Source organism: Pseudocercospora fijiensis (genome assembly GCF_000340215.1).
Source record: "Pseudocercospora fijiensis CIRAD86 unplaced genomic scaffold MYCFIscaffold_1, whole genome shotgun sequence".
In the NCBI taxonomy this organism is placed as follows: domain Eukaryota; kingdom Fungi; phylum Ascomycota; class Dothideomycetes; order Mycosphaerellales; family Mycosphaerellaceae; genus Pseudocercospora; species Pseudocercospora fijiensis.
In genome coordinates, this window is record NW_006921532.1 from 3,684,625 (window position 1) to 3,745,572 (window position 60,948).

General features: G+C 50.8%; 21 protein-coding genes across 21 annotated transcripts; 9 read left to right on the top strand and 12 right to left on the bottom strand.

Moving 5' to 3' along the window:
* Positions 1–7,644: 7,644 nt before the first annotated feature.
* Positions 7,645–8,385, bottom strand: MYCFIDRAFT_169692 (uncharacterized protein; the record flags this gene model as incomplete). Its single annotated transcript, XM_007923025.1, has 2 exons — positions 7,645–7,754; positions 7,782–8,385. The coding sequence occupies 2 exons, from the start codon at positions 8,383–8,385 to the stop codon at positions 7,645–7,647; spliced, it is 714 nt and encodes a 237-aa protein (XP_007921216.1).
* Positions 8,386–8,416: 31 nt separating this feature from the next.
* MYCFIDRAFT_209667 (uncharacterized protein) lies at positions 8,417–9,635 on the top strand. Its single transcript, XM_007923026.1, has one exon. It carries the CDS (start codon positions 8,427–8,429, stop codon positions 9,198–9,200), a length of 774 nt encoding a protein of 257 aa, XP_007921217.1. The 5' UTR covers positions 8,417–8,426; the 3' UTR covers positions 9,201–9,635.
* Positions 9,636–10,013: 378 nt separating this feature from the next.
* On the top strand, positions 10,014–11,085 carry MYCFIDRAFT_184808 (uncharacterized protein; the record flags this gene model as incomplete). Its single annotated transcript, XM_007923027.1, has 4 exons — positions 10,014–10,051; positions 10,252–10,726; positions 10,800–10,919; positions 11,032–11,085. The coding sequence occupies 4 exons, from the start codon at positions 10,014–10,016 to the stop codon at positions 11,083–11,085; spliced, it is 687 nt and encodes a 228-aa protein (XP_007921218.1).
* Positions 11,086–11,205: 120 nt separating this feature from the next.
* MYCFIDRAFT_184809 (uncharacterized protein) lies at positions 11,206–14,350 on the bottom strand (the record flags this gene model as incomplete). Its single annotated transcript, XM_007923028.1, has 6 exons — positions 11,206–12,769; positions 12,819–12,944; positions 12,999–13,147; positions 13,200–13,265; positions 13,317–13,389; positions 14,277–14,350. The coding sequence occupies 6 exons, from the start codon at positions 14,348–14,350 to the stop codon at positions 11,206–11,208; spliced, it is 2,052 nt and encodes a 683-aa protein (XP_007921219.1).
* A 138-nt stretch (positions 14,351–14,488) lies between these two features.
* MYCFIDRAFT_85908 (uncharacterized protein) lies at positions 14,489–16,695 on the bottom strand (the record flags this gene model as incomplete). The annotated part of the gene is made up of 3 exons (XM_007922440.1): positions 14,489–15,522; positions 15,575–16,532; positions 16,679–16,695. 3 exons carry the CDS (start codon positions 16,693–16,695, stop codon positions 14,986–14,988), a joined length of 1,512 nt encoding a protein of 503 aa, XP_007920631.1. The 3' UTR covers positions 14,489–14,985.
* Positions 16,696–18,769: 2,074 nt separating this feature from the next.
* On the top strand, positions 18,770–20,986 carry MYCFIDRAFT_169698 (uncharacterized protein; the record flags this gene model as incomplete). The annotated part of the gene is made up of 16 exons (XM_007923029.1): positions 18,770–18,806; positions 18,850–18,899; positions 18,939–18,978; positions 19,005–19,131; positions 19,158–19,189; positions 19,213–19,263; positions 19,287–19,462; positions 19,489–19,627; positions 19,654–19,795; positions 19,845–19,908; positions 19,932–20,029; positions 20,053–20,269; positions 20,306–20,733; positions 20,781–20,797; positions 20,839–20,883; positions 20,913–20,986. 16 exons carry the CDS (start codon positions 18,770–18,772, stop codon positions 20,984–20,986), a joined length of 1,737 nt encoding a protein of 578 aa, XP_007921220.1.
* Positions 20,987–22,719: 1,733 nt separating this feature from the next.
* MYCFIDRAFT_101065 (uncharacterized protein) lies at positions 22,720–23,139 on the bottom strand (the record flags this gene model as incomplete). Its single annotated transcript, XM_007923030.1, has 1 exon — positions 22,720–23,139. A coding segment is annotated over one exon (420 nt), but the record flags the coding sequence as incomplete, so codon positions are not given.
* Positions 23,140–28,051: 4,912 nt separating this feature from the next.
* MYCFIDRAFT_85909 (uncharacterized protein) lies at positions 28,052–29,324 on the bottom strand (the record flags this gene model as incomplete). Its single annotated transcript, XM_007922441.1, has 2 exons — positions 29,157–29,324; positions 28,052–29,047 (listed from the first exon to the last, which is right to left on the bottom strand). Exons 1-2 carry the CDS (start codon positions 29,262–29,264, stop codon positions 28,052–28,054), a joined length of 1,104 nt encoding a protein of 367 aa, XP_007920632.1. The 5' UTR covers positions 29,265–29,324.
* Positions 29,325–29,475: 151 nt separating this feature from the next.
* On the top strand, positions 29,476–31,153 carry MYCFIDRAFT_48216 (uncharacterized protein). The gene is made up of 4 exons (XM_007921828.1): positions 29,476–29,566; positions 29,617–29,637; positions 29,691–29,782; positions 29,835–31,153. Exons 1-4 carry the CDS (start codon positions 29,536–29,538, stop codon positions 31,053–31,055), a joined length of 1,365 nt encoding a protein of 454 aa, XP_007920019.1. The 5' UTR covers positions 29,476–29,535; the 3' UTR covers positions 31,056–31,153.
* Positions 31,154–31,536: 383 nt separating this feature from the next.
* On the bottom strand, positions 31,537–32,236 carry MYCFIDRAFT_26297 (uncharacterized protein; the record flags this gene model as incomplete). Its single annotated transcript, XM_007921555.1, has 3 exons — positions 31,537–31,694; positions 31,765–32,067; positions 32,143–32,236. 3 exons carry the CDS (start codon positions 32,234–32,236, stop codon positions 31,537–31,539), a joined length of 555 nt encoding a protein of 184 aa, XP_007919746.1.
* A 1,097-nt stretch (positions 32,237–33,333) lies between these two features.
* On the bottom strand, positions 33,334–34,347 carry MYCFIDRAFT_62622 (glycosyltransferase family 8 protein; the record flags this gene model as incomplete). Its single annotated transcript, XM_007922054.1, has 1 exon — positions 33,334–34,347. The coding sequence occupies one exon, from the start codon at positions 34,345–34,347 to the stop codon at positions 33,334–33,336; it is 1,014 nt and encodes a 337-aa protein (XP_007920245.1).
* Positions 34,348–34,653: 306 nt separating this feature from the next.
* Positions 34,654–35,778, top strand: MYCFIDRAFT_27257 (uncharacterized protein; the record flags this gene model as incomplete). The annotated part of the gene is made up of 3 exons (XM_007921614.1): positions 34,654–34,817; positions 34,869–34,986; positions 35,038–35,778. The coding sequence occupies 3 exons, from the start codon at positions 34,654–34,656 to the stop codon at positions 35,776–35,778; spliced, it is 1,023 nt and encodes a 340-aa protein (XP_007919805.1).
* A 269-nt stretch (positions 35,779–36,047) lies between these two features.
* Positions 36,048–37,284, bottom strand: MYCFIDRAFT_27664 (glycosyltransferase family 62 protein; the record flags this gene model as incomplete). Its single annotated transcript, XM_007921639.1, has 3 exons — positions 36,048–36,068; positions 36,121–36,314; positions 36,366–37,284. 3 exons carry the CDS (start codon positions 37,282–37,284, stop codon positions 36,048–36,050), a joined length of 1,134 nt encoding a protein of 377 aa, XP_007919830.1.
* Positions 37,285–37,308: 24 nt separating this feature from the next.
* On the top strand, positions 37,309–39,623 carry MYCFIDRAFT_75810 (uncharacterized protein; the record flags this gene model as incomplete). Its single annotated transcript, XM_007922218.1, has 2 exons — positions 37,309–37,481; positions 37,793–39,623. The coding sequence occupies 2 exons, from the start codon at positions 37,309–37,311 to the stop codon at positions 39,621–39,623; spliced, it is 2,004 nt and encodes a 667-aa protein (XP_007920409.1).
* Positions 39,624–40,290: 667 nt separating this feature from the next.
* On the bottom strand, positions 40,291–41,604 carry MYCFIDRAFT_169706 (uncharacterized protein; the record flags this gene model as incomplete). The annotated part of the gene is made up of 4 exons (XM_007923031.1): positions 40,291–40,819; positions 40,855–41,223; positions 41,249–41,554; positions 41,588–41,604. The coding sequence occupies 4 exons, from the start codon at positions 41,602–41,604 to the stop codon at positions 40,291–40,293; spliced, it is 1,221 nt and encodes a 406-aa protein (XP_007921222.1).
* A 21-nt stretch (positions 41,605–41,625) lies between these two features.
* MYCFIDRAFT_28436 (G-protein alpha subunit) lies at positions 41,626–42,954 on the top strand (the record flags this gene model as incomplete). Its single annotated transcript, XM_007921678.1, has 5 exons — positions 41,626–41,743; positions 41,830–42,014; positions 42,076–42,233; positions 42,289–42,547; positions 42,607–42,954. The coding sequence occupies 5 exons, from the start codon at positions 41,626–41,628 to the stop codon at positions 42,952–42,954; spliced, it is 1,068 nt and encodes a 355-aa protein (XP_007919869.1).
* An 844-nt stretch (positions 42,955–43,798) lies between these two features.
* MYCFIDRAFT_75812 (uncharacterized protein) lies at positions 43,799–45,823 on the top strand (the record flags this gene model as incomplete). The annotated part of the gene is made up of 3 exons (XM_007922219.1): positions 43,799–44,497; positions 44,852–45,338; positions 45,750–45,823. 3 exons carry the CDS (start codon positions 43,799–43,801, stop codon positions 45,821–45,823), a joined length of 1,260 nt encoding a protein of 419 aa, XP_007920410.1.
* Positions 45,816–46,491, bottom strand: MYCFIDRAFT_25378 (uncharacterized protein; the record flags this gene model as incomplete). The annotated part of the gene is made up of 2 exons (XM_007921503.1): positions 45,816–46,379; positions 46,432–46,491. 2 exons carry the CDS (start codon positions 46,489–46,491, stop codon positions 45,816–45,818), a joined length of 624 nt encoding a protein of 207 aa, XP_007919694.1.
* A 297-nt stretch (positions 46,492–46,788) lies between these two features.
* Positions 46,789–47,867, top strand: MYCFIDRAFT_75813 (uncharacterized protein; the record flags this gene model as incomplete). The annotated part of the gene is made up of 1 exon (XM_007922220.1): positions 46,789–47,867. A coding segment is annotated over one exon (1,079 nt), but the record flags the coding sequence as incomplete, so codon positions are not given.
* Positions 47,868–48,096: 229 nt separating this feature from the next.
* On the bottom strand, positions 48,097–49,724 carry MYCFIDRAFT_28292 (uncharacterized protein; the record flags this gene model as incomplete). Its single annotated transcript, XM_007921668.1, has 8 exons — positions 48,097–48,665; positions 48,716–48,728; positions 48,802–48,888; positions 48,942–48,985; positions 49,052–49,087; positions 49,159–49,267; positions 49,328–49,450; positions 49,503–49,724. The coding sequence occupies 8 exons, from the start codon at positions 49,722–49,724 to the stop codon at positions 48,097–48,099; spliced, it is 1,203 nt and encodes a 400-aa protein (XP_007919859.1).
* A 489-nt stretch (positions 49,725–50,213) lies between these two features.
* MYCFIDRAFT_62625 (uncharacterized protein) lies at positions 50,214–51,119 on the bottom strand (the record flags this gene model as incomplete). The annotated part of the gene is made up of 2 exons (XM_007922055.1): positions 50,214–51,005; positions 51,063–51,119. 2 exons carry the CDS (start codon positions 51,117–51,119, stop codon positions 50,214–50,216), a joined length of 849 nt encoding a protein of 282 aa, XP_007920246.1.
* Between the last annotated feature and the right edge of the window lie 9,829 nt (positions 51,120–60,948).

Genomic DNA, 60,948 nt, shown 5'->3' on the forward strand with positions numbered 1-60,948 from the left:
CGCCGGCCTAGCGCCCCCTAAAAGTCCTAGAGGGCTGCACTCGTTGCTTTAAGTATATAACGGCTAATAGTACGTTTTCTCGCTACTTGCTACGCGTATACGCTTCGCAACTAACTCGCTTTAGTAGACCTAACTAAGCTTTGCGTAGGCGGCAACATAGACCTAGCTACTAAGCGTAACTGTAATCGCTACCGTAGTAGCTATTACCCCTATACTCCTATTACGGTACGCTCCCTCGTCTCGCTGCTAGCCCGCATTCGCGCCGCGCGCTCTACGCGCGACTTGTATAACCTAGACGGCTACGACTCCGTCGAGGAGTCGGACGAGGCCTTAGAGGCACTCTAGGCCGAGTTAGACTCCGTCGTCGCACGTATGTTTCGTACGCGCTTCGCTTACGCTCCGCATACTAACCTCGATGTTAGTTATCCTATCTGCGCTTAACGTCTTTTATACTAATAAGAATAAGGTAACCCTAGGCGGCAAAGCCCTAGCCCGTAAGGGGGCCGCTAGCGGGTCCCTTACGGACGTTAACTTGCTTAGTACGCTCGAGCATATCGGTACTAACCTAGCTAGTTTAGTAGAGATCGGTCGTTAGGTATGGTTTTTTCCCGCAGCCTCGTTTTACTTACGCTTCGTATGCTAACCGTACTAGAACCTCGCTTAGCGCGTCGGCGCTAACGCTGTCGCTACTATCGATACCGCTATAGGCATCGAAGAGGAGGACGAAGAGGAGGATAACGATAAGTAGGGTAGGCGGCCCGCCGTCGCCGCGCCTACGCGGCGCTATCTATATATATATTAGGCCGATAGCCCTTTTTTTAGTAGCGAAACGAGTACGTGTCTACTATTTTTTCTTAAGTCTTATTTTCTTTTGTTTTAATTACTGCCTACGCTTGCGCTTCGCTTGAGCTTCGAACTCGTCTAACGCTATAGAATCTTTAATATAAACAGCTAGCTCCTAAGTGTTATATTCTTTAGGCTACCCTCGCTACTTGATAAGGTAGTACGCCTTCCGCTTCTTTATCTTCTTTGCTACGATTGTTTCTACCTGCTACTTATTACCTTTAGCGATAGGTATACTTATCTTATACTCCTCGCTATCGCGCCTATACTAAGGCTCGAGGAGGGAAATATAGAAAACATTATAGATCTTCGTGCTTAACGGTAGTGCTAGGCGGTACGCCTGCGCTCCGACTGCGTCGATAATGCGAAAAGGCCCTATATACTTCGGGCTAAGTTTCTTCTTTAGGATATCTAAGCTAATGTTCTTTATCGACAGCAAGACTAGGTTACCTATACTATATATCTTAGCAGTATAGTATGCATTGTATTGCTTAGCCTAGTATTCTACTGCTTTCTGCTAGCGTTCCGTAAGCGTTTTATACGCTTTCCGTAGGCGCTCCGCAGCGTCGATAGCTGCTAGTGCCCTTCCCTTAGTTAGCTCGTCCCGAGCTAGTAGCTTATTTGCGCTCGGTATCAAATTAGGGTTAAAGCCGTAGAGCATCTTAAAGGGGCTTATACGCAACGTAGGATAAACGCTATTATTGTAGGCAAACTCCGCCTAAGGCAACAATTTAGCCTAATTATCCTAGTTCTCGGAGCAATAATATCGTAGGTATTGCTCGAGGGTCTAGTTCGCGCGTTCGGTTTGCCTATTAGTCTAAGGATAGAAGGCTGTGCTAAGCCTACGCTTTATATACGCTTCGAAGCAGAAGTCGCTCTAAAACTAGCTAGTAAAAAGCGATCTACGATCGCTAACAATGCCCGACGGTACTCTAAAACGCCTAATTACCTCCCTTTAAAGGATATCCGCGAGTTCTACTGCTATACACTTCTTCGTCGTTAGGATAAAAAGGCTTATCTTCGTATAGCGGTCGACTATTACGAGGATCGCAGTATATACGCAGGTACCGAGCTTGCTCGGCGGGAGATCGGTAATAAAGTCTATCGTCAATTCTTGCTAAGGTCGGGTCGGTATAGGCAGAGTAGCGAGCTCTCTATAGGGGCGATAGCGCTTCGCCTTCGACCGTTAACAAATTCTATAGGTGCGGATATAGGCCGTAATATCCTCGGCTATCTTCGGCTAGAAGTACTTTCGGCGTATTAGGTCTGTAGTCTTAGCTACACTAAAGTGTTTAGCTAAAGGGTCGTCGTAGTGTATGCGTATTAGTTACGTACGCAATACGTAGTCCTTAGGGACATATAGCGTATCGCCGTAGTAAATGAGGTTACTACGACGAGAATAGCTAGGCGGGAGGTTAGAACTACTTAACGAGGCTAAGCTACCCGCCGGTAAGCTTGTCTCGTATAAGCCTCCTCCTCTCGCTTGCTCTAGCTATTACAAAGTGCGTACGAAACTAAGGATTATATTAGGTGTCTCGCAGTAGGGCCTATTATTCCTAACGATAGTAGCCGCTACTCTTGCGGGACTGCTAATAAAACCCTTGCGTTCCGCTAGCGCTACACTAGCGTCTCGCATCCCTATATATATAATAGAGATGCGTTTTACAATCGGCTCGATATCCTCGGGTAGATTTAACTATAGAGCTAGTTTCGACTGCAATGTAGGGAGAAGGTTATTTACCGCCTGCGACTCGCTCTCGTAGTCGCTACGTCGTAAAGGCGTATCGGCTAAGTTTCGCTTACTAGCCCGATGTTCAATAGTGAAGTCAAAAGGTATAAGGAAGGTTGCCTATCTTGCCTGCCTTCCGACGAGCTGCTTTATCTTTATAAAGCCCTTAAGATTAGCGTAGTCGACAACTACGCGGGTCGTATACTAGGCGCCGTCGAGGTACGGGCGCTAATGCTTAAAGGACTCGACAACCGCTAGGAGCTCCTAGTTATAGGTCTTATAATTGGTCTCGGCTAGGACCATTTTTCGTAACTAGAAGGCAATAGGATACCAATTCCTATCTTCGCTCTGTTATAATATAATTCCTGCTAAAGCGAACGTAGAGGTATCGGTTTCGATACGTAGGGGCTTCGCAGGATTATAGTGTCGCAACATCGAGGCCGAACTAAAGGCAGCCTTTAGCTAGTAGAACGCTTGCTCCTCGCTTTCGCCCTACGGGACCTGCCCTAGCTTTCGGCTATTTACGGCTCCTTTCGATAGGGCGGTTAGTAGTATAACGATCCGGGAGTAATTAGGGATAAACCTCCGATAGAAGTTGTAGAATCCGAGGAAGGATTGAACCTCCTTTAGCGTTAATAGGCGAGGCTACTCGTTGATAGCGTTTACCCTACGCTAATCTATCGACACGCCTTCGGTACTAACGATAAACCTAAGGAATTCGACTTCTTTCTTCTAGAAGGAATATTTCTTTCTGTTTGTATACAATGTAAACTTTCTAAGCCGCGTAAGGATAGCGCGTACGTCTCGTACGTAGTCCTCTCGCGTTTTGCTATAGACGAGAATATCGTTAAGGTAGACGATATAGCAAATATTAACTAGGCTAGCTAACGCCCTATTAATGTATCCTTGAAACGTAGTAGGAGCATTAGTAAGCCTAAAAGGCATTACCTTATACTCGAAGTGCCCGTACCGCGTACGGAACGTAGTCTTCTACTCGTCGCCTCGCTTAATACGGATACGGTAATATATATCCTAAAGGTCTAAGGACGTATACTATTCGGCGTCCTTGAGCCTATTAAGCGTTTCGCTAATAAGGGGCAGGGGGTAACGATTTTTAATAGTAATCTCGTTTAGCCCCCTATAATCGACGTAGAGTCTTAGACTGCTATCCTTCTTTAGTACGAACAGGATCGGCGTACCCGCCTCGCTTATACTAAGCTAGATCCAATCGTTGTCTAAGGCTAAGCTTAGGTAATTACGAAGGTCGCTAAGCTCTCTTCCTAAAGAATAGTAGAGAGGTTTGTATAGCGGCTTCGTTCCGGGGATTAGGTTAATCGTATACTCTATATCTTCGGGGAGCTTGCGTCTCGCTTCGGGCGTTATTGTAAAGACATCTTCGAAGTCTTTGAATTCTTCTAGCAAGGAGGAACCCTTAGCGATGTCGCGGAGCTAGCGAACGCTAATCGCGTACACGTATAGAGCGTTACGTATATCCTTCTAGAATTCCTATAGTTCCCGTACGCGTATCGAACGCGCTACGGCTTCGTTCCTATAGGTCTAGGCATCTGTCGAGCTATCGACGATTACCTTTTAATCGCGCCTCTAAGGCCTACTAAGAATAATATTAGGGAGGGGCATCTCGAAAGCGTAGAACACTCCGGTAGTAATGCGTTCTTAGCCTATAGAGTCGGCGATCCGCAAGCGTAGATAATGCGCTCCGTAGTAGTATCCTCGGTCGCCCTAGAAACTGTCGGCACTAGGTAGCACGGCGTTAACAATCCGCTAAGGCTAGTGTCGTAGAACGAATTCTTAAGATACCACATTGATGTTAGCAGTATTATCTAATAAGCATTCGACGGACACTTCCCCTTCTTACGTAACGATTGCTCCGCGTACGCGTCCCGTAGGTACTACTACTACTAAGCTACTTAGTTAAGATTCCGTACCTATCCCTAGCTCTTAGGAGGTGCCTTATCTTTTCCCTTAGCCTTCGAGTCGTTCTTCTTCTCTTTAGCGTTAGCGGCTACCTTGCGTACCGTAAGGTTGTCGTCTTTCTAGAGATAGCGGTTCGGGTACGCGTTCTTATAATAGCCTTTCTAGCGATAGCTATAATATTCGACCTTACTAATATCGTACCCGCCTTACGAGTTATCGTTCTTCGAATGCTTCCCGCCTGCGCCGCGGTCGCGATTTAACTGCTGCTTACGGGCCTAACTATTAGATCGACGCTTCTTGCCTTTACTGCCTCCGGTTTTATCGTAGTTACGATCCTTGCGTTTGCTAGACGGCTTATTAGGGGTCTCGATACGCGTCGTAAGCTCTACGAGTTCGTAACGCGTCGTTAGCACCGTATAGTATTTAATAATCGCGCTGCGAATCGCCGGCTAGAGTTTAACGAGGAGATAGCGGATCCTATACTCTTCGCTATAGTCGCTAAGTTAATCTTCGAGTACTACGAGCTTAAGGGTAAAGCTTTAGACTAACTGTCCCTTACGCTAACGGGCCGCCTTATACTCGAGGGTTACGTCTAGTATACGGTTTATAGGGTCCCCGACGCAGTCCCGATAGAAGGTTTTAAAGTCCTAGTAGGTGTAATTCTATAGGTCCTTAAGGCTATTTTCATTATGCTATCGCTCCTACGCATCGCCTGCGAGGTATATAATACTATAAAGCACCTTGCTTTCGTCCGTATAATAGGTAGCTCCGGATAGTACAAAGGTAATAGAAAGTTCTCTAAGGAATCGCCTCGACTCCTTAATCGTATCGCCTTTAAAGGGCTTAGGTTCCTTTAGGCGAGGCTTGATAGCCGTAAGACTAGCGACTACGTAGCTTATACTAGGCATAGTAGCTACGCTTAGCGCACTTCCGGAAAGAGGTAGTCGATACGAGACAGATTCAGCTCTCTAAGATTTAGGCCTCTAAATCGACTCGTTAGCTAATTCTTCCTCGTCCTCGTCCTCGTCGTCGCCTAGGGGTAGGGTCCTCGTAGGACCCTCGCTAGCGGTACCGCTGCTCGGAGCTAGCGCATCGCCTGCGTCCCTAAGGGTATAAAGACGCGTATTCTCTCGCTTAGCTTCTTAAGCCTAGACTTCTAGCCTAAGTACTTCTTGCTTAGCTAGAAATCGTTCGAGCTATAGGCGGGTCGCTTCTCGGCGCGCCTAATGTTCGGCTTCGTTTTATTGTGTCGCCGCGTCGTTTTCTAATGCTGTAGGCGCTCCTAATGCATTATTCTACGCGTTTCCCGCGCCCGGCGCGTTCGGATCGCTTACGTTTATCTTTCGGGGTTCTATAGGCCGCTACGAAGGGTAGACGGTTTAGAACTATAAGAAAATAGGTATATAGCAACGTATAGAACACCCTCTACTAATCGCCGTAGTAGAAAGTAGAACTAAACCGTGCCTTTCTCAGAATAGGGCAAAGCGACTACTATTAACTAGGCCTAGCACAGATAGCATATCTGCCGTACTAGCTACCGAGTATATCCGTACGAGTGATCGAGCATTACGCGTATACGCTAAGCAAGCTTATCGCTAGCGCGGCTGCATCGTACTATACGTAATAACATTATATAATTGTTACATAGGCTTGCTAAGGCAGGACAGGAGACTTCACTTGCTTAGGTTCTTATAGCGGGCTTAGCAGTAGGCCCTTTAGTAGGAGGTACTTTAGTAGGAGGCACTCTAGTAGGAGCCTTAGTAGGCACTTCGGTAGGCACTGTGCTACTAGCGTTGTTATTGCTAGCGCTGCTAGCGGTAGCACGGTTGTTGTTTCGTAATAAACTGGCTATTATAAGGGACGATACTAATAATGTATTATTAGCCCCTAAGATACGGATATAGCGGAATTAGTAGATATCGGCTTAGTATGCTTAACTTAGTATAATAGGCCGTATAGAAGGCCTTGCTTAATAATTAGTACGGTTGTTTCGATAGAATAGTACGTATAGGTCCCGTTCTTCAGGCGCAATATAGTTAAATCGATAGTTTTCGTAGCTATACCGCTAAAAGCTTAAAATAAGGACTATCTAGCTACTACCCTTAAAGGGTAGATCGAATACTATATAAGAAGGGTTATATTAGCAGGTAGATAGGGTATAGGTAAATTAGTATAGTATTCGATAGAGATCTAAAAGGAGAGGGAGGAAGGCAGGCAAGTTAGCCTAACGCTAAGCGCTAAGCCCTGCCTAAGGCACCGAGACCCCGGCTTTACTCGGCCTAACTACATACTAATTACGTATAGCCTCTTTAGCCCTAACAATAACGAGAAGCGCTCGGCATAGTATAGGTGCTTTACATCGCGCGCTAGTATACCTATTAGAGCCTATCTACGCCTTCGATAGGCTACTCGGTCGCTTATATAACTCTCGTCTATATAGATAAATATATCTATACTAAATCGCTATATTTAGGCCTCGAATATAGCTCTTACGACTAGATCTCGTTACTTAGTAGTACGCGCCTACAATTTGTAAGTAAACTACTCGCTTACTAATAACCGCTAGATAGTACTATAACTAATCTATTCTAAGTACTTATTTAGTAGGTAATACTATATTTCCTTATACTATAACGACGGCTGTTCTAGCATTATTACTATTACTAAATCGCGTATAGTTAGCGTAATTATACGTAGTCGACTACCCTTCTTTAGTATAATAGTATCTAACTTCTTCTATCTTTTTATTTATATATAAATCGCTATACGAGACCCTCGGCTATCTAATAGCAAGAGCTTAGATACCTCCTCGAAGGACTAGCTATCGTCGAGGCAGTATTAAATTAGGTTGTTATTGTATATAGTAAGGGTAGGTATAGCGTATTTAGTCGGTTAATAAGAGCGAGATAATAGACAATAACAATACCTTAGTTATAGCTATACTACTAAAATTTGGCTATTTTCGACGATATAGAGGTATGGTTTGGTTGAAGAAATACTATAGACAGCATTGTCTAGAATTGCTAACAATGGTGGTGTGGACCCCGACCCCCGGATCCCGACCCTTTTGCATGTCAGAATATAAACCTTCACTCTTATCTGCTAGGCCGATCGAGCATCAGTCTGCCATCAGACATTCAAGTTGGGGTATCGTACATCGTACCCAGCAGAATTTGCAATCCAAGGTTAAGAAGGCGAGGCTTGCCTTTCTCAATGCTCAGCTCATCACGAGCCTCTCCGTCTTGCTCTAGGATCGCACATTGACATCGCTCACTGCTGTCATCATCTCCATCCGACGAGCGAGCGTCGCCTGAGCTGATGGTCAGCACGTCCGAGTCATGTACACCGTCGCAAGCAAGTGTTGGCATATTCGGTAGCTTTCGTAGGAGATAGCTCCTGACACTATGCTCAAATACATCTTCCCAGACTGTACCTCTTGATAGAATGGGCAAGATGTGTCCAAATGGCGATTCATCCCATAGACACCCCAAATAGACATGCCGTAGCTGCAAAACTTTCAGAATCTCTTCGACGGCCTGGTGAATGCCATGGATGCGCATATCACGAAGCTCCAACTCCTTCAGAGCCAGTGAATAATTCTTCGAGAATTTGAGCAGCATCTTTCCAAAGCAACACGCTCCTGGTGTACCCGAATACGCCCATGTAGAAGTCCTCGAAGACGAGTGGAGTGCTTGCTGCCTCAAATCGGCTCTCGACCAGGGGCAGAGTCTTGGTGGATTCGTGGTCACATCTGTCGATATATACATAACAGTGAGGAGCTCTTCAGGCAGCCTGTTCATGCCAAGATAGTTATGATTGCGTTTTGCTCCAGCCCCGCCAACTTCCACATCACTTCCAAGCTTACTATGCCATGCCATTGATTATGCTTCTTGCATCTATCTTCGTTCACTTTTAGTCTATGTCTTCCCACTATCAGCATCAGAGTTTAGGTGGAAGCGCCTTCAACCACGGTCCTTCCAGCAATGCCGAACAGGAATACGATCGTCTACGCGACCTAGCGCGCAAAGAGCAAGCACAGCATCAGCATTATGCCGCCGAGGCCAGACAAGCGTACGAACGTGGAGACGGAGCTGGCGCGCACGAAGCCAGCCAAAAGAGCAAGCAGCATGCTGCCAAAGCCGACGAATACAACAAGCAGGCCTCGGAATTCATCTTTCGCGAGAATAATGCAGTAGGCAAGGTGGACGGCGACACTATTGACCTCCACGGTCAATTCGTAGAAGAGGCCGAAGAAATACTCGAGCAGAGAATCAGATATGCGCAACAGACGGGCCAGGCTCACTTGCACGTTATTGTCGGCAAGGGAAATCACAGTCCTGGTCACATCCAGAAGATCAAGCCGCGTGTTGAGCAGGTCTGTCGCGAGTTGAATCTAGAGTATCACACGGAGCCCAACGCTGGACGCATCTACATCGATCTCAAGGGCGGCCAGCAGAGGCCAGACTACGACTACGCGCATCAACCTCAACATCAAAACTATGGCCAACCACACTACGAGACTGCATACCCTATGGGTACCACTCCTCAGTATGGCTACCAGCAGCAAATGAATTACTCCAATGCTGTCCAAGGGGGATATCCAGGCGCTCCACAACAGCAGATGCACGTCCAGGAGTCGGAGCAAGCCAATGATATCAAGTGTTGCGGGATCAAGATATGCGTGGTCATGTAATGCAGTTGTCGCGATTGGTAGGACTGGTCAAATGTTTTGGAAAGAGAATTGGATCCTCCTCGTACGTCTTTTCCGCTCAGGCAACGATCGCCTTCGAGCGTAATTGTGCCTGCGTCAACCACCTGATTTGGCAGCTCACATAAATCTTGGACGACGCGGCGAGTCTCACATCTCAACAGAAAACACGCGAATTGGGAGAAGCTATCTAGCTGTTCTAGGATCACATTTGGATTGTCCATCTAGGATGAAAAGCCAGCGCGGAGGGTACGAAGCAAGGCACTAAACGCTGGCCAAACGATCAGGACCATAAATAATGGGCCTCAGAATGGAAAAAAATTTAAGCGGCCGAGCATCATAGCTAATCGAGGATCATGTATGCTCCGCATGAGCTGGCATCTTGTGGCCATCAATGTTCACGAGCCCCTTTTTTCAACCAGTGCGCCTTCTGACTTCTGCCAAGTGAGGCCTCAGCTACCCAAGTCAAGTGGACTGATGCAACACCTCATGACTAATCCGCATTCATAGGAGAAAGGCGCAGGACACTAAGCCTAGAGGCAGCTCCTCGGTCGCACCGCCACGTTTTACCGTGCGCGCCGACCATACGTTGGAGGCCCTACGCCGAAAGAGGCAATAAGCTTCCATTCGGAGATGTGTTCACACCAGTGACACCACGGAGGAAGGCATCGGCCACGCGTCTTAACTACCTTACTACTTAATGCTCCTCGGAGTTCTGCTCTTTACTCACGTCGATTTCCGCAGCATTTCTTAGGCCCGTAACTTTGAGATCAGAAAAAAGCACATTTTTTCGCAACCATGTCTTACCAGCAGGGCTACGATCAAAATTACCAGCAGCAGCAGCAGCAGTATCAACAACCTCAGTACGGTCAACCTCGTATGCAGCATTGGTATTTCCTCCCGGCCGAGCGAACACGTTTAATTGACACATGATAGCTCCAGCACCTCAATATGGCCAGCAACCATATCCTCCTCCACCACCTTTCCCAAATGGAGCTCCACCAGCACAGCAATACCCTCCACCACCACCAAATAGTGCTCCATCAGGACAATCCGACCACGGCTCATTCAACGGAGGCAACTACTCGATCCAGCACCGCGACACAAACGCAGTACTCAACATCGAGCTGCAACAAGGCGGAAGCGTACGCTCCCGAACCGGCGCCATGATCCACATGGCCTCAACGGTGCAACTGTCCGGAAAAACAAAATTCAGCATGAAAAAACTCTTCACGGGCGGAGAGATGAGCGAATCGACGTACGTCGGCCACGGTCGCGTCGCTCTGGCCCCGATGTTGTTTGGTGATATCATCACCGTGCACGTCGACTCCAGCAAGAACTGGACGATTGGGAAGGATGTATTCCTGGCGTGCACGCCGGACGTGACGAAAGAGTCGAAATCGCAGGGGATTGGGAAAGCGATGTTTTCTGGGGAGGATTTGTTCGTGTATCGCATTGGAGGGCAGGGATTGCTGTGGTTGACGAGTTTTGGGGCTGTGGATCGTCTTGATGTGAGAGATTTACCTTGAGTCTTGTTCCGTTCCTTTCTTTTCTGCTGATCCTGCTGACGAATGCAATGCGTAGCTACAATCTGGTGAACAGCATATTGTCGATAACGGGCATTTGGTCGCGTGGAGCTGTGACTATAAGATTGAGAAGGCTGGTGGAGGAGCCATGTCGTCGATGAAGACTGGAGAAGGCTTAGTCTGCCGATTTACAGGTCCAGGAGTAATCTACATCCAGGTAAGAGACCTAGTAGTCGTGTTGACAACCTCCATCTCCGAGGATTGGTGCTGACCGTCTTTCCTCGCTCCAGACCAGAAACATGGACGAGTTCGAAGAGTACATTCAAAGCTTCTCGCAGGCCTAGTTCGACCATCATTTCTTGAGTCCTTGAACTCGTTGTCAGATATTGAACATCGATTTGAGTATCCACAATCACTCCATTGAAGGCTTGGGCACGTGTCTAGAAACTAGACAAGAGAATGTCTCACCGTTCACGACACTGCCCAAGCATTTCCAGCGCAAAGCCGTCCCTTCCTTCGTGTACCGTAACTCGCTCCGCAGCCTTGACCAGGTCGTAAACCACACTCTCTGGCACAGCACTGTCTTTCTTGTATTCTGGATGCTCCCTTACGAAATGCCGTATCCATTTAGCGGCAGTCCACAATTTGCCACTTGCCCTTCCGCGAATCAGCGCCAGATATTTGGCAAGCTCGCACCTCGTTTCAACATCGACATTGATGCTATCGAGGTACGATTCCACCAGAGGGATCAGACCAGGGAACCCGCCATCCCGTTGTCCATTGATGATCTCGTCTACTGTCATGAGTTCATATTCGTCCTCAACGGGTCCAGGGCTTTGCGGCCGGCTTGGCTGCGGTGTATTTGGCTCCGATGGAGTGGTGACATTTGTTCTAGAATGCCGTCGAGGAAGAGGATCTTTCCGGAAATAAAATTTTTCGTTGAGTACTGCGTCCCGGTTGTGGGCGGTCTCCATATTCTGAGTTGTTCGCGGTATCGGCAAGTAGAAGTTCAGATCGAAACTCAGCATGGCTCGCGTGATCAGAACGACAAAGACCGAAAAGGCTGCGTTCTCAAAATCGGTGATTTGTATCTCCATCGGCCGCACCTCAACTCGCCAGCCAATGTCACTTCCCGGTGGTGGTGGTTTGAATCGCATATGCTGCCAATTCGTGCTTTGGAGGTTCTCAAAGTGATCAGCTTTGTCAAGATCCAACTCCTTGAGGTCCTCGGAGAAAACGACGATCGGGTCGCGAATGAACAGATGCGCAAAATGAGTTGCGAGCAGATCGTCCATACCACCCTCAGTCAGACGCGCTTTGAGCTGCTCATCAACGACAAGGTCCGGGTCTAGGTACTCTGGCCGGAGACGAGGATCCTGTGCAATGTATGTGCTGTTACTGGCATAGCGTGATTTTGGTATCCGCCAACGATCGTTCTTCAGCGGTTTCTCGCCCAATTCTTCCGGAGTACGATCGTCGACGGCACGACTGATTTGATTCCATCTCACATCGCTATCAACCAAGAAACCTTTGTATAGCGGCGTTGCAGCAGTGAGTGCCAGCAAGATCGGCCCAAGCGGTGATAATTGGTCGTACATTGTCCGTCCTTCAGAAATGCTTTTTGCCTGGAAAGTAATTTGCAGGCAGCAAGAGCCCATACCAAATGCCATCGCATCCATGTAGACACAATCAGTCTTGGCGGCTCCATTTCGAACGTCGTCATCCTCTGGCCAATTATGTAGGTCATAGTCCACTGTCGGATCTTTGAAAGGCCGTGGTGTGTTCTCATCGACAAAGACCGGCACATTCAACTCCACCTTCCTGCCGCGCCTCCATCGGATGTTGGCAGCCAAAGTAGGGAATCGTATGTGAGGATTTGCGATCTCGTCTGGCACAAATTGTGATCGAAGCTTTGGCCCAGACGGTGGATAGTATGGCGTTATTGATTTTCTGTCGCCAAGGAGTGGGAAAGTTGTTAGGGTGATTGGATACTCGTGGCTGTAGATGTGGTCTTTCGCAATCTTTCGTCTTGAAATGCGTCAGTGAAATGTTTCACCATATCGCAGACCACACTTACCTCCACTTCATGTCTGTCTCGACATCTAGTAGGTCTTTGAAATTAATGCTCCAGGGTTTCCCGGGCGTTGCCTCGAGCATGAATCGTCCGAACTCAGGATGAAATGTCGGTGCTGGCCATGCGGTCCTGACCCGGGTCAGAAAAGTCCAGGCATTCATTGCAAGACAATGTCCAACTTACTTCACCTCGCGCTTGGCCAGGTCGGGCACACCGCCACCTTGTCTGAGCAACTCTTCATCATTTGCGAGGGCCTCGAGGATATCGGCCTGGCGCAAGGAAAGCTTGACCTTCCTCTGCTCGTCGTCGAAGGAGACGACGAGATACTCGATCTGGCGGAACTCAGCGAGGTCAACGTCAGCAGTCTGAAAGTGCTTACCATACCTCGTCTCCCCACAGCAATGCATCTCGCTCCTTGCCTTTGGCTCGGTTCCAGATTGCCAGTAGTTGCTGTTGGACGTTTAGAATACCTGCCAGGACCAGAAAGAACGTGAGCCTCACCTCGATGCCCCACTGGCGTACATGACCTGCGACCTTCTTGGCCTCAGGCCAATCGAGTGGTGTACCTACTGCACTGTAAACCGATCAGCAGTTGAGTCTGCCGAGTCGCGGAAGCACGATTGCCTACAGGAGACCCATCCCGCACAGGCTTTGCAACAGCCGCTCTGGGATAGCGCTTCAAGTTGTGCTACTGCAGGAGCAATCGCATGTATGCAGACTTTAAGCTGCAGATGTCGTAAAGCTGGGCGCCTGCTCTTCCCTGCCAGCCGTGCTTATAGTCTCGCGCGGCCTTCCGTGCGTATGCCACTGCCTATCACGACATTGCCTCAATCCATCCAAATTTTACGTCTCGAGGTGGGGGGCTTCAAGTCTTCGCCGGCGATGTGTCGAGGTCGCTCGTGCTGCTGTTGTGGTGCTCCAGGTCGGCGGCGTGATTCGGGCCCTCGACAGTGACGCTATGCATGTGATAATCGTAGGTCAAAGAATGGGCTACAGCGATCACTGGTTGCCCTCGAGCCGTCACTGGGCAGTAGAACTAGAAGAGCAATGACCAAGCAAGCTTTCGGCGAGTTTCCGCCCAGCTTGACCTCACTTCTTCACTTCACCCACGCTTATACGGCGTGACTCGCGGGGTTTGTTTCGTTGGGGTGTGCGCAGTCACACAACGGGCTTCTGCTCAACAACAGCCAGCAGTCATCATCAAAGTGATCAATCGTGGTGGTGGCACGCAAGAAAGCGCTGCATGAGAATATTCAGTGGCACCTTCAAAACCTGCCGTCCCCCGTCTCACTCCGATCTCTGATGCGCGGCAAGCGACTGCTTTGACAGCTCGTACCTGCCTGCCACCGTTGCACGGGCATGGAGACACATGTTCGCTATTTGTTGCAATCTGCATCTTGCCCGGCCACAGATCGCTGGGTTGGGCTTCAGCGTCCATTGGGCATGTTTGATCGCACTTACGAGTTCGCCCGGCCCAGTGTGACCAACCTGTCACAGCGGGCCACTGCAGCGTTGGAGACATCGGTGCCAATCATTGTCGGATCGTCACATCCCTGGCGACGGGTTGACGTCGTACATTGCTATCAAGTGCGACCTTCAGGACTGAAGAGTTGCCGGCCAACGTTCATGCGTGATGGCTCTCGCTTTCAGTCTATGTACAACTTCTGCACGCGCATGAAATTACACGTCACTCCTTCGCAGCGCACTGCGTTCCCATCGTGACAGCCCATCGGCAAATCCCATCCTGGGCGAATCTTCCTCTCCATTTACTCCGGTCCATGCAATGCTACCGAGCTCTCAAGGGCCCGTAGGCAGGAAGAAAGACGAAAAGTGAAGACAACGCTAAAAGGCTGAACAGACAAGTGACAAACTTTGCAGGAGAAAAAACAAACAGAACACATCCTGCCAGCCACCCGGCCTCTCCTTGAACCATCGTGTGTCAGGCCCTGTACAATTCGTAGCGTCTCATAACGCTGTGCAAGTTTTCGTCATCCGTGCGATGTATTCGCTCGAAGGTACCGCAATTGAACCTCTGAAAAGGCCGAATAGCAGGGGTATCGCTGAAAGGCAAGCAAAAAGCATCAGCAACACAGTGCTAAGAAAGCAAAGCAAAGAGCAAATGCTCAGAAAGGGTTGATCTTGATTGCACATGTGCAGATCAAGTCTTCTTCTACTGCGCCATATTTTCTTTTGGTCGCAGATTCGAGCTGCCAACGTTGGTGGTTTTGTTGGTTCCATTGTTTTTGCGTGTCAACTTGGCGTAGTGCAGGCCGCAGGCATTGCAGAGAGTCCTTGCGCCGTCCGGTCCACGCCGCCATTCCGGCGTTTCGGCGCGGTTACAGCTGTGACAGCGTCCGGGTGGTGCTGCGCGCCCTCTGCGTTTTTTCGTGTCGACGCCTCCAAATCCTCCGGTCTTGCCGTCGTCGGCTTGCTGCTCGTGGTGTTCTGGTTGAGATAGGTGCGGATCAAAGGCTTTGTGTTGTTGCCGCTGATCCGCAGCCTGTTGTTCGTATGCAGCTTGCTGCTGGATAATGACGTCTCGAATCTTCATGAGTGAATCATGAGCCACACGCGATTTGTTGATCATATCATCCACTTCCACAATGCCTGGAAGTGTTTTGAGCGTGGCACCTGACCTCTGCGTCTGGTGCATTCGGTCGCCGTAACGACGTGAAAAGTCACTTAGTATTCCGCTGGTCGCGGCGATCTGCGAGTGATCAGTGAGCTTGATTCGAGCGTCGAGTCAAAGAACAACCTACCTCATTGAGTGCCGCTTCCAAGTCGTAGAAATCAAGATGACGTTTGACACTATCTCCATAACTGGCTGGAGCCTGTGCTCGTTCGTCCGAACGATCTGCAGTCTTCCAGGTGGTCTGAGCAGCCTGAGGAGCGCTGTAGACTGAAGGTTGATAAATTGGCCCAGAAGCGGTGCTTGAGGGAGGCGTTGGGTTGGCATAGCGCGGAGGATATGGTGTGTAGCCGTACGGAAAGCTTGATGGAGGACCCATAGGCCCAGTCGAAGTGGAATTTGGTTGCTCGTACGCAGGTGATGGTTCAGCGGGTCTGGCAAATGTTGTTGATGGAGGTGGACGACTTGTCGGCTGAGATGTCTGGAGCTGTAAAGGCGGCTTCGATTCCGTTACTGGAGGGTATGCTGCTGGGGTAGGGCGTGAGTTTTCCGATGGCGGCGGGTATGCAGGTTGTTGTGATTCTGGTGAGCGATAATGCGAGTACTGGGAAAATGAACTGCTGGTAGTGGAGTACGGTGGTTGCGGACCCTGCGGCGGTTCCATGGGAAACGACCGTCTAGTAGCAGGAGACGGCGAGCTTGGGGTAGTGGCTTGGGTCTGCGTGAGATGCGTTGGTTGCAGAGGTGGTGGAGGATCTGCAGCAGTAGATGTTTGGCGATCTATCCCAAGCGCTTCTGAAATGGAAGGCAGCGATTGCCTCTGTTTGGCACTCCCTTTTTCATTATCACTCGTCCGACGTGACTCAGGTGGTGTATGGACACCCACAGGGGTGCTGGGCCAGGTGTTTGTCGGCGCCACGCTATGAGCATGACCATAAGGCGCTGGAGCACCTTGAGGATAGCGATAGGTCGGGCTCGCGCCAGCACTCGCAGACAAACTTTGCAGCGTGCCAGTGCCAGTGCCAGTGCCAGTGCCAGTGCCAGAGGTTCGATTCTGGTAGACGTCGTCTTCCCGCTTGGGTTTGTCGCTGTCGGCAAGGTAGCTAATGGCTGGAAGCTGAGGTCTGAAAGGAAGCCGGGTCAGTGACATGTCTGGCTGCACTCAATGGTGGTCGGAGAAGGGAGAGGAAGTGCAAGGCAAGTGCATATGCAAAAGGGAAGGGCAGGAAAATACCGTCGTTGGGTGTCCATGGTGGTGGTGAAGGGTAGCGGTGTCGACTAGCGACTATGTACGGAAGATGTAATGTGTAAGAGGAACAATATGGCCACCGATGGCAGCCAGGATTTTCGGCTTCAATGCTGCGGAGATCGCGGCGCGAGATGGGCCAGGATAGATCTGGTTTGGCAGCGTCGCAACGCCAGCGATGTTGTTATTATTGAAGGATGTGCGACAGGGGTCAGGCCGGTCGCCGAGATTTCGCTATGTCGCTGCTCAGGATGGCGCTGTCGAAGAGAGAGCAATGAGGTCCGGGCGGGCGGGAGGGAGCAGAGAGCAGTATGTGGATGGGCGTGTAGGTGGGTGGGTAGTATATGGATGTGGTGGCCGCGAGATCAAGCGGCTGTCACAGGCAGAATGAGCCGAAGGAGTGCACAGGCGCAGACACGCTAATAAATGGGTGGTATGTATGGGTGTGCAGGTCGTGCGGCGCGGGTGCGGGTGCGGGTGCGGTGGGTGTGAATGCGCGGTATTCGAGCAGGATACAGTGAGTGGCAGTGGTGAAGTGCGGTGGGATGCGGTGCGGTGCGGTGCGGTATGGAGGTTAGTGGCAGTGGTAGTCGCCAGATGAAACCAATGTTCGCAGCACGCAGTGGCAGTGGCAGTGGCAGTGGCAGGAGCAGTGGCAGTTTCTGCGGGCGGCCGGCGTGTGCGTGTGCGGGAGTGCGTAGTCAGCAGGTGATGTCGCGACGAGGAGGATGACAGACTACAGCAACAGCAGGAGAACTAGCAGCGAGTCGAGAGGGGAGCGCCAGCACGGAAGAGGAAGCATCTTCGATCGACCCACAGACAAGGACCAGGGTTTGACTGGCGTGGTCGACAGCGTCCACAGGCCAGGGCCAGGACCAGGGCCAGGGCCACAGGCATGGCGCAGAGCGTGATGATGAGTGCATAGACTGCATACCGGGTACTGGAGCAAGTCTCTGCTGTATTAGACACGACACGACACGACCAGGACTGCCACTATGGTGCTGTACATACAAGTAGGTCTGGGTATGCCTCCATGCCCTGCCCAGCGGAGCCTCCATGAACTCGTCATCCAGCTCTACCGTACGCGGGCAGCGAGTGCTATGGTAGGCGTGCAGCAGCAGCAGCAGCAGCAGAGAGTCGTAACACGGCAGGGTGTGCAACGGATGCGAGCAACGAGCGAATCGGCCTGGCAGTTCGCCGCAGCCCACCCATCGCCCATCGCCCATCGCCCATCTTGCTCATTCACTACTGCACTACGATGCGCTGTGTTGTGCTGTGCTGTACTGTGCTGTGCTGCCAGCGTGCGTGCAGCGGTTGTCCACACACACACACACACACACACACACACACACACACACACACCTCTCACCTCTTCTGCGCCGAAGACAGCCGCCACGGACCGCCAGACGCCGTTGACGATCGGCGAGATCGCGATGTCAGATGCTGCACGCCGCTGTTCTGCCGCTGCTGCGTCTCTGCTTTCCGATGGCCATCACCAGTTGATAGATTCGCTGCTGCCCAACGACAGTGTGCCCCGGCAGAGCCACTCACTTGCCATGCCGGCGATTCAGGGCGCTTTCCAGCATGTGATGATGCTGCCGCGCTGCGCGGCTTTGGCCAGAGACATGCTTGCAACCGGTTTATGCACGTCGCTGTTCCCGAGTCAAGCGTGCGGGCTGCGGGCTGCGCGCGCCGGGCTGGCAAGGTCCCTGGTGACGCTAGTGATGCTGGCCGATCTCAGATCCAGTCAATCGACCACGACCACGCCGAAGGAGAAAACGCAGCAGGGGCAGGGATCCATGGCATGCATTGCTGTCAACCGCGCAAACGCGCCAGGCACAGCAACCCCCTCTACACTATCCTGATGCATACTGTGCATATGATATGCCCTCGCCCTCGCGTCTGCTGCTGCTGCTGCTGCTGCTGCTGCTACATGCTTGTACAGTATTCGTGCACAATCCATCCGTAGCTAGCGGTGCCGTGCGTGTCGGAAGCTTCAGCCAAGCCAATCCTTCCTCCGAGACCCACTGATCTCGACGATAGACTTGCATTGGACTCGCTGCCTCTAGGATCGCGCCTATGAACTCACTCAATCTTGATCCAAGCGTGCTGCCTAGTGGCAAGCGATGTACGGCAATCTCGTTCTGAGAAGGCGTCAGACGCCAAGATGACTCCTTCCGTGCACCGTGACTGCCCTGCCATCGCACCGGTGCACCTAGGCTGAATCAAGGCATTGTGACTGTCGAAGATACTGCACCTGTATGCGGGCTGGGGAACGATGGCTAAACGTCGACCCAAACAAATTGCTGACTAGCCTCGAACCCTGACCTGAGCAGAGATGGGAGAGTGCAGTGCCACTGGTGCTACAGAGCCGCAGCAGCTGTGTTGAGGCGGCCTCTCCAAGCCTTGATCGACTCTCTGATTACCAACTGCCGGAGTGCGTGCAGGCAGCCAGGACAGGGCAAAGCGAAAAGAATGAAGATCTCGAGGCGGAAAGTCGTCACACATGCAGCGGCGTCCAGTCAGAGCGGCTTCGTGTCTCCACCGCGCGCATGCAGTAGTGTTGTACGAGAGTGATGGAAACACGTGTGATCAGATAGACAGGCCAAACGGCAGTATGGCCTCAACACGCACTCACCCGCTGTCATCGCATCGAAGCGGGGATCTCTGAACCGCACCACACTAAGCACTTCTCGCCGCCCCGTCCCTTGTCAACTGTTGCTTCGCCTCAAGGCTCATGCCCTGCCCTGCCCTGCTGCTCATCCAACAACTGTGCTACCTGTCGGATGATGAGACAGAGGCTGGCTCCGTTTCAACCGGTGCCATGGTTGAAAACGCCAGTCTCGTGGCAGCTAGTAGGTTGGGTTGGTTCGGCTGGGCGCCATCTGGCATCTACGGACTACTGCAAGCGAGCCGTGCGGCGTGAAGTCGTTGGTCGTGTCGTCAAACCCTGAGATGATGAGATGAGCGCACGTCAAATGTCCGCCATATCGCGCTAGATGGCATCCGAGATAATGAATGCACTTGCCGCTTGACTGCTGCACGAGCAGCAAGCAAGCCTCGAGCCATCGCACTCGGGCTCGCTGGAGCAGGCCTTGCCTTTTCGTGTCGACGCTCTTGCACATGTACTGTAGCTTTTACGCGACGACGTGAGTCGTGACATCGCTCGCGGCTCATCATCATGCATCCTATCCCGCAATCTCTCCCTGATTATTGGCGTGTCGAGCCTGCACAGTCGCAGGCAACTTCCGCCATCCCGGTTCTGACATGTGCATGGGAGGAGGCCGGCCATGAAAACTCTTCCTGGCCCAAGCATGTGTTCCCAAGATCGGCTCGCCGGTTGGCATAACGCCGGTTCATAGAATTTACTGTACCATTTATGACATGTCGATGAGCGAGCCCTTAACAGTGGTCGCTGATGTCGCCTCCATGAACACGTGTCCACCTCGAGAGCGTGTCCCCGTAATTCTCCCAGAACACTGTACCATACACGGCAAGACCTCGTTGCTGGGACTTCGGGACTCACAGAGCGTCGGCGCCCTCGGCCAAACATCAGCAATAATGAGCATGGAGACCGCTGTTCGCGGCTGCGCCCCGCAACGCAACCAGATCTAGGAATCGAACAAGATTCGATCCGCTCAAGGCACTCGTCCGCGGTGCGTCAGGCCCAATCACAAAGTCTTTCTGCAACCGTACTGTACTGTCGGGTCACTCGCAGCGCCTGCGAACCAATCTACCCGCACAGCACAGCTCCACCGAGATGTTGGCATTATCGGTACATTGACAAACCCTCGTCTATCAAAGCAGATTTCTCAATTTTCTCATCATCAGCTGGCCACACAGTGTTACCTTGGCGCCAGGGCCTTGGATAAATGTGACTTCCCGGAGATCAACAGACTTTGGCAGGAAGTGACTCAAAAAACGTGGCCATCTCCGACCACCCACCTAGTGGGCTACACACCCCGGACACACCTCCCGTATCGGACACTGCTCAGAAATTCGGATTCAGAATCCTGCTGGGTACCTGGCCCTTGCCTGTGCTGGTGAGTTGGCAGCAACGCTAATAATAACAATCGGTCAATGCATCGAGTATCGCCGCAGGAAGGAGTAAACTATATCGCCTCGAGGAACGAGACGTGTGAGATGAGTTCAGATCAGATGCATCAGAGATTGCGTTGCATTTGATCCGGCGAGTTCGTAGGTTGAAGACGTTTGAAAACAGTCTGCTGCGCCGCTGAGCACAAGTACAAGGTACCTTCACCGCTACCCGACGACAAGTCCCATTTGTGCAAGTAGGCTTTGCATCCGGCACGATACCTTGTCTCCTCCGCGATCTATTTTCTGCATTTCTACCTCAATCGATACGGTACCTGGTATCTCAGATAAGGATATCGCAATGAATGCCGACGCGCCACTCATAAATTTGCGCACGAGCTTTCTCGGTCATTGAGATGAACTGGCGCCGAACGAATTTGTTGGTTGTATCGTGATTCGTGAATCGCTGACTCTCTGACCACCATACCCTGGTTCAAACCATCAAGCAACATGCCCGCATCGATCACCAGATTCCGATTGACGGATGATGACGCATCTTGCCAGCAGAACTCGTGGAGCAGACTCGTGCTCGCTCGCTCGCGTTTCCAGAGAGAGATTTGTTGGGCCTAATAACAATACCTAGTTCGCATGGAACACACACCATCTACTGTGATGCGTTTCAAATTTCCTGCCCACTGCCGGTAACATTTTAATAATGCTCCTGGTGAGTGTCAAGTGTGTGAAGCCACCAGCATCGCCTGAGAAACCCCTCTGAGATGAACACGAGACTTCCACAAGCATCCGGATCATTTGCGCTCACATCGAATTCATGCCCAACGACTAGGGTTGCTGCGAGATGGGAGGCGTGCAGTTTAAGTTTATAGGACAGACCCAGCACCCTGATGCTGCAGGCGTTTGCCTGTCACGAGGCACTAAGCCTCATGGAGTCAATGGACGACCACGTTATCGCTCGAGTGTCCGGATCATCTGTGAGGCTCTTCAATTATTATTGACCGAGGATGATGAGTTTGTTAGGCATACACAGCCGAACATCCGAGCCAGCAAATGGCAAGTGTCTGACCTAGAGAGACACGACGGAAAGGGAAAGCCAACCCGTGCTCACATACTGTATACCTGTGGGTGGTTGGTGACCGACGAGATGGTACCTTTCGTTGGATAGCCATCTGCAGCAGATCTGACTGAGGGTCACAGTACAAAAAGAGCAGCACAGGGACAGACTCTAATGAATTTCTCATGTTGGAATGTACGACAGGGCTTGCTGTTTCACCGCGAGCATAGACCATCCAAGAGCAACCGATACACATCGACTCGAGTCGTCGGAGTCAGTGCAAGAACTCCAATAAACAAGAGGCCGGTCGGGGAAGACGTGTAGGTCCGGAGGCCAGCAGTAGCATTGTGAAGAAGATTCATGTGACAAGAGATGGAAGTATTGCATCTGGACGTAACCTTGAGCATCCCGTGCATGAGTATCATTGAGTTCTTTCTCCTACGATACCTTGGCTACGTGTCGATTCATTTGTGCTCTAATGTTGCTGAAACCGATTCTGTCGTACGAGAAAGATCTGGGAATCGCGGAGATCCTCCGCCCATGTCTCTGTAACCTTCACCACAGTCCTTTGAATGGTGCCAGTCCTAGTCCCTCGGATGTGCTCTCATGATGTGCGAGCTCTTCACATGGAAGTCAACAAGACCCACGTACTATGCCGGTGATTCCCACAGGGTGCACGGTTGTCCTATGCGAATGGCGCCAATGACTTGGACGACGAGTTGCGATTGACAGTGCTGACATACGAGATTCGATACCCAGTCCTGCTGTTCGTGAGCGCTTGATGGTGTTGTGCTCTGTTGAGCACCCTTCGATCACAGAGTGAGAAAATGCTGTCGAAGTTGCCAGTTGCAGTTTTCCTTCAAGTGCCTTGCTGAGCCTGCGCAGGGAGACCAGTAGCCGGACGTCCACGCTCCTCTTCTCCTTCGACACTTTCCTCTTCATCACTGTCCATCAGCGGCTCCCATCCCACTTTCTGTCGCAAAACTCTGTTTTCCTCCTTCAACGCGGCAATGCGCTTCTTGTAAGGCATGCCCTCATCGTCTCTGGCCTTCATTGCCGCTCTCACGCCCTCACTCAACCTCTGCAAGCCAGCCTGCCATGCCTGGTGAGTCAGCTGTGCCTCGACTGTCTCGCTCCTACTCTGCGACAGAAGCTGGGTATAATGCTGATGCAGGGCGATGATATGGTTCTGCTGCTCGAAGCAGTACTGTCGGATGCGTGCCGTGGTATCTTGAAGAGTTTCCTCGTACATTTGCTGTAGGCGGAATTGCTCCTGGTATGAACGCTCGAGAGAAGCGATGCGGGAATTGGCATTGGCCAGAGCTGTATGCAATTGCGAAACAGTAGGCTGTGCTGGCTCTTCGACTGCTGCACGGCGTTAGTACATAGATCTGGCCGAAACGACAGCCAGATGGCTACGAAGGAGTCACTGAAAGGAGCGGCATCACAGGGTCACGGAATATCAACGCGGAAGTGGAGACATACGCTGGGTATCACCATTGAGAAGCGGCAGCTGGCCTTGTTGCGCTAATCTACCCTGAAACAGCAATGAGCAATGTTTTTCCAGTGATTGAGCGTAGTGGCAGCCGGTTGGTGGAAGGCATACTTGCAATCGCTCAACGCGTGCTAGGCCCTCCTGCACGTGCGACCATTCCTGTCTGTTCTGCTCCAGCCAGCCTGAGAGCGATTCCATGTTCTGCATGAGTGTCTGCATGTCGCTGTAGTGACCTGCTGGTGGCATGACGTTGCCATTCATGCCTGAGTACATTGCAGCATTCTGTGCGCCGAGGCCGTTCTGGTTGGCCATGATGAAGCTGTCGATGTGTTGATGCGGGTTGTGCTTGTGCAATCAGTCGGAGTCCGCTGCTGGTGGTGGTGGTGGCGGGAGTGGGCGACTGCGAGTGGGCAGTGACAATGGTGGAGCGGCGTTCGACACTGCACCGTCCTCGTCTGCGTCCGCGACTGCGCTCTCTCCCTCTCCCTGTCCGTCACCTTCCTGCTCTTGCTCGGAATCTTGGCTGAAACTGGACCGCCGGTATGCTGACTCTGGCACTTTCTCGCCGGCACCGACACGATATGAGGTGCGAACGGAGTCTTGTGAGGAGCTTCGAGACGATGATGCGGCGTTGTGGTGTTGGGTGTCGGTCGTGCTTGCGCGTTGACGTTCGCGTTGACGAGCTGTGAGAGGTCGAAGTCAGTTCCAGTTTTGCGGGGCCCGAATTTTGATGACTCAGGCATCAACTTTCACATGCGCGCTCGCGCTTCACACGTAACTTACCTGCTTCTTCTGCTGCTTGCAGTTGGCCACCGATGCGCTGACCCTCCTCTGTGGCCCAGAAATAGCTGTTTCCCGATGGAGAGTAAATCTTGTATGCGCCAGGAGGCGGTCTGTGTCTGGCGATGCTAGCTCTTAGACTCGCCTGCATCTCGTCCAGCATGCGCGTGCGAAAGGTACGCCCACTCTGGGCAGCTGCTCCGAGGTCGTGCTCATCTGGAGTCAATGTGGTCAGCATGTGAGCCTTGAAAGCCGCTCGCGAACTTCACATACCAAACTCGTTCAGATTCTTTTGGATGTCGCTCAGCTTCGTCGTCGGAGCTGGAAAGGCACGGAACAGCGGCTTGCTGTAGAAGGCGGGATTGCCGCTCATCACGTTGCGCGAGTACTGAGCGTAGTTCTGGATTCTTGGGTCGTCGCTCATCTCCTCTTCATCATCCGCTGGCGCCTTCGATCGCTGGCGTGCGCTGATGCTGGCGCCGCTCGATGCGTTGGTGCGTGGGACGGATGGGCTGACGCTGTGGCTTCTGGTCAGCTGCTTATCCTGCCCAGATCTTGATGCTGCACTCTCCGATCTTGCTGCACGACTCTGCGCCAGAACGGCGATTCGTGCGGCAGCCGCAGCAGACGGCCTCGTTGACTGCACCCGTGGACTTCTAGGACCCGAGGGCCTTCTAGGGACTGGCCGCGGCGGCGACGATGGCGGCGACATTGACTCTTTGGAATCTGACTCTGACTCTGGACGTGATACTGTTCGAGATTGGTCGAGGCGCTCGTGCACTGAGCGATGGAATTCTGTCAGCAAATTATGCTATGTCGAAAGGGAAAGTCAGAATTTGAACGGTGGGGTGGAGTTGAAGGGTGAGCTTTCGGAGCGTTGCTGTGTAACGTTTGTGGTTCTGTGAATGAGATGCATGACGGTTGGCAAGGTCAAGATTTACACTGCTGCTGCTCGGCCTCATTCAGAGTGATGGCGTTGCTTCTTCGATGTCTAGTCGCTGGCCTCTCGCTGCCTCCTTCTACCTCTTCGGCTGCCTCCTCCAATCTTTGCTCTGCTGGTGATACATTTTCTGGTCGGCTGGTGGCGTCTGCAGCTGCCGGCAACGGCTCTGCAGCTTCTTGCTGCAATGCTTCTGCTCGCCGATCAGCCGAAGCACGACTGGCTGTATGAGAGACCGCTGAAAACATACCCAATGAGTCTTTCCTCGTTCCATTTCCATATTCTGCTTTGTCAAGTTCCTCAGCCGATGGTCTTGCTGGTCTGCTCAGACTGGAAACTCGCTGAATGGCCTGGTCAACACTTTCTCCTGGTTTGGCGAGTGGCGTCATCTTGAGGGACTCCTTGACTTCTTTCAGGCTCTGAGCGAAGTCGGATTTCTGTGGAGAGCCCTTCATACTGCTTGGAAGAGCTCCCTTGGCCGGGATGTTCAATCCCACGCTTGGTGTCGATTTCGCACTATGAGGCCTCCAGTCTTTTGAAGAGCCATCCAGGCCAAACGAGATGCTACTCTTCGTAGAATCAGGGGAGCTTGTGCCATTGTCTGGCCCCTGCGAGGATTCCGAACGTTTCTGCTTGCTTGAACGAGGTATACCTAGATGCTTGGATGCTTGAGACTCCACTATATGACCTTCTGTAGTTGAAGGAGACTGCGAATCACTGGCTGTGCTCCGTCTACTCGGTATGTCCTTGGCAATTCCGATCATTCTCTGGATCTGTTTGATAGCGTCAGAGACATCGTAGCCAGTAGTGCTTTGGCGTAGATCTGTCGATTGCTGGATTTCTGGAGACAGATTTGTCTTTAAGTTCATATCCTCATCATAGGCGGTCTTGGATGAGCCCGCAGGCCGACTGGAGACTGCATCGACCCCACCGAAGTGAATGGACTTCGGCTTGGGAAGTGTCTCGGATCCATCAAATTGAGATCCAATACTGCCAACGTTGTCGAATTCTTGAGGAGAAGTTGCTGAAGACTTCACGCGGTCACACGACTTGCCTGCAGCAGATACTGATGGTCTCTTGGGCCTCGGTGGTGTTGGAGGTCGAGCAGTCTGTAAACTCATCAGCATGCATTCAGGAAAGGTAGACTCGCCGGTGCAACTACCTCAAAGTCGAGATGCGATGCTGGAGGCAACACTCCAATACCATCAATCGATGATCTACGCCTCGACAAACCTATCTCTGGTCCTTTGCTGTCACAGGCCGAAGTGTCTGTGGTGCTTCCGACAATGCTTTCGCCGAAGATGCTGTGATAGTGACCTCGCAAGCCCCAATTCCACAGGACCTTGCCAACTGCAGGTTTATCTGACTTGGGCACTGAGGCAATGCCTGAGCGAAGTCTGAAAGAGGTAGGTGTCGTTCGGTCTGACGATGGAAGCATTCCCATCGAATGATATGCTTCCTGCAAAGCATTGCAATAGTTCTGATTATAAATGTCTTGTGGAGCGTCGGAGAACAAGTCGTCCGGATGCAAACCAGAAGGCGGACGGGTTGGCAGTCGACCAGTTTTGATGTTGTGGCAGCAGGTGGGAAACCTCGCTGGTAACCCAAACAGGAATGGAAGTGGATCCGGCTCCTCAGGCGCCGCAAATGTCCAAACTGCGATTTCCGTATGTGCTCCATCTGTCATCTCAGATCCGCCAACAGGGTCGCGAGATTCCCGCACTTGGTCATCACGAGATTTTTGGCCATCGTGAATAGACATTGACGAATCATCCCTTGCGGCAGCGAGGTGATGTGCGAAACTGTCCTGTAGCGAGAGATCCGCTCTCGCTCTTCGGGCACTTCGAGTCTCTTTGGTAACGTTCTACGTTGGGGTTCGACATTCCGAACTTGTTAGCGGCGCGTATGAGTGGAGTTCGTTTACTGGCGAATCTGGACACGGCATTAAGTCTTCACCGACCAAGTCGAGCCAGAGCCCCAGAAGGGAGCGGGTGTTTCTCTTGCCGTCCGGACTATCCGAATGCCCATGTAGGACTTTTGTTGTGGGCTCGTCTTCATTGCGTTCCGGCGGTAATGTCTCGCTCGGGGGCTCAACCTTCGCTCTGGTAGACATCACATCTACCCAGCTCATGAAGGGATCGGTTTCGCATTCACTTTGTTCAGTCGTGCTAAGATGAGGTTGACAACCGTCGTATTGTTTATAGTCGTCGGATAGCTTTCGAATGGTGCTGCGGCTTGGGCTCCATGATCTCGTCTTCACCGCGTTGATCTCGCAATGTGGTGAATCTTCGTTCTCGGAGAAAGGTCTGGTGCTTGATGAGACAACATGTAAGACTCGCCCGACCACAGTACACAGTACTCACATTTTTCGACAGCTGTTCACGGCGTCCCCTCTGCGATGATCGGGTGACAGTGACTTGGGACTGCCTCCAGACTTTATCTCACTGAGCACCGCAGCAGGTAGATTCGACATGAGCAATCTGAGAGATCCAAATCCCTTTCGTGCTTCGATCGGCTTGAGCGCTTGTGTTGGCTCGGGAGGTTTGCTGCGGTATTGAAAAGATGAGTCCGAACCAGGATCAAATACAGCTTGATTCATGCCGAAATTTGTGTCTGATACGTAATTGCTGCTTTCTGATGTCTGCTAAATATGCCAGGGCCAAGGTTCTCTTTACAGAGGTGCCTCGAGTTGACTCGAACTTGGTAGAGATGATCGCGAAACGGCAGGAAGGAGACTTACATGTCTGTGGAAGGCACAGAGTTGCGCTCTTCCAAGGCTGTGTCTCTCTTGCTTATCCATCCACTGCTCCTTCCCACCTTGGATCCAAGTGCTCTAATTACTCAACTTCCAGGCCACCTCAACTTGCGACTGTGTGCCGACAGGCTCAGTAGCTATGTACACAGTAGCACGTGCCCCTCGAGTGGTTGCTTGGGAGATATAGTCCTGATAAGACTAGGGTTCGACCACGCCGGATTCGTGCTTGTTCAGCCGGCCGTGATTGATGGAATCGCGCTGCGAATGTCGATGCTTCATTTTTGGCTTCACTTCTCAGTAAGAACGAAGCGTCGCTCAACTTCCCGTGGCGCTTCATCGTCTTGGAAATTGAGCTTGACCATCTCGCCCTTCTCATTTGCAAGATCTTTGGCCCTCCAGGGTTCAATAACTTCGGCTTTGTAGAAAGTTGTGGTGTCCGGATACTGTGCAAGCACCTGTTTCCTACTTGGCAGATCGTTTAGACCCTTGTTGTTTCCGGGTATCTGGATGAGCTGGGAAACGGAGGCACGCTGCGGAGGTGGAGGCTCTCCTTGCGTGTCGGCATCCTGGACTTCGTAGCGCCTCTGTTTTCCCTCTCCGATGACGTTGGTAACACGGCAAAGAATGCCCTCACCTTCGGGGGGATTCTTGGGATCCACGTTCTTGGCATCGTGGCGACAGAATACAATTTCTCCTTGCCTCAAGACGAGACGGTTAGAAGGTCGACTGTGAGCCGAGGGCTTGTTGGATGCGGTTGCTGTCGATACACCATCTGCGCTGCTTGCAACAGACTCGGCACCATCCTCAACTTTGACGGACGCCTCTCGCGTTGTTGCAATACTGCCGGACCTAGACGTCTTCTCTTTGACGGATAGCCTGTTCGCGGTAAGACTGATCCTGGGTGAAGGTGCCGCGGAGACTTCGTCCGCATCTTCAGTGCTGGCAGCAACAGCTGAAGCAGTCTTGCTTCCAGACTTCTTGGGCCCTCGAGACAACTTTCCACTAGCTGCGCGTGGTCCCTGACTTGCCTGCAAGGCAGCTGCGGCAGACTCCTCAGATGCTTCCCTCAGGCCTGCCAAGATGTTGATACTGTCGAGAAGATTCATGTCGATTGACTTGCCCTCGATAATGTGGGCTACGTCTTCACAGATCTTGACATTCTCGCGATACAGCTTCTCCAGTCTCTCATCGAGGGCTGCGTCGCTCGACTTCCCAGCGTGTATCAAAGCCGCCTGCTGCGTCTCGGCTTGCAAGATCTCCTCGCCGATGTCATTTGACCTGGCCTGCGCAGTGTGAGTAGGTGTGCACGAGCTCAAAGCTGCTGTAGACAAGAGCGATCGAGGAGAACAGATGGACAGTGTGGTCGAGCAATGCGAGATCCGATGCACTTACCACCATAGCATCGACCTCCTTCGCCCTGTCGGTAATCTCCTTCCACAGCCGGCGCTCCTCATCTGCGTCGTGGTTGGGATTTGCGCGGCCTCTACTCCGCGCGGACATGTTGTGTTGTGAGTCTTGTGTATCGATGGTCTTCGATTAATCGAATATGATATGCCGAGCAGAACCGCGCTGATGTGATGTTTGCGTTTGTTTGTTCGGAGCCTGAAACAGCCACACGGACCCTGGAGCGCTGGATTTCAACGTGGCGCATCTGGCCCCAGAAATCCTCTCTCGCACAACCAAAGTCAGCGCCGATTATACAAGAGCTGCCTGCAACCCTTCTCCAGCGACGAGAACAAGCCTCAACGCGCCGCGCTTTCCAACTTCGAAGATGCAAGTCCCTCTTCTTCGTCTCCAATGCGGTCAGTGAACGGAGGACCCATGCTGCGAACTTATGCTAATGCGCTTTCAGGCTGCAACAGCTACGAATGGGGTCGGTCGGCAACCAAGTCATCTGTTGGAAACCTGCGTTAACCCACAATGCAGGCAAGATTGGGAAGGACTCGGCCGCAGCTCGCTTTGCTTCAGCTACACCATCGAGTGGCTTCTCGATTCAACAAGATCAGCCATATGCCGAAGTCAGTCCAAACCGAGCGAGAATGAACGAGCGTCGTGTCCTGATATCAGCAGCTATGGATGGGTACACATCCTTCAAACCCATCGAAAGACCTTGCAACCGGCCGCACTCTTTTGGACCTGCTGCAAGACAACCAGGCTTTGCTGTCGCCGACAATCTCGAAGCGATATGGGAACAAGCTTCCCTTCCTGTTCAAAGTTCTCAGCATCAGCAAAGCGCTCTCAATCCAAGCACATCCTAATAAGAAGCTGGCTGAGCAGCTCCATTCTCGTGATCCAAAGCACTATCCGGATGACAACCACAAGCCGGAGATGACGATTGCGGTCACTCCATTTGATGGTCTCTGTGGTTTTAGACCGCTAGACCAGATTGCCCATTTCCTGCAGAGCGTTCCTACGCTCCGACAGCTGGTCGGCGAGGACACCGCAGCCAACTTCGAGAAAACGACCAAGGGACAAGAGACTACCAATGATAGCTCCAAGACGCAGCAGAACAAGAAGGCATTGCAGGCAGCCTTCACAGCTCTCATGCTGTCAAAACCGGCGGATATTGAGAAGGCCGCGCCCGAATTGATCAAGCAAGCTCAAGCAGAAGGGGCACAGTTCGCTGGGAGCGGTGGCCCTGCCAACGATGGTCAGGAGCTCGCCGACCTCATGGTCCGCCTCAACGACCAGTTCCCCAACGACATCGGGCTCTTCGTCAGCTTCTTCCTGAATTACGTGAAGCTTGAGGTCGGCGAAGCCATGTTCTTGAAGGCAGATGACATTCATGCCTACCTCTCGGGTGATATCATCGAATGCATGGCGTCTAGCGACAACGTGGTCCGCGCCGGCTTTACGCCCAAATTCAAAGATGTCGACACCTTGACCACTATGCTCACCTACTCGTACGCACCAATCAGCGAGCAGAAGATGAGTCCCGTTGACTACGCCTACGTCAAGCTCAACACGACCGCATACAGCTCAAACTCGAGCTCGACACTCTACGACCCCCCTATCGAAGAGTTCAGCGTGGTGAAGACTGACATTAATGCGGAAAGAGGCAAAGCAACATTCGAGGCCGTTGGGGGACCGTCGATCGTGATCTGCACCAAGGGTGTCGGCAAGATCAGCGTCGGTCCAAAAACCGAAGAGATCAAAGAGGGCTATGTCTACTTTGTGGGCGCTACCGCCGAGCTGGTTCTGGAAAGCACAGGCAGCGAGCCTCTTGTCACATTCAAGGCCTTCTGTGAGCTGGACGAGCCGCAGTCCAATGGCTCCAATGGCAATCTCTAGCAGTTGAGTTTATTTTTGGCAGAGGATGGGAAAAAAGTTGATAGACGAGTCTGTTGGAGCATCTCAGATCAGATCCGCGATACTCATACAATCATGTCAAAAAGTACACATCTTTGGCCAATCTAGTTGCTGACACAAGACTTCTCCCAGCGATATGACAGAAAGATATCAACGAGTCAGTGCTGACCCTGGTAGAATGCTTGAACGCTTGAACGGAAGATGTCTCGCGCCTCGCAATGCAATCGCTCTCATACAATTACAAAAAAAGTAAGACAATAGAAGAAGCATACAAAAGGTGCCGTCTGCGCCAGGCCTGACGGGATAGGGGGTATCCTGGGAAGCAAGAAGAAAGCTTCTGCTGTCGCTGGTCTGTTCGTGTTTGGCCTTGACCTTGAGGCTTCTCGTGCCAATGGCCTACGGCCATCTGTCGATCCTCGGTAACAGTCTCAATAATCGTGAGTCGTGCGGCGTGCAATGGTGCTCACTTCTGCGCCGGGAGCTTGACATTGCTGCTCAGCCACGCGAGGCCCTCGAAGATGCCCTCTCCAGTGGTCGCGCAGCTGGGCTCAACTTTCCACGTGTGGTCTTTCGCTATTCTCTGCAGCTCAAGCATGTCCGAAACCTCCTTCGGTCTCATCGCTGTGTGGTGTCAGTCTCACTCGGTCACAACTGCACCTCTCCTGGAGTAGTGCCTTCCGGCCTCACTCACCTCCTGGAATATCTTGCTTGTTTGCAAACACTAGCAAGAGAGCGTCCTTCATTTCCCGGTCTTGTATTATCCTCGCCAACTCGCTCCTCGCCTCTTCCATGCGATCACGATCGTTGCTGTCAATCACGAAGATCAGACCCTGGGTGCCGGAGAAGTAATGCCTCCACAGTGGCCGAATCTTGTCCTGGCCGCCCACATCCCACACGTTGAACTTGGTGTTCTTGTAGGTCACTGTCTCGACGTTGAAGCCGACCGTCGGAATGGTGGTAACATCGGTATCGAGCTTGAGCTTATAGAGAATTGCTGCACATCTAGTCATTAGCACGCGTGTTTATGAAATGGTATGTCTGGCGCGCTGGCGGCGTGACAGTGACATACTTGTCTTGCCTGCTGCATCGAGTCCCAGCATCAACAGTCGCATTTCTTTCGATCCGAAGATCTGGTTCATGAGCTTGGATATCTTCTGACCCATGTTGCCGGTCGTCGAGGTGTTTCCGGGTTCGTTGCGATCGCGAGCGCGCGGAGGAGAGTGATCACAGATTGACGCGACGAGCAGGGGCTGGCGTGCTGTAGAGTCTACGCGCTGTATGCTGTATGTATGCTGTATGCTGCGTGCGTGCGTGCGTGCGTGCGTGCGTGCGTGGCGATCTGACTCCTGGTGTAGCTGGACTTTCGGCGAGATGCAACGATTCGATATGAGCGGCGAAAGGAGCCAATGTCGCAGGAAATCGAGCTTCAGTCGCGTGCAGCTCCGTAGAACTTCAATGGTAGGTAGTGGCTCTATCTTGGGCTTTGCAGCGGTCTGAGTGGCCAATCGTCAGTTTTGTATGCGGCCTCCCTGCGAACTAGAACCCGCGGTCAGGATTCTGCAATGATTCAGGGCGACCTCGGTGCTGCTTGTAAATTAATCTCTGGCGGCAGCGGCAGTAGTAGGCTACCAGGACTGCTTCATTACACCTGCGTTTCTGCCACCAGAACTAGCCTTTTTTTAGCCGCTCATGTACTGTGTGCAGTAGTCTACGCAGGACGTGTTTCATCTGCAGGGGCATATCGATATTTCACACATCGAACCTCCTCTCTTCCTTCCACTCACCATATGCTGGACGCCCTCATCTTTGCACTTCTGCTCACTAGCCAGCTGCAGCAAACATCGCCTTCTCCTTCATGAATGATGACAGCAGACTCGGGACGAGGACAGTATCGACCTTAATCATCACAACCTTCACGTAGAACTAACCTTTTTCCTACCAAGTGGAGTATATCACAAAGCGCGGCAATTGCACCAGTTTGATTTGCCCATGGGGGCCGCTATTTCGAACGAGTGCAGTGGACAACGCGACAGGGAATTTCCTGGTCAACTGCGCAAACAAGCCACGACTTTCATGAATTCATAGGCTTAAAGCATGCCTGACTATCGCCTCTCGCAACGACAAGGTGCAATCGGCAGCTGATTGAAGCGGGAGAAAGGCTCGAAGTGCAAATCGCAGAATGAATTTTGGTTCCAAGAATTGCAGGTGCTCGCAGCAGAACTGATTGTCAGTAGAGGCTGGGAGGAGGGATTGAATGCCACTAGAAACCATCATCGATGCCACGACCTTTCTCCTCCTTCAGTCTCCGCTCATGCACCTCCCACCACCATTGATTCGAGGCGTCGCGCGCTCCTTTGCTGACCGTCTCAAGCGTATGACCGACACTGTTCTTCTTCTGCTCGTCGTTCTCATCCCACGGTTTGGGGCTCAAGATGTAGTGTACATTTTTCACCTTGTCATCCCGCCAGATGGGTGCGTGCACACCTTCCCATCTCAGCGTCTTCAGAGCGTTGTAAATGTATGGCAGTGCCACCCACCTGCCATGGAAAAGATCTCCTAGCAGACTCTGGTCCGCGAAGTCGTACTCCATAATGCTTGGATCCTGGAGTCTTGACAAGATCATTTCGTACACGTCTGCACTTGGCACTACCACCTGCAGCCCTCCATTTGGCATTGCCAATCCATCTGCAGGACCAGCACCCGCAGTCTGCGCAGCCTCCGGAGCCCAGTGCTGCCACGTAAATGCACAGTTTCTCGGTATCCAATCTTTCGGATAATGAGGCTTTTTCAGCGGGTTGCACACACAAGCATGGCTTGCTGCAAACACACGCTGACCCTTTCCTGCCAACTCAGCGCCGTCAAGCGGTATATCCATTAACTCGTCCATATTCTGCAACGCCAGCATGTCACTGTCGAGCTGGACAACACGCTCGTATTCCACCAGACTGAATGGTGTCAACTTTGACCAGCAATCGTAGAATCGCGGGTCGTTGGTGAAGTCTTTCTGCGTCTTGGGCAGAAGGTAATTGACGCGTTTCTTCGGTATTGAGCGAGCATCTAGGGCGGCATGGCCCTCAGCCGGAAATGTGTCGGTATACAGCGCGATAAGCGGATACTTGGATCCGACGAACTTGAGGGAGGCATCGAGTGTTAAGAGGCCTGGTAAATATTTGGTGTTCGTGATCAGAGTAGTCCAGACCTTGGAGCTCTCAACCACTCGCTTCGGTGTCGGATTGGCGGCTTCGGCGCTGCCGCTGTTTTGATCTCTGGCCATTTTCAGGAGATGCAGTAGGGGTGTGCTGTGACGAGCTGCGAAGAGCGACCTTGATGGCCTCGTGTCTGCAGAAAACTCGCCTGCATCTTTTCATCTAGACGATGAGGAAGTTTTGGTGAACTAGAAAACCGAAATGTGAAGCCAATCAATGCCGTCATGTCAGTCGGCATCGGGTTTAGCCTGCATGAACCTAAGATCCGCACATATTCTAACCTCATTCACATCGAGGTCTATCAGGGAGGATTGAAAGGTTTTTATGTGGAGCGCAATGCTGGACATACTTCTTCACATAAACCCTCGAATTCAATGTGTGCAAAGGTGAGCGATGCGGCCGCCTCATCAACCCCAGCAGGCAGTCCACACGGCGCAACCCAGGCTGTAGTGAGTCCCTCGAGTTCGTCAAAGAAAAGCGGCAATTGGAAAGGTTTCGTAGCGGGAATTTTCAGTGGCATCACGAAATTGAGCGTCGGGTAGGCCAGAACGTGGATATGAGCTGTCAGACTGAATGCTAAACGGCACAGACACCCTTTCGACACGATCAAGGTCCGTTTGCAAACCTCAAAACATGACCAGTTCAAAGGGCCGTTGGACTGCCTCATGCAGACTTTGCGCAAGGAAGGTGTTAACGGCATTTACAAGGTCAGTATCGATGTAGACAGTAACAGCAGTCGAGGCTGAACTTTTGAGCAGGGTGCCACGCCGCCTTTAATAGGGTGGATGTGCATGGACTCGTTGATGCTAGGCTCCCTCACGTTGTATCGGCGGTTGTTGAATGAGCACGTTTTCCAACCTCTTCGAGCTCGGCCCAATCATCCCGCAGTCTACTTGCCTGACGAGGAACGCAAGAAACTCCCTGCAGTCGGTCACGGCATTGCGGGCATGCTCGCGGGCTGGACTGTATCCTTCATCGCGGCTCCAGTGGAGCATGTAAAGGCTCGTCTGCAAGTCCAATACCAAGCGAACAAGACAGAGCGTCTCTACGCAGGACCGATTGACTGCGCTCGCAAGATCTACCGTGGCCATGGGGTTCCGGGACTATATCATGGACTCTTGGCCACTTGTATCTTTAGGACTTTCTTCTTTGCTTGGTGGGGAACCTACGACATTTTCACTCGTTGGTTTCAGAAGAACACGACCATGTCCGCGCCGGCGGTGAATTTCTGGGCTGGTGGCTTGAGCGCTCAGATCTTCTGGCTCACTTGCTATCCCTCTGATGTCGTAAAGCAAAGAATCATGACAGATCCTCTCGAAGCCGATAAAAGGAAGTTCCCCCGATGGCGAAATGCCGCAGTGGCGGTGTATCGAGAGAGCGGATGGAAGGGATATTGGAGAGGATTTGTGCCATGCTTTCTGAGAGCTTTCCCAGCAAATGCGATGGCGTTGGTGGCATTTGAAGGCGTCATGCGAGCGTTGAACAAGAGCGATGCATAGTTCGTTGTCACAGATTTCATAGCTCTCCTACTTACAAGATCTCCTCGCCTGCAAGCAGATTCGACAGAGTGGCACGACTCAATCGAGAGATCATCACCGAAGGTTGCACGGCGCCGTAGTTTCGACATCAAAAGAAGACCTGCCGGTGACAATTCGCTGGTGCTCGATTGAGATCGTATGTTGATGTACAAAAAGTATTTCTCACCGGCTATGCTATATGATCGCACTTCTATCCCACCTACCAGAACGCCTTGCTAGAGATGTAGTCTTTACTCATTGTAGTGAAACACCTATTCGAATGTCAGTGCTACCAACCTCAGAGCACAAGGGACGTCGACTTACGAAATAGTTTGGCAGGCCGTACGATTTCCAATTGAGCCTCTGCGCCATCTTGGCGAAGCCTTCGGTCTCAATGAGGTGGTAGAATGGAAATGGCGGAAACATTGCGCCATCACGGTGCACATCTGCTTTCACCAGCAGGGCCGTGCCTCCAACACCATCTAGGTCTACTTCACGACGTGGATCTCCATGATCATCTGCGCATTAGGTCAGCCATGGGTCCTGAATAGTGTTCAGTTCTTGCCTACCGGCCATGTATGCCATCAACGATCGATAGGTCGCCATCTCAGCGTAGCCTTCCAGAAGGATATCCTCTGGACCCATCTTCTCCGCCAGACCCTGAGCTGTAAGTGAGTCTTGCCAGCTATTGAAGTCATAGGGCCGGACATCCATCGCCTCCTTCTCTTTGTTATAATATCTTTGGAAACAATTCGGCACTATGATCGGTTTGTCGTGAGAAGCCAGGTCCTGAATGAGGCTCGGCGGTGTCTCGACAATGTCGCTATCTAGCCACAGGACCCAAGATGTAGTCGGGCCCAAGGTTGTAAATAGCAAGCTATTCCTTGCGCGACTCATCGCGGCTCTCCGCTCCTTTTGGGCGGCCATTGCATGCCTTTCGCCTTCGTTTTGCGCTGTGGGCGGCTCACTGTCCTGCCTCAAAATGGTGATTGACGCGAATCGATTCTTGTTTGTTGGTGCTTGCGTTTTTGATATCCTCTCCTGGAGTTGTTGTGTGGCCAGATTTCCTTCCCTTCCTTTTGGAATAATAAAGCCCAGTGATATCAAATCGTGTGGATACGACAGCTTGACCAAGTTGTCCCAATACTCCTGATAGAATCTTGCCAAAGGCGTCAGAATCAATATAGATTCTCTGTTGCCCACAGGGTCACTGGTGGTAGTGACATTATTCATGTGATAGTGCACGACGGGCGGGGGAGGTGCAACTTCGTTCGGGCCCAGTTTCTCGGGCTTTCGAAAGGGGAGAGAAGGTGGTGAGAGGGCATTGAAGGCAGTATCCTTGCTCTTAAGAATCTGCCGCGGCGCAGAAGAAATGGATGGTATGCTCGTGCTGTCGGCGAAGAAGAAGTACAGGAAGAAGATGCATAGTATGGCGGCCATTATATAGGTCGGAGTGCTGGTCCGTCGAAGCGAGCGTGAGGCCGCCATGCTGGGCGAAAATTGAAGGGCACAATGGCTCCGATATGGACGTGGCGCATCAATGTTCTCTTTCTCGTCGCCGTCGCCCCTCTTCCAGAAGTCGGCGTAGATGGGCTTCGCGCTGATTCGACTGCTGGGGTGTCTGGCGGTCCCGCAAGCTTTTGCGTTTGGGCATTCGAGGATGTGCAGAGACGACACTCTCTCACGTATGCAAGCCGCCGTGGGGGTGCGAATGGTCCAGCATGTAGGTGGTCATGGAGAATGCTGCGTGTTGAGAAGATGACGTTCTCTTAGTTACTTGGCCTCTATGTTTGGAATTCCTTCCTCCGTATCCAGCTGTCTAACCAGGGTCCAGGTTCCTTCCAATATTCTAGCTTCGCCAACCTGAGGCACCCACGGAGTGGCTGAGTGGAGGTGGAGGTAGACCACAGACAGGAAGCTTCCTGTGTCTTGCATAACAAAACTAGCTGCGAGGAAAAGAGCTGAGCCGCTGCTGAGGTGCATCGATGATTTGCAGGAGGATTCAGGAGGATGCCAAACATATAGGAAGAGCTGGTGCATGCGCATATTGGCAGTTGTTCACCTCCAGGGCTGGTGTTCTCAGAGGATGGCCCTCCACACAGCAAAGATACATAAGCGGATCTGGAAAGCAGCTACAGGCTAGAGGAGAGCATGAAGAGCTCACCAGCGACTCTGCGGCTGCAGCCAGACTTGAACGCAGACATGGCAGCTTTTTCGGCACTGTTGCCGTTGCGAACTTGGCTGCTCAGACGAACATCGAGCATTTGATCTCGCAGATTCAGCCACTGCGCTGCGGACGTCCTGCAGACGCGTCCACATATCCATCACAGCTGACTTTGTTGCTCACTCCATCGTTCGCGAAGCATGCCACAGACGCTGAACTGCCAATTCGGGTCCTGGAACGATTTCATTCCCGTGCAGCGGTGGACAAGCCCATTGATGCTATTACTGCTGTAGTCGACCGACTACCGATACCTAACGGCTCTGAATATGGCTGCGAAGGCATAGCATACGCGCTCTTTACGGAGGCTAAGCCACTGGACACGGAGTCGCAAGTAGCTCTCCGCAAAGAGAAGACCAAGCCCGGCTCTCTGTGCTTCCATATCCCTACGTACAAAGGGTGTCATCGGCTTTATCACACGCAGATTCAGTTGCCTTTGGCGCAAACGATATTCTCAACAGGCCTGCCATCAACGTTGATTCATAATCATTACGAGCCCAGTAGCGGAGATGGCAGACAAAGGCTAGTCCAAACTAGAGAGCTCGAATCTCATGAGGTCCGCCTCGCGGTGCGGAATCTTGACCAGTCGCTCAGCTATGACGCTCCACTGGTACCGTTGACTCCATTCAGACTAATCCAGAACTCCATGGGCAACATTGTTAGGACTTTGGCGCCTGTAACTGCGACAGAACATCGACCCATTTTCGATCTGAAAGGCGACAAAGTTGCTTATGATCAGAATATTGGGGAATATAAGAGCCAAGAGGGAAGAGCTTTCCCAGCCTCACAGGAGCTTGAAGCGGCAGTTCAGGACTACTTCAAGAAGCTCGACATCGTCCCGGAGCCAGTGCAGGTCTGGGCGCTGGTCATCCCTTCGCCAACAAAAGTGAGCAACAGCGAGGACAACAGCTTGGCACAGCTCACGGCACTCGACAAGGAAGACATTCGCTCACTGTGGTCACCGATTCTCGATCAACGCACACAGCCAGCGAAGGAGTTAAGTAATGTCACTGGGGGCTATCGAGCTGGATTGCGCAAGGCGCAGTTTTTCCCTATGTTGCTCGAAGGAGCACGCTTTATCAAAGTTCTTTCTGGCGGCGGCGGATGGGGCAAAAAGGCCGGTCTTCTCAGCTTCGACCCAGACTCTTCCTATAGTACACGCGAAATACGTAGCCAAACGGGTTGGAATTTCTCCCTTGATGATGAGAAAGCCTTGCAGGAGTCCCAAAAGCAAGCTCTTGGAGAAGTCGTGAAAGAAGGGGAGCTGGTCGCGTTTTACATGGCTAGGAGTGAAAATGCTGATACAGCATTAAAGCAAGGACTTTTGGGTGAAGCTTCTTTGAATGGGCCTACGCTTCAGGAAGCTGTCACGTTCGGCGCCATCCCATCAAGCATCGAGAGTGCTTCAGGCAGGTCTGCTATGTCTGATGATTCCGATGAGTATCGAAATAGCATTCGGCATTTCGTCAATCAATTTGGAGCCCTTTCAGAGGGGGGCATGGCAGTAACATTGACCAAAGATGGCACGGTGCTCACGCAAACGAAAATGGATATGCCGTTCGGGAAGCTCAGACTAGCGCTTGGGTCGAAAGCATCCGAGCAATGACTAGCCGGCAAGAAACGCAGCGGCCACATCAATTTTGAGACCGCGGAACGAATGATACTTGGTCGACATTTCGATGAACATGGATTTCTTGGCCCATGTGATCTTGCTCACACGAATCTTCGCGCACGCAGGTTGGCCGAGGTAGCCACCCGAATTAGCAAGAAGTTGAGCGAGCGAATAGGCTACAACAAATTCTGTGAAATGCTGCTGCAGAGGCAGCAGCGTCTTCGAGCAGTGCCGTGGGCAGACCTAGGCACAATACGGCGACGCCGAGCTTGGGCAGAAATCAACAAGATATTCCTCAAAGAGCTGGCTGATCAATGGACGTCGAACGACATCCAATTTCAAATCCGGAAAGTCCATAGGGTTTTCGGTAGAGGGATGTACGCAAGAGATCAGGTTGATCCTACAGGCTTCAGCGAGGACGCATGGCAGGAATTGTCAGGTTCTAGTGAAGAAGAGCCAGGCATCAAGCATAATAGTACTCCTCGAAGTGCAACCCAAGGTGGTGGTAGAACATTAGCTGACATAGTGGAAGACTTTGTTACGGCAGGTGGAAAGTCCAAAAAGGTTAAGCTACGACAGGCCTCGACGGTAGGGAGGAAGGGCTCCAGGCCATTTTGAGTCCTAGATGCAAGAAATAATAAAGAAAAGAATGGAGAACAACCTACCTAGGTAGTGATCGCATATGGGCTCGTGAGCTCTCGTGCAACCACCTGGACGTGTCGGGAAGAATTCCGGTATGGACGGCAGGAGCTTGGGCTTCCAAGGTTTCTTGATCCCTCCGCCGTCCGGTTGAATCTCGATGGTCAGAGGGATTGCGCAAGGGGGCCCAAGGGTAACCACCTTCCATGTGCTTTGTGCGTTGCGAGTGTATCATTCTCGTCCTGAGTTGATGACTAGTATGTTGCAAGATGGCGAGTCGTTTGATGGCAATGCTGCATTGCTGTTCCTGGGAGCAGAAAGTGAAGACAAGATAAAGTAGATGGTTCCTTTTCGGCAGATGCATGAACATGACTCGGGGACACGGTAGTAAGTTCGATTCGTTCAGCGATATGTGTGTCATCTTGGGCGTCTTCTCCGCGAAGTCGCATGCTGTGGCCTGGTGCAGTGGACATGGAGCTGTGAAGCACTGGCGTCCAGTGGTAGCTTGGCGAGCGTGGACATGATGATGGCGGGCAGCACGTCGAAGCAAACTTGCCCAGGAACGGTACGGCGCGGCGCGTAGCACAGAGTGCGTAGTTGTGTAGATGAATATGTCGGTAGTTGTTCGATCACACTGCTTCGAGAAGGACCTGCGTCTGCTATGGGAGCGGAAGGGCGTGTGGGGGCGGGGGCGGGGATGGCGATAGCAACGTTGCCGCCGGTGCTCTGCCGTGCTCGCTTGGCAGATGAATGGCTAAGTAATGTGGTGGTGTGGTGGTGTGTGGTGTGTGGTGTATGGGGTATGCCCGGCAATCTGAGAGAGCCATACTGAGTCGAGTTGAGCTGGAGAGGCCTTCTCGGGCAGCAACAGATTTCGGGCATTCCACCGCCTTGTTCCCGCCTAACCTGCTCAGCACAATCGAAATCAGAGCGCAACGCTTGGCGATTGCTGCGACTAGCTCCGTAACTGCATACAACACCGCTGCGTGCTCGCCGACTTGGCTTGGCTTGCCTCAGACCATCGGGAATTCCTCCTCCTGCTGCTTGCTACAGTACGCGCCACCCTAGGACCTAAGACCAGCGACACAGCCGTAGCACAAGAGTCGAGCACCTGCGCACACGACCAACTCGCTGCCCAGCCCAGCCAGCCCAGCCCCCTCTCCGCACTCTCCGCCCCTCCCTCGCCCTTCACACAACTCCTGGCGCCCTCGCCCTCGCCCTCGCCCTCGCCCGCCGAGCTCTTGTCCGTCGGCCTCTCCCAGTCGACGTGACCGCCATCGACCGCGCTGCACCCCTCGCCCACTCTGCCGCTTCAAGACTCCCACGCGCCGGCCATTGCATGGCCATTGGCAGCATCATGTGCTTCGGAAGCGGCAACAAGGATGACCCCGATGCCAAGAAGAGCAAGGAGATAGAGAAGCAGTTGCGCGAGGACCAGAAGCGACTGGCCAAGGAGGTCAAACTCCTACTGCTCGGTATGCAGCAAACAGATCTTTGCAACGCACGTCCTATGGCCTCGCGTGGCATTGTGCATTGGGCCACGCTGACTGTGAGCCTACAGGTGCGGGAGAGTCCGGCAAGTCGACTGTCCTCAAGCAGATGCGATTGATACACACCAAAGGTTTCTCCTCGCAAGAACGGAAACAATGGAAGGTCACCATCTTCCAAAATCTGCTGCATGCATTCCAAGTCGTCTTCGGCGCCATGGAAGAGCAGGAGGTCGACTTCGCAGAGGACAGCAATATTGTGCGTCCATCGCCCATTGGCCCCGTTGAAACTACCCTTGCTTACTGACGCTGTGTGGCAGAGATACGCCGAAATCATTGCCGCCGATCCAGACATCGGTCCTGATGATCCTATGCCCATCGACTGTCTCAACGCATTCAAAAGCTTGTGGCGCGATGCGGGTGTGCAGCTTGCCATCAAGAAGGGCAACGAATACGCTTTGCACGACAACCTGACTTAGTCAGTGACAACAATCATTATCGATCCACACGCAGAATCGCTGACCATGCAACAGCTACTTTGCTGATGTCGAACGCCTTTTTGCCAAAGACTTTTTGCCAACTGACCAGGACATCCTGCGCGCTCGCTTACGAACAACCGGCATCAGCGAGACCATCTTCGAGACTGGCAGCCTCACCTACCGCATGTTCGACGTTGGAGGACAGAGATCAGAACGAAAGAAGTGGATCCACGTCTTCGACAATGTGCAGGTAGTTCTTTTCCTGGTTGCGATCAGTGGTTACGATCATGTTCTCGTGGAGGATCGAAACGGCGTAAGTGGACTTGGCTATGCGCATCTGGATGTTCGTCAAGAATCGCTGACATTATTCAGAACCAAATGCACGAAGCTTTGATGCTATTCGAGAGCATTGCGAACAGCAAGTATTTCGAAAAGTCCGCTCTGATCCTCTTCCTCAACAAGATCGATCTTTTCCGAGAAAAAGTGCAGTCGGGCCAGGCACCCATTTCAGAGCACTTCCCGGACTATACGGGTGGTGATAGGGATGTTGAGGCCGGGCAGCAATTTTTTGCGACCAAATTCCGCAACCTCGTGAGAGACCCACAGAAGGAAGCCTATGTCCACTTTACCAACGCGACCGATACAAATCTCCTGGACAAGACCATGAAGAGCGTTCAAGATATGATTGTGCAGCGCAACCTGCACAACTTGATGCTGTGAGCGACGACCCCACCACCCACTGCGAAGTTACAGCTTCTTCTCGCCATTGGCAATGGCGGACCCTCATATCGCTCGAGCCCTATGTTTTTGTCGTGTCTCCTGTTAGCGGCCATCTTTTTATGAGCGACGTTAGCGCAGCAACGTTTTCTGATCATGTCGCAGTATGACATAGACTCCTCAGGCGAAGACCTGCGACTGAGCAGTGTAAAGTCTCCGAAGGCGACAGAACTGCCTGGAAAACGAGAGACACCATCATGAACGAGCATTTCTCCTAGCCATTAATTGCTTCGAGCATATTCTGGAGTATCACGCTGCGCGAACGAGCATTTCTCCTAGCCATTAATTGCTTCGAGCATATTCTGGAGTATCACGCTGCGCTTCTCCGAGCAGAGCGATACGTATCCTTTGGAACGTTGGAAGGGAATACAGGCCAAGCCGCGCGCTGGCTGTGAAACTCGCTCAATATCGGCCTTTCAAGGTCAAATATTGCGTACGCGCAATCTTGGGCGAGGAGTGAGGAATTGCGAGTGAAGGAGGACGACCTGGGAGCTATTTTGTCAGCACATAGAGCTCTACGAATTGCCTCGCGGTTGGCTAGGACGGATCAGTAACAATGAGTCCAATGTCTGTGCCAGAAAGATTCTCGCGCTCAGCGCTGGAAGCACGGACTTAAATCGATAGAAAAAGCTCACTTCATTGCGGCATTCAAACCTCACTTCGAATGAATTTGCGATACGACTTCCTTAAAATTGTTTCATATCTCGCTCCACAGCACTCACTGACAACAACAGACCACCCCATAGAGCAGGCGACTCGACTTGATCAAAACTAGACACGAAAAAGCATGGATCAGCCCTTCGATTGTAACAGCTGGACGCCAAGCAATTCTTGGGAATGGGAGCCATGGCTAACACCGTATACGACAATTGAGATCAGGGCACTGATCAAACAACTCAACAGAGATACCAACATCATCAAGGAGCACCCATACGAGCCCAAGCATTGGATCAAGCGCGCGAAAACATTAACGCGACTGCGCTACCCCGAACTCGCGGTCGGTGATGCTCATAAGGCATCCCTCTTGATCCAGAACTTGCTCGAGGGTCTCGATACACGGTCGAACTCACGAGTCGGCTGCGATCTTGGTTTCTGGATGAGCGACCCTGACATCGACGAAGACTTAATGGAAGAGGAGCATGAGAAACAGCAGAACTCATTCGAGGCGACCAAGAGAGATGCAGAAGATATCATATCGAGCAGTCTTTGCTTCGCGCCCAGCTACTTGCGAGGCCAGTTCGTGCCGGCGCCATACCCTTGGCTTGAAGAAAAGCACAGAATGAGATCGGATGATGTAATACAAAACACCAATCTCGACCTGGCCGATCCGGAAAATGGTGCCTCTGGCGGCATAACGTGCTGGCTCAAACGGTACGCTTTTGGGCCCGGCGTCGGTGCGCGTGAAGGCGCGGATCTTCTTGGCGTCTTTGCGGCGCGTGACATTGATGCTGGAAGTGTCATCGTCGTTGATCGAAGTCGAATCTGGGTATGCAAGCGCCTCTGCTGCCATGTCATGATACAGAAGCATGCTGACAAGATGTGCGAGGGCTGCAACGGACCAGGGCGAGAAGGCTTGATGGAAGAGAACGGATGTCCCCATCCATTACATCCCAATATCGAGTCGGATGAAGCCAAGCATGACATTCGATGGATCCGCGACAGGCTCGGAAAAGATGCTGCGAATACTATCACTAGGTGTCGGACGTTATTAAGCTGTATTCAAGATGGGATCAAACATCCTCTGGACCATCCGCTCATTGCCCGCTTGACACCAACCTACCACACCAATAAGAACATCGACTATGACGAGCGGGAAAATTTCGAGCTTGAAGAACTTGCAGTGGTTTTTGAGGCACTGCAGCAGTTTGGAGTCGATATTTTCAGCGACCTCAACTTCGATACGTGGGTAATCTTCGTTCTTCAGGCCAGGCTCGATAACAATCAGTGGTCAGATCCCAATACGACGTGCCTCAGCTCGCTTTTCGCCCTCTTCAACCACAGCTGTGAGCCGAATGTGAGCTGGACCACGCAAGGCGGCCACCAAACTCTTGAGATGACTACGAAACGTCGGATACGAGAGGGCGAGCAGCTTTTTGTCGAATATGATTCGTTCATGAATGACAAGCCACTGGAGGAGCGGCGGAGAAGGCTATACAGATGGCTGGACGGCCCTTGCCAATGCAGTCGATGCGCGAGAGAGCATTCTGAATTGAGCAGGACTGCGTCACCGCTGACGAGTTCATTTGGATCAAGTGAATGGGATACTGATGAGAAGCCAGTCCTACCGGAAGATCTTGGAGTGGAGTTCGAGCGGTGGGATAGTCTCAGTGAGTGCTGACGATATCTTGGATATGTATAGCGGCATTTCTGTATCACGCAATCAATTACTGCATGAGCACTCGGAATTGCGCGTGCGGGCTACAGATATCGTCCAGAAAGAGGTAGATGTTCCCGGGTTCCCGGCCCTATCTGTGAAAATGCCCTTTGGAGCGTTCTTCATCCGGCTGAGCATCCTGCTTCCACTATCCCCAGTATTTTCACTCATTCATCATGCTGGGCTCGCTGGCACGCATTCACAAGTGCGTGAGCGTGAAGTTGGCTGAGCGTCAAAGTTGGTGATATTGCCGTGCCTGATGTTCACGACCCTGATATGGTGGAATTCCATGAGAGCAACCTTCCTCCGTGCCTTGGACGTTGCTCTGGATGCGTTTTGGGTCATGCTGTGAAACTCGATGCAGTCTGCTGGCCGACGATCCGATTTCCTAAATTGGTACTCCACGAGAGGACATTCCGCCACGCCGCCTTCACTTGAACGTCCTGACCAGCGCCCTCAGATCCCCACCCTCAACCCAATCCTCGCCTTCTCCGCCGATCGTGTGGCCCCAGCCATCTCCCACTTCACCCACAATCCTTGCCGGCCTACCAGCAACAATACACCCAGGTGCGACGACCATGTGAGCAGGAACCACCGTGCCCGGTAGAACTTTACAATTCTCCTTGAGGATACTGAATTGCCCCAATACACAATTCTCGCCAACATGTGCATGACTGCCGATTTGAATTGCAGAAATATGCGTTCCCGTTCCAATAAAGACGTTGTCGCCGATTCGCATGGGATAGAATGTCATTTCACCATGATGGAGTCGCATTGGTGGGTGTAGTACGCAGTTTGTTGCAATTACCGATGCCTTTCCGATACTGATGGCGGTCATTGAGGCAGGCGTCTTCTCGCCCTCTGTTGGAGGTGGTGGAAATCTGTGTAGGTCGCCACGCAGGTGTACACCTGCCATGATGACTGACTTGCCGCCGAGCATTATGTTTTGCTTCCCTTCGATATGAGCTCGGCGGGAAATCTTGTTGCCGGTGTCCTGTATAGTGTTGGTTATAGGTCTTGAAGGGGAGAATGAATGCAATACTGACGGTCTCTATGTATTCGCTTTTGACAGAGCGCCTCGACGTGGGCGCCGCACGGGATGCCATCTTGAGTAGATCAGTCCTTGTGGCCACGCTTGGCCTGGATGTTTGTTGATGATTTGACTGTGGAAGCCGACCACGACTTGTGCTTATAAGTCTGCCGTGCCACTATTTTGGAGACAGTGAACTCCAATGCTAAAAACACTTCCTTTGCACCGCTCCTGCTCAACGTTCCACACAACACATGGCTCCTCTCTACAAAGGCTACAGTATATATATGTATCAGTCAGGGAGTGGGAATGGGGTGGAGGAAGTCGGAAGTGGAATTGAACTCGTGCAAACCTGTTCTGCCACGCGACAGCCATGAGACTGCATGAGAACACGAAAAGAGACTCGGAGGAATCATGGCGAGTAGGAATGGATCTAGAAAAGGGCGATCGATATGGCGCCATGAACGAACATTCCGATGTCACTAATACCCATGAGGATGTTTCGTCGGGGCCTTCGCTCAAGGAAGACTGGCAGGGACTTATTGACGACGATGCCTTGCTATCGTCTCTTACAATACCTGGCACCCACGACAGCGCCGCTTTCACGCACCCTTGGCCATTTGTGGCGACGCAGTCAATGAACATTTCTCAGCAGCTTCACGCTGGCATACGATACTTCGACCTTCGCTGCGGGATCAGGAACGATGTTGCCGAAATGGTTCACGGTCCGTCTTTACTCGGTCTTCAACTCCATGATGTTCTCAATAGCATGTTCGAATTTTTGGATAGCCACCCCACTGAAGGCCTAATTGTGCAGATCAAAGAGGACAGGGAACCGGAAAAGTCCACGAAACATTTTTCGCAAGTGATTTGGCAGAACATTTCATCCAACCCGGACAGGTGGCGGACTGCAAATACTACACCCACGATGGGCGAACTGAGAGGGAAAATCCAGCTGTTCAGGCGTTATCAAGGCCCGAGACTGTTCTCGTTTGGAATTGATGTCACTCAATGGCGGGACAATCCTGACTTACCATTCACCATTTTCACGACACATGATGTTCAGATCACCATACAAGATCATTACAGCTTCTCAGATCCTCAGCCTTTGCCTTCGTTGATCATCAGCAAGGGAGGTGATGTGCAGCGTCTTCTTGACCGAGCGCCGCAAGACGCGGACGATAGTCATTGGTACATGAATTTTACCAGCGCCTTCGAATTCAACCTTTGGTACCAAATTCCTCCTCGAACCATTGCGATTGGCGGCTACTATGGCTTCCGTTGGGAAGAGGGAATGAATGTTCGCTTGCGGAATTACCTACGCATCCATTCTGGGAAGCACCGCTTTGGCATCGTAGCCATGGATTTTCCGGGAGCTGGAACGGACGACTTGATCACCACCTTGATTCAGTCGAACTTCAAATATAAAGTCAAATACTGGCCTTTGTTACTGTGTGTTGCCTTGGTCTGCATCTGGATCACCATGTTTGCCTTTCGAGAGACTTGGGGAGACGGTGTTGAAATGAGAGTCGTGGACTATCTATTTGGTCCTGTATGATATGGAATCAGACTTTTGGTATCAAGTTTGCCACTGCTCAAGCATAGGGTCGAGCGCCAGGATACGTGGGTCATCATCGTGTTGAAGCCATCCTTGACGCACGGCTGCAGCTGGGCGACGAGCTCAAGGCTGACCGGGCCAAACTTCGTCTGCAATCTCTCTCACAAGACGCAGCTTCTTGGCCATGTCGGCATATCCCAAAAGATTGCCATCTTCGTGCGAAGCGAAGCCACACTGAGGACTCACTCCGAGACGCTGCAAAGCTTCCTCTTTACTTTCACCACTCCCCGAAGCCACGAATTCAGCAGCCTTGTAAATCCGCTGCTTCATCTCCTCCTTATCCTCCAGCTCTGGGAATTTGCTGGTTATCACTCCAAGAATGACATTTTTATTCTTTGGAAGCTCCTTCAACGGCTCGAACCCACCCGCGCGTGCGGTGTCGTACTCGAGATAATATGTCGACGCGTCCAGCTCGTTGAACAGCTTGGATGCTATCCTGTCATAGCCGCCCTCACTAAAGTGCCTTGAGCCTACAAAGTTTCCGCGACAAAGATGGATGCCTAGGTGCATATCTGCGGGACGTTTGAAACAATCATTGTAAAATGCAATGTAAGCGTCGAAGAGGCTGTCGATTGATCGTATATTTGCGGGATCTTTCTTCCAGCCCTCAATCATCTTCTCCGAGCAGAAATCTGACCGGCATCAGTAACGGGCTACATGGGCCAGATCCACAAAGACTTACAGGCCAGATTGGGCTAGAGGACGCCGAAACAACTCGTCAGCAAGCATTTCTCGGACTATAATGCTTAAAGTGTTGGCAACACGTACATCATCCACCTGCACGTTCCGCACGCCTGCATCATAGAGAAGACTCAACTCGGTTCTGTATGCCGTTGCAATGTCTGCGAAGTATTCCTGGAATTCGTCAATTCTGGTGCACGAAAGAGCGGATCTGAGCATGATCGCACCTCGTCGGAGGAGTATACTTCCTTGGGATATGCTTTTCCTTGCCCTGCAAGTAGCGAAAACTCGGCGTTAGCTGCTGCTGTGAAGCATTTGGAGTCACTATGTCGCTTACTGTAGCGAAGATGGTACCAATTCGGCGCGGCCAAAGCTGTGCACATCGAAGAGTACGAGATCAGCAACTGTCCGAACTTGGTGTGTGCCTGGAATAATCGGACTTACTCATTTTGATCTGGCCCCATTGCTCTTTCGGCGTGATCGACTTGAGATACTCGTATTGTGGAATGTACGAGCTGATGCCAGTATGGCTGATCTTTCCTGTGCAGATGACCTGAAGATACAACATTAGGCCATGATGTCTCCGGTCTCCTATCATGATTCAACACCATACCGACTCGCCTGGGACTTTCTCCTCCTCAAGGAACGCGGCGATATCTGGAACATAATCGCGAAAGATAGATGCCTCGGGACCGTAGATCTCTTCCATCCCATTCAGAGACGGGAAGAAGGTTCCCTATCGACACCAATGTCAGCGAACACCTTGAGTGCTCCATGAGATTCAGTACCCAGAACATATGGCGTCGATATTCTCCGTCGGTGATCGCCCGAAAGCCTGCGTCGGCCTGCAATTTTACAGCTTCGTTGATGCAGTCATCTGTCAAAGCTTGAAGCCCTTCTTCGGTGTCCTTCTTCTGCTGAATGGCATGACGCTTGGCGAGAAGTCTCTCAGGACGTAATAGAGAGCCCAGATGCTCAGCTCTAAATGGAGGGTTTCGTGGTGCGGACATATCGATTGTTAGATCACGTGGAAAAATAGCAAGCAAAGGTTCATCAAGGTGACCGCGAGCGGTACTTTATAAATTCTTGTCGACTTCAATTCTGAGACCTATATCATCTTCCTGGCGGACGCTCTCCTATATATGAGATAGAGTATTTGCCCCACCTGCCTCACTCATGGATGTTGGAGTGCCCCGCCTCCAGAATGAGGGAAATCACGCTTTCGGCAGATGCGATTGATGCAGCTTCACAGGCTACAGCGTCAGAAAGGAATGAATCAATGCTTGGCCCAAACGGCTTGGTAATAAGCGAGACCTTTAAAAGATTCAATCCACATACTCATCTTCCTCCACCTCAAGCCATGCCATATTGGACACGAAAACAGTAGCCAGGATTTGCGAACTTGTGCAGGACCGGAGCGTTTCCTTGGTTCTATGCATGGGGTTGACAAGCACTACGAGCGAGAAATGTTATACAGCTTTCTCTGTGTCTGTCTTTGTCTATAGTCGAGCTTTATCGTCTCTGAGCTGCAACCCTGTAAGTTTCTCTAATTCCGCGACAGCAAGATCTGCTCTTCCAAGTGTAACCTTGATCGTGTTCATGCCCAACTTCTTCGCGGTTTTCAAGTTTCCTCCAATGTCGTCAATGAATGTGATATCTTGCGGTCGAACGCCTTTGCCAAGATTGTTGAGCTTCACATACTCGTGAAGGCGGACAACAGCATATCGATAGATGTCTTCATGTGGCTTCCGCATGCCTACATGTGCACTGCTGACGAAGATGTCGAACACGCTCTTTAACTCCTTGTTCTGTCTGCCCTCAGGAGTAGAATCATCGTTGAAAGGATGACCGGGCGGGAAGATCGAGGTATTGCTCAGAGCACCGAGGATCAGCTTGCCTTTGCTCTGGTCTGCGGCTTTCCGGAGTCGTTGAAGAGCTGGCCACATATGTGGGTCTGGTTCCCGAGCGACTCGCATCATCTCCCAATACAGCGATTCAACATCGATATCTGGTATCGGCGGGACATGGTACGCAGTCTCTTCCGCGGCTTGACCAAGGCTTTCCTTCCGCGACCTGGCTAATGATCTGGCGTAGTATTCACGCCACCTTCTCTCGTTGCTCAGATCTGCTTTGAACTCGCGGAAGAAGGCGTCGTCGAGGAGGATATCGCCGCGTTCGAGCTTTGCCCATGCGCCATCCGGGCTCGAGGCGGATATGGCATAATTTATGTAGCCGAGGGGTATGCCTTTGCTCTTTTCGTAGTCAAGGATCGCTTGGAAGGGAGATACGACCTAAGAACTATCAGCTATGCCATGAGAAGACTGTGAAGGCTGGCTTCTCTTACGCACGCAGACACCTCCAATGTCGAACAGCAGCACTCGAGGGTAGCTGTCCTTGGATGACATATTGAATTTGCGGTTCAAAAGAGTGTAGGTCTTTTTATTGTGACTTCAGTTGTCGGTCATAACCTAGCTTTGGCCAGCACCTATCTCTCCTATGTCTAGACACCAGGCTCCCAAAGTCATCAGCGTATAGCACGACATGGTAGTTGTCGTGTCTTTGAGGAAGACTGTAGCCGCGGGAACGAAAGAGCCGAGGTAACAAGCTTTGCTAGTCTCTTGCGAGAGTCTGTCGCGAGTCAGTTGAAGGCCTGCACCAGCAATCGTGACTGTCATTAGCGCCTTGGCAGCGCGAGCTCTTCTTAAGCTATCAATTTGTCTCCAGAGACTCTTTCTTCTTCATCCAAGTGCACGGTAAGCAAGCCCACCCATACACTTCACGCACCTCACAAAACTCACATGAAAAATAGGGCATTACGCATATCAGTGAGGATTCGTCCGAGATTGCGTTTTTGCTAGTTGAAAACTATCAACTGACCGCTCTCGTTGGTCTTCGGATCGGCGAGGAATTTTTGACAATCCAACGAACGCCTTTCTTTTTCTTTTCATCATCACGTTGCGCCATTCGCGGGCGTATGGAGAAGAGCGCGGGAGAGCACAGCCGAGATAGAAAGCCGGAGGGCACGGGAACCCCATAACGCAGTTCTGTCGCGCAATGTCACCACCGTGACAGGGACATCACCTTGGAAGGTGCGAAGGAGGTGCGCGAAACAAATGAGGTGTTCGCCGCTCGGCTGCAAGGCAATCGGTCATTGCCTAGAATCTTCACACCTTGAATCAACGGCCGACAAGGAGACTATCATTCGAGATACGAGGAACTAACTCAGACACCACAGCTGTGGTTCCAAGCAGCGCAATTCAACATACATACGCTGACTTGAGGGGGAGAGGCGCTGCGGTACTTGAGTCAGGGGAAGTGTTGGACAAAGGACTCTACATACCTTACCGCAAGCACACGTTCCTAGCTAGTGTGAAAGGGCTCTCTTATACGCAGGTATATGAAGCCACTATAACCTAGAGTTAGTTCCGTCCAGCGTTGACCAGCCCGAGTCTGGTTGTATCGCCATTCGCCCGTCTTCCCGAAAGCTTGAAACGTCGTATTCAAACCTTCTCAGATCCATTCGACGCCCTTAAGTAGTTGGACTCGTAATATCGAGCTATACCCCAAAGCGAACTCGAGAGAGCTTTCGATCAATGGGAAGATATAGCGATGCTACAAGCGGCAGATTGTGGAAGCCGCAGCGGTGGACAGGATGACTGCTTTTTGGCCAGGCTGGGCAAACAGATTGCTGCAGAGAGAAGCCTCAGGGCTCTGCAATGCTTTCGTGTCTTGACTCTTAATCTCGTACCCTCGATACTCAGTGAGAGTGCCTATGCATACAGCGAAGTATGAGAATGGGATATGTCGCCATTGCAAAACTGAGTGTCTGTATACCAGCAACTGTGGGGCCCGTACGGGGCACCTAGAGTTGCTAGCAACTCTAACCATACCAAGCCCCGCTAAACCTAATACAAATCGTAATCTTAGCATTGCTACCATCTCTGCTGTTCCCAAATTCCTTCTATATTTCCTATTCTATATCCCCTATATTGCATAACGTCTACTAATATAGACCTATCTACGCCTAGTAGTATTAGTAACCTTAAACAGCTTCGCTAGCGAGTTTTTAACCTTATAGAAGACATTAATACCGATACGGAAGGCTAGAAATTAATACAGAGCCTATATAGCAATTAATACACTAGGAGGTCTACTAAGAAGCTAGGCAAGCCTAGTACGGATAGTATATACTATAAGAAGGTATACTACTATTATATAGAAAGGCAGCGCCGTAATAAGCTAAATCGAGAAGTAGTAGGTATTAAGGATAGAAGAGCCTTTAAACCGCTAGAAGAGGAGTACTCTATTAGCTTTGTTATAATAGTAGAATACCGCTAGAACGAGGCTACTAGAAAGGTTAGTATTCGTCGTTATATAATCGCTAATATATACACCTATAATCTCGACCTTCTTAATAGCCGCAAGGTCTATTAACTAGTCAAAGATAAGGTTAAGAAGCAAATAGACTACTTGCTATAGGCGAGGCGGACGTACGACGCTATTAATAGCTAATATAGACCTAATCTCGGTGTCCCTTATCTCGATATCGGTTTACTATATAATGCCGCTAAGAAGTCGCCCTATTACAACCGAGACAAGCGGTTTACGATGCCGGCCGAACGAGACGATCCTAAGCTTTAATTATAGGGTGTTATAGCGGTAGCAAAAGAGCATAGATTGTATTGTTAATTATTTAGTGTCTTAATAAAGGATAGTATTAGGAGAGGCTTCGTATAGGCTATAGAAGAAGGCATTAAGCTACTAAAGAAGTATAGCAAATTAATACTTGCTAGGTATACGGTTATAGTACGAAGGTATCGTAACGGTTATACAGTACAAAAGTTAATGTATTCTCTAAGGTGCCGCGAGGCAAGCTATCTATATAATAGTCCTACTATTAGTAGCAATAGCGACCGTAGCGGTCGATAGTGACCGCTGCCTACTATCGTATATGCAATAGTGTTATATCGTAATAGCCTCCCTCTCTATAAAAAAGGTCGGTACTATCTATAGTGTCCTAAAACAAAGGTCCTTAGCAGGCCGCACCGTAGGAAGGTTTAAGGCAAAAGAGCGTAATAGCGTCGCATAAAGGCTAAGCCTAAACAGTATACTAGAACGGTAATACTAGGTACAGAATCGTGTCTCTCTAGTAATAACTGCGTCGGTCTTATACTTACTTATTGCGACGGTTACGAAAAGCGTCGCGTAAGCTAGTTAGTATAGTCTAAACCGCCTTTAGCTACGGCTAAGGCGCGACGGTCTTTATAGTCTTGTTATCGGATAGCGAGGTATTAACTGCGTCCGCTATAGCAGTAGCGCGGTCTAACTAATCGACAGGGATATTAGGGAAGTCGGCACCTAGCAATAGTAGCGTGTCGGCGTCGCGTATAGTACTATATAGCTTAAAGTAGTCGGTTATCTATGCGTTAAGCTTTGCGATCTTATCCTTAGTAGTATTGCCTTATACGCCGCCGAGTAGCTTAAAAGCGTCCTCGTTAATTAGGTATAGTATAGGGATTGCCTATTGCGGCGCGACGCGTAAGAAATCGTAGTAAAGATAGGTTAGCGATAGCGTAAGCGACTCCTTTAAGACCGTAGCGGAAAGACGATACTACTAGGCTATCTAGCGCTTAGTTGCTTCGCGGATCTGCGCCTTAGCTAGTATCTATTATAGCTAGTACACCTCGATTGCTACTAACTCAGACTAGCGCATATAGTAGAGAGCTTATAAATTAAGCGTACGTACACTAATTGCTATCGCATTGTATTAGTATTGTCCGTAGGCGCCTATAGTGTTTTCCTATAAAGCGGGTAAAGGTAGCAAGCATATCGGAAGCGATAGGAGCTTGTGCTATAGCTACGTAACCGTGTTATTAGGCAGTAGTAGCTAAGCCGCAACTAGAGCCTTCGTAGGCGTAGAGAATAGGTTAGACGGTAGCGGCATCTTCGACGGTAGGCGAGGCGCTAAGAACGGGCTAGCAGTTAGCTTCTAGCGAGTGTTTAACTTAGTCGATAGTAACGCGCGCGAGGAATTTAGCTAGATCGCCTTAGTTAGCGGGGCAACCGGCTTAGCCCGAGTCGCGAGCTCTAGAGGGATGATTTTGCCGAAAAGGTACGCGTTAGTAAGGTCGGTCTCGTCTAGCGAGTAGTCGGGTAACGGCACTAGGAATGCACCTATAGGATCCTAAGTATAGTCGATGTTATACTACTAGTAATTCTTATTCGTTACTATCTTATCGTACTTAAAAATAGTATTGCCCTATATAACACGCTCCTAGACGCCTAAAGGATCGAAGACTAGATCGGTAGAGGCCGTCTTCGGCAAATTATAGAACTATAGCGTTAGCGCGGGCTCTAATCTATTAGAGATAGCGCTGTCCTTAAGCGTCTAGATATAGGCGATAAAGGTAGATAAGGCGTATACCGGATCGATCTAAGTTAGCTAGTAGACTAGGCTAAAGTCTACCGGGTATTAACGGTTAAGAAGTAGTAGAGGTATGCCTTTACCCTTATTAGCGGTATAGGTACCGTTCTAGTAGCGACCGCTACTAGTAAGCTAAGCGTACTGTTCCGTATACGACGCATTAGTAGCCTTAGTGTCCGTAAGCGCCTTATTAGTATAAAGGGCGGATATGTAGCCCTCGCCGCGAAGCGTATATACGTTACAGACTATAATATACCGCTAGGTGTAAGCGACGACGTCCTAGGTAATAGCTAGGCGACCTAGGTTGCGACGGTATAGGTAGGGTAGACTACTAGAATTAAGGGACGACTCGTACTACTTATAGAGCTATATAGCCGACTAGGTACTAAGTTCTATACCGATTAGCAGTAGCTAAACTATGTAGTCCTTAAGCTAGGAGTCTAGTAGAGGCAGGCGCACTATCGAGAGTCGTCCGGTAGCTACTATCTATAAGAATTAGACTTCGCCGTAGGTAGTTAGGTCGATCTTATAATACTTCGTCGCTCCGATATATTCGCTAATAGGTCGCTTGCCCGTCTTTAGGTATTCCTTACTATAGTTACGGTAGGATACGTCCTTACCGTTCTCGCTACGCTTATATAGGACCGAGTAACTGCCTACTATAATGCTATCGCGATGTTCTTTTAGGACGAAGCGGTAGAACTACTCTTATACGAGGTTAACTGTCTATAGGAAGTGCAAGATAGCGCGTACTATAAGACCGACGGCTCTATTATAGATTAGAGACGGTACTAGCTAGAATCGTAGGTCGCCGGTATAGGTGCTTAAGCTAAGGAAGTTCTCGCGTAAGCGGGTAATGTTTACTAGGAGTCGGTACTACAACTTCGCGTAGTAGAAAGTAATAGTTAGTAGAAAATTCGTATCGAGGTTAGCTAGGTTAGGAAGCTCCTTTAATTCGCCCGCTATTATAAGCGCTACGTACTCGCTAAAGCGAATCGCGTAAATCTCCTACTACGTATCGTAACTATCCGAGTAGAGGTCGGTCCTAAAGATAGAGTATTTACGGGCGAGATCGTCGTTTACAATTCGGAAGGAGTACGGTTGCGTAAAAAGTAGGTTTTTAAAATCGGTAACTAGCTTGCCTATATACTAATGCAATTCGCGTAGAATCTAGAAGCGCCGATCGCTAGCTATAAGGTACAGATAATGTAGGTAATGCTAAAGCCTTACTAAATAGTATTCGACTATTTGCTTATATAGACGTAGGCGAAAAAGATTAGGTAGCCGACCGTTAGCGTCCTTAGCGTAAGCGTTGCGTGCGAGCTTCGCGGCCTAGATAAAGCGTACGTCTCTATTCTTGTTACGCTCTATAGGATTAGCGGCGATTAGCGTATCGACTTTCTTATTATAGTCCTTATACTCTACGTACTACCGGATTACAGCTTGTTCGGGCGTCTCGTTAGTACGAAGGAGACGCTTATTAATTAAAGTCTAGCGCGCGCGCTAGCCTCGAAGCCGCTACTGCTCGAACTTAAGTTCTTTAGGGGATAGGACCGGAGGTTCCTTAAAAACTAACTCGATCGGAGTAGCTAGGAGCTTAGGAGGAGCTAGTACGGGCGCTTATAGCGAGCCGTTACTCGGCGCCTACGTTAGGGAGGCAGTTGCCTATAGTAGCGGTAAATTAGGAAGTGTACGCGCTAGCGGAGATAGTAATTCTAGTAAAGCCGGTCGATTTGCGGATATTATTAATAGTAGTGCCGATTCTAAAGCCGAAGGCGCATTAAGAGGCTACGCGCTAATAGGATTAATCGGGCCGCTTTCCGTACCGTTAGCCGGGCTACTAGACGCGTAGGTAGCGGCGTCTCGGTAAAGGGCAAAGAAGCCTAGTACGATATCCTATAGCTTCTCGGCCTCTAGGATCTCGACCTATAACGCTTTGCCCTTCTAAACAAACTCCTATTTACCTAAATAGTACGGCGGAGGGTCGTCGTTATCGATAAAGTAGTCGGCTATAGCCTTATAGAGCGTTCGGCCTGTCTATCGGCCCTCGCCTAGTAACGCCTTCGCTAGCTCCGCTAACTATTTCTTCTTCGTAGTAAGCGCCGTAACCGCCTATATAAACGACTTCCTATCGAAAACGTAATCTAGATTAACTGCCGCGATAACCGCTAGTACGCAATATTTTAGAAAGGAAAATCGTCTAATATTAGAGAGCGGACAGTCTAGATTCGGAAGCACTATCGATAGGCTAGCAATAGTCTAACGCTATACAGTACTAAACTCGCTGCCCGGCGTTCCCTACGATTGCGGGCGAGCTATTACCTCGAGTAAGTCGAAATTAGATCTGTCTATATTATTAGCCGGAGGCAACGGTGCTAAGCTCGCTATTAGCGTATCGTTAATACGACTATAGCCTAAGAATAACGGTGCGTGTCGCTGCAATAGTTGTCGGCCGGAGTCCGTTAATACGTAGTATAATTCTATATCTAATCCGTCCTTAGTAAATATTAGGAAAGGCCGTATATATCTATTCTTAGTAGCGTAGCTTAACACCGCCTAAACCTCGCTAGTGCTTAAACTGCCGTTAGTAGAAATAAGCGATAGCGCCTTACGAAAGGTCTATCGAAGATTGCCTTCCGCCGTAGCGAGGATTGTAAAGCCCTCTAACGTCTACGCTAGGTTAATACCGTATTCCTCTAGTCGCGTTTGTTACGGGTTAAGCGTAGCGTTATCTATTTCTCTACGATACTTGCCGATCTAATCCGCTATTACGTCTTCTCTACCTACTAAATCCTTTATCGAGTTCTCTATATCCTCTAGCTTAGGCGTAGCTGTACGTATCTCGACCGTAGCGCTAGGCGCTATATCCTTTCCGTTCGTTATATTCTTAAGCTTAGCCGCGAGCGTAGGAATCTCGATCGGGGTGTCTAAGGCTGCATCCTCTCTACTCGTTACGGCCCTAGGCTCCGGCGCGGCTATACGATTCTCGACTGTTTCGTCTAATACCGTATCCTCCTTATCCGTTATATTCTCTAGCTCCGGCGCGGCCGTACGACTCTCGACTATAGTATCTAATACTATATTCGCCTCGTCCGTTAGGTCCTCTAGCTTAGGCGCGGCTATATAATTCTTAACCGTAGTATCTAATACTGCATCCTTATTGCTTGCCTTACTCTCTAGCTTAGGCGTAGGCGTCGAGCCGGTAACAAATAAGGACTATCCGGCCGATCCTAGACTATCTAATAGTAGCGGTTCCCTATAAGGAGCGTTAGTCTTACTATTCCCTATCGCAGTATCCTAAGGGTCTCGATCCTCGCTTCTACGATATTCCTTAGCTATTACTCCTTAGAGGAGGTCGAGCGTATCGGCCTTACGGTATAGGCGAGACGCGCGCTATAACTCCGCCTTAAATAATATAACGTTTAGGCGCTTATATCGCGATCGGTACTATAGAAATTTTTGCTAAAAAGCTACTACTTTACGTTCCCCGCGACGGACGCGGTTATCGCGCTTAAGGGCCGTTCCTATTCGTCGTCGGTAATTAATAGAAAGCTCTCTTATCGTCCGGAAAGATCGATGCTAAATAAGGGATAGCCCGTATCTACGTATAACGGTTGCCTAAGTAACGTAGTTACGATAACGATATAAGGGTACGCCTAGGCGGATTACGACTTCGAATAAGGAGTCGCGCCGCAAAGTCGTATCGATTTGCGACGAACTACGAGGGATTGTCCGGCCTCGCTTTTATCGGCGGAGCTAGCAACCTCTAAAAAAGGCTAGCGAGCTCTCGTCCGCTTTACTACCCTACGGAGGGTATAGGACAGCGGTGCCTCCTCTAGAGAGTATACGTTATCGTAGATTTTGCGAAGATCGTCCGCGCCTATTAAGTCGTCGATATTATACTATATATTATAGGCGCTCCTATACCCTTTCTACTTTACTAGGTATTAGAGAATAGGCTAGCCTCTTCGGACGACGGTCCGTCGCCCGAGAAAGCGCTCGATTTTGTAAGAGTCGCCCTCGTCGCTAGAACCTAGACCGTCCTTAGCTACGACGGGTAGGGGCTCGTAATTAACAGTTCTCTTAAAAGGATCTAGGTCTTTAGGAGCTTTTTCTAACTACGAAACCGATATTACCGGATAGATACGCATTAATAGCGGCAACTCGAGATAGTAGGCTAGTCGTCCGACCTTCTCGAGAACCGTAAAAGGCCCTTTAAAATAGTAGCCAAACTTATACGACTAACCTAGCACTTCGTAACTATAGTATAGGCGAAGTATAATACGGTTACCTAGCTTAAGGAACAGGGGCTTATACTTGCTATTATACCGTTCTTTTATTTTTACGTTCGCCTAAGCAATCGCGTCCTAGACTTCCTTCTAGATACGGCTACGCGCTACCGCCCTATTATACGGATAGTCGTATAGTATATCGAGCGAGTCGAGATTCGTCCTTACGCCTATAGCAACCTCGTTCGGCGACTAACCGGTAGTCGCATTACGGGAGTTGTTAAGCGTAGCCTATAGCTATAGGATAAACGTCGTCTAATCCTCGCTAGGATAATCCGCTAACTAGTAACGAATCGCCGTCTCGACCGTTTAGTTAGTTTACTCGGATTAACTATCGGTTTAAGGGTAGTAGGCTATAGACGTAGCTAGCTTCGTATATAGGCGCGAGAAAACGCTCTTAAAGAAGTCGCTTAGCTAGCGAGGATTACGATTAGCGATAAGCACTACCGGTATACTTATATCTATTAAACAAAGCCTATCGATTAGAGCGATGCCCTAGTCGTAGGCCTTCTAGTCCTCTTTGCCTAGGACGACTGCTACCCGCTTAGACGTTTTATAAGTAATCGTATATAGTACATTAAATCTATCGGTCGTAACCGGTAAGGCGGTTACGAGATCTATCGTTATAGTATAGTATAGGCCCTCCGCATTCTAGATCGGGTAAAGTTCGCCGTAAGGAGCGTATCGGGAGGTACGCAAAAGGAGATACTAGTAATAATAATCTAAATAGAGGCGAAGGTAGCGAGCGAGTCGATATATAAAGAAGGAAGCTTAAATGCGGTCGAAGACGCGCTAAAAGCCTTAGTAGCAACGGTTATCGTAAGCCTGCTCGAAGATCTCGCCTATTAAGGCTCGAGGGATATAGAGTCGCTCGCGCCCTAAAGATTAGTTATAGAAATATAAGAGGCCGTCCCTCTCGAAGAATCGAATGCCTAGTAGACTATTAAACTTATTACCTACGAATAGGTCCGGATTTTTGCTACCCTTATACCGAACTAGCGTTTTCGTTACCGAAGGCATATTAGCTCCCTCCGAATAGAGACGCTCTAAAGCATTCCGCGCCTACGCTTATCGAACTAGTCGTAAAACCCTAGACTAATGTTCGTTATTATCGTACGCTCGGTTTAACCGACGTTAGAAATCCGGATCTAGCTCTACTAATATCGTATAGAAGTAGGCTACTTCCTCTAGATCGGCTAAAGAGGGCGTAGCGTCGGTATAGTAAGAGAGCGGGTCTAAGTTCTCCTCGTCCGGCGTTAGCTTAGGCGACTCCGTATCCCCTAGAAGTCGACTAAGGGCGTCTAGAACTAGGTATATCCGCCCTAGACGGTAAACTATATCGACTCGATATTAGGAAAGGAACATTAATACTCTTACTAATTTTAGGTTCTACTTGCCTATATCGGTAGTCGTAGTTATCGACACCGAGTTAGTAAGACCGACCGCGGTATAGTAGTCTATAAAGATAGTCGTCGGCCTCGATAAAGCATATATTAAATAGCCTACCTTCTTTACTATCTA

What these genes read in the sequence shown, in the direction of transcription:
- MYCFIDRAFT_209667 (XM_007923026.1), top strand. Translation starts at nt 8,427, where the DNA reads ATGTCTTCCCACTATCAGCATCAGAGTTTAGGTGGAAGCGCCTTCAAC.
- MYCFIDRAFT_48216 (XM_007921828.1), top strand. Translation starts at nt 29,536, where the DNA reads ATGCAAGTCCCTCTTCTTCGTCTCCAATGCG. An exon ending in CTGCAACAGCTACGAATGGG is followed by an intron (nt 29,638 to 29,690) that starts GTCGGTCGGCAA and finishes CCCACAATGCAG; the next exon opens with GCAAGATTGGGAAGGACTCG. An exon ending in AAGATCAGCCATATGCCGAA is followed by an intron (nt 29,783 to 29,834) that starts GTCAGTCCAAAC and finishes TGATATCAGCAG; the next exon opens with CTATGGATGGGTACACATCC.